At 39.3% G+C, this 63,182-nt stretch overlaps 1 protein-coding gene and 1 non-coding gene across 2 annotated transcripts; one reads left to right on the top strand and one right to left on the bottom strand.

The window, feature by feature from the left end:
* Positions 1 to 6,147: 6,147 nt before the first annotated feature.
* Positions 6,148 to 6,220, bottom strand: TRNAR-ACG (transfer RNA arginine (anticodon ACG)). The gene has a single exon. It is a non-coding gene; the product is annotated as a tRNA-Arg (tRNA).
* A 281-nt stretch (positions 6,221 to 6,501) lies between these two features.
* SACM1L (SAC1 like phosphatidylinositide phosphatase) lies at positions 6,502 to 62,103 on the top strand. The gene is made up of 20 exons (XM_039477239.2): positions 6,502 to 6,647; positions 23,067 to 23,164; positions 25,008 to 25,082; positions 26,643 to 26,770; positions 29,625 to 29,774; positions 33,430 to 33,489; positions 34,333 to 34,366; positions 39,029 to 39,130; positions 41,224 to 41,309; positions 42,104 to 42,190; positions 42,710 to 42,778; positions 47,589 to 47,668; positions 48,418 to 48,516; positions 51,566 to 51,704; positions 53,899 to 53,968; positions 54,086 to 54,158; positions 54,898 to 54,991; positions 55,107 to 55,199; positions 55,974 to 56,031; positions 60,231 to 62,103. Exons 1-20 carry the CDS (start codon positions 6,616 to 6,618, stop codon positions 60,365 to 60,367), a joined length of 1,764 nt encoding a protein of 587 aa, XP_039333173.1. The 5' UTR covers positions 6,502 to 6,615; the 3' UTR covers positions 60,368 to 62,103.
* Positions 62,104 to 63,182: the final 1,079 nt, after the last annotated feature.

The following is a 63,182-nucleotide window of genomic DNA, read 5'->3' as shown; positions in this document are numbered from 1 at the left end:
TCTGACCCTTCCTGCCTCCTTATAAGGATGCTTGTGATTATGCCCATCTAGATAATCCAGAATAATCTCCCATGTTGTGATTCTTAATCACATCTGCAAAGCCCCTTTTACCTTGCAGAATAAGATATTCACAGGTTTTGGTGATGAGGACAGGGACATCTGTGAAGAGGAGTGAAGCAGGAGATAAGGTCTGGAGGCAGGGAACCTAAGGCCAATTCAGGCTGACTTCCTAGAACTAAGTCAAAAGGAAAACTCGATCTTTCCATGCTCAAATAACAAAAGGATCAGAGGCTACTTCTTTTGCAACTCTTCCCACCTTCCTGCCCCTTTTCTGCATGGCAGGTGAAAATTGAAAGTACCTCTGATTGATCCCCTCCCACAACCAATCAGACTGGTCCTGGGCCAAGTCTTCATTTACATAGGGGTATAACTTTGTAACCTCACTTCAGCTCTGATTGCTTGCTTTCTGCAATCAGTCAGATGTTTGCATGGGGTGGTGTAACTTTGTAACTTCAGTTCAGTCTCTAATTGGTCCCTCCCACAACCAATCAGACTGATCTTGGACCCCTACTTCATTAGGTAGGTTGTACACTGAGTAACCAGTGGGAAACCTCTAGAGGATATTTAAACTCCAGAAAATTCTGTAACTGGGCTCTTGAGCTGCTTGGGCTGCTCCCACATTGCGGAGTGTACTTTGGTTTTTCAATCTCTGCTTTTGCTGCCTCATTCTTTCCTTGCTTTTTGTGCGTTTTGTCCATTTGTTCAAGATGCCAAGACCTGGAGACCCTCCACCGCTAACAGGAGGACCATCAGTCAGCTTACTACAGACCCCAACACACTTTTTTTGAGAGGAAATGAAAGAATATTCCTAGGTTATTTGGTGTCTTTTCTTCAAGAATCCCTGAAAGTGGGGTTGGCATTTTTCCTTGGATTGAAAACAGAAATGCTTCCTATGCTAACATGATTGAGACCTTGTACTCCAGGTGTAACAAAAATTCGGTCATACCCTGTGGGTTTTGGTCAGAGAGATCTGGTTAGTTGTTCCCAGGTAGGCAACGGCCCTACATATGTGACACTTTTGGAAGAATCCCTGGCTACGGATACGTCCAGGTGTGTAAGACAGCCTCAGGGACTGCCACATTTGGTTACACACATGTCCCTCAAACTAGTCCTAGCCCTCAAGGACAGGTGGTTCTGGGCCCTGTGTTGCCCATGAGACCTAATCCACAGCAGGCCTGTGTTGGAGTGAAAGTGAGGGGACACGCAATTTGAAAACTCGGTGGGAAGCCAGACTCCATGACAGGCAAAGTGAATCGCCCCCGTCTTTTAGGGAAATACTCGAGGTTTGTTTCATGCCATGAAGATTAAGGACACATATATGGGTGGGTTAAGGAGCAGAAAGTTTAATAGGAATTAAAAAAAGAGAACAGCTCCCCCATGCAGAGGGAGGAAGGCTCCAAATGGATCTCCCCATTCCCAACGGGAGGCAGTCTGGAGTTTGAGGAGGCAGTGTTTGATTTACATAGGGCCCAGAGGATTGGTCTGACCAGGTGTTCCACTTACATAGCCCTTGAAGAAACTGGCTGTCCACCTTGATCTTTTATTATGCAGATGGAGTTTTTCACCTGGCTGGTGCCATGACACCTGCACACCTGGCAACAAACAGAAAGGAGGAGAAATCTTCCCTATCGGATGTACCTGGCTTCCAGGTGCAGCCTCCGGCGTATATGTACGCAAGCTTCTAGCTTGCTTATTTATGCTTGCAGCTTGACTTTTCAGGCTGCATTCTGTTAGAAAAAAATGGTTTGGGGGCTGCTTTTTATTACAAGAAAAGCCCTACCAAGAACTCTACCCTCACCATGTGCCTAAACAATCTCTTCATATTAAAAGGTCTATGAGTGGGAGCTGGCCCTAGAAGTAGGTTGTAGAGATCATTTAGATGTGCCAACAGCTTCATCCGCAGCTCGGACTCCCTCCATGGGAAGGTCTCATCTGCCAACAAGCTTCATCCGCAGCTCGGACTCTCTGCATGGGAAGGCCTCATCTGCCAACAGCTTCATCCGCAGCTCGGACTCCCTCCATGGGAAGGTCTCATCTGCCAACAAGCTTCATCCGCAGCTCGGACTCTCTGCATGGGAAGGCCTCATCTGCCAACAGCTTCATCCGCAGCTCGGACTCCCTCCATGGGAAGGTCTCATCTGCCAACAAGCTTCATCCGCAGCTCGGACTCTCTGCATGGGAAGGCCTCATCTGCCAACAAGCTTCATCTGCAGCTCGGACTCCCTCCATGGGAAGGTCTCATCTGCCAACAAGCTTCATCCGCAGCTCGGACTCCCTCCATGGGAAGGTCTCATCTGCCAACAGCTTCATCTGCAGCTTGGACTCCCTCCATGGGAAGGCCTCTGGTAGATTTTGTAAAAATTTATATTTATGTAACAATTATACTATAGGAAGAACTTGGCTAAAGATATGAATTTATATTACCCATCATTGGCTTGTTCCTTATCCTGAACATTGGTTTCCTTAGAATCTGAGTTTGGCTTGTTTGGCCTTTAAAAACCCCAGAAGAATGCTTGTTTCTGCCAGATTATTTTCTGGTTTTCAGTCTCTTTGAACGTCACAAAGGCCTTGGTTTATGGTTCCCAATTGGTGAAGAAATGTCAAACTTTGCCTCTCTTAGTTCCTTCTACATGACTATAGGTGGTGGCTGCTCAGAAGGAAGCATTTTTTCCCTAAAGCCTACGAGACCGGCCGCAACTTAAAACGTTTTTATTAAAGGAGAGGAAATGACCAAGAGCCCAGAGCTGGTGAGTAAAAGCATCATCAGGACAAGAAATGGGGTCTTGTTGTTCCTGATTAGTACGGGTGAGGGGTAAGTAGTATATGGGACTGCCATCCATGCCCAGACAGGGAATTGTCCTTGAACCCACTGATGTGGTGTCTTCTGGGATAAAGGGAGCCCACGGGGCAGGACAGCCATAGGGTCAAGAGCCCAGACTCAGGTTCTATCTCAGGCTTCATAACTCAATTGCTCAATGACCTTAAGCCAATTTAGTATCCTCATCTGTAAAAATGAGGAGAACAACTGAGTTTACCTCATGGGATTGTTTTAAGGAATGACTGAATTCATCCAATAAGGGAATTAGAGCAGTTCCTGGCATGAAGTAATTGCTCAATAAAGTGTGTCAGGTCTTAAGATTAATTGATCTTTACATCATGGTAAGTGACAACAAAATAAATAACGGATGGATTAAAGTAAATGGTAAAAACAACATAAGCACAAAACATTTAAAAATGTAATAGAAGAAACCAAATATTAGTAAATTTGAATATATAAAAGTGAAAATTACTACAAGGCCAGACTGGAGCGTAGTGACGCGATCTCAGCCAATTTCAGCCTCCAGCTCCCAGGTTCAAGCAATTCTTCTGCCTCAGCCTCTTAAGTAGCTGGGACTACAGGCATTTATCACCAGGCCTGGATAATTTTTGTATTTTTAGTAAAGAGAGGGTTTCACCATGTTGACCAGGCTGGTGTCGAACTCATGACCTCAAGTGATCCGCCTGCCTTGGCCTCCCAAAGTGCTGGTATTATAGGGATGAGCCACCACACTCGGCTGTTAAAAAATACTGTATTGAAAAGGAGCCGGGGCAGTGGCGGACACCTGTAATCCCAGCACTTTGCGAGGCCGAGGTGGGCAGATCACAAGGTCAGGAGATGGAGACCATCCTGCCAGCATGGTGAAACCTTGTCTCTACTAAAAACACAAAAATTAGCTGGGTTTGGTGGTGCACGTCTGTAATCCCAGCTACTCGGGAGGCTGAGGCAGGAGAACTGCTTGAACCCGGGAGGCAGATGTTGCAGTGAGCTAAGACTGCCCCACTGCACTCCAGCCTGGCTACCAAGAGAGATTACGTCTCCAAAAAAAATTGAAAAGGTAAATAAGGCCGGGCATGGTGTCTCACGCCTGTAATCCAAGCACTTTGGAGGCCAAGGGGAGCAGATCACCCGAGGTCGGGAGTTCAAGACCAGCCTGACCAACATGGTGAAACCCCATCTTTATTAAAAAAAAAAAAAAATTTGGCCGAGTGCGGTGGCTCAAGCCTGTAATCCCAGCACTTTGGGAGGCCGAGGCAGGTGGATCACAAGGTCAAGAGATCGAGACCATCCTGGTCAACATGGTGAAACGCCGTCTCTACTAAAAATACAAAACATTAGATGGGCATGGTGGCACGTGCCTGTAATCCCAGCTACCCAGGAGGCTGAGGCAGGAGAATTGCCTGAACCCAGGAGGCGGAGGTTGCGGTGAGCCGAGATCGCGCCATTGCACTGCAGCCTGGGTAACAAGAGTGAAACTCCGTCTCAAAAAAAAAAAAAAATTTTTTTTTTTATTAAAAATGAAAAGTTTAATGATAAGCTGGAAAAAAGACTGCAATGTATTTAATAGTTAATATCCTTAAATATATATTAAATATAATAGTTAATATCCTTTAATATATATTAAAAAATCAAATTTGTAAGAAAAAATTCAATAAATCAAGAGAAAACATGTATTAAGAAGTACATGTAAAAGGAAGTTCCATATTTCAATTATGAAAATTGCAAATAAGTTATGATTAAATTTATAATATACAGTGTTGGTTAGCAAGCACAGAAACAGAGAAACAGATGCTGCTGACGGAAATGTGTTCAGGTTTAATTTTCTGGAGGGCAGTTTGAAAGTAACGAAAGTCTTTAAAATGTCCATAAAATGTACTTTACAGATGGCCACTTTGTCGTTCCACCTCTAGCAATTTGTAAGACATAGAAATAATTCAACACAGGGTCTCATTCTGTTGCTCAGGCTGGAGTGAGTGCAGTGGCATGATCACAGCTCACTGCAGCCTCGACCTCCTGGGCTGAAGTGATCCTCACACCTCAGCCTCCTGAGTAGTGAAGACTATAGGTGCACACCACCACGCCTGGTTAGTTAAAATTTATTTATTTGTTTGTTTGTTTAGTAGAGACGAGGTCTCGCTATGTTGCCCAGGCTGGTCTTGAACTCCTAGGCAGCATCATTTTTTCTAAGTGTTAAACTGGCAACAACCCAAATTCCTAGCATAAGGGTTATGCTTAAAATATCTAGCTGTCTGATGGAATATCTTCAAATAATATTTAATGACCTTAATTAAATCTCAGACAAAAAGGTAAGGGTACAAAATGAGAAACCCATTTTCATACAACCCCAATTTGGAAAAACACATGTGCAGGTATACCCATGTTAAAAAGTATAGAAGAAAAAAAGCTTTAAGGAAAAAAATTAATAGTAACGATATTGGGGTGGGAGTCTCATTATTTTTATTCTCAATAATTTCTGTATTTTAAAACTCTATAATTGTATCAGGAGAAAACGTTATGTTGGGGAAATTAATGGATCGATTGAGTGACTGGGTAATGGACAGCGTACGATGACTCATATAATTCCCGGGTTCGAGTCCCCTTTAGGCCACAGACGTTTTGCGCCTTCTCGGGTGTCCAAGTCGCACATCTGCACAATGAGGGGTAACATACTAGATTACCTGAGGTCTTCTTACTGCAAAAACACCCATGTCTTAGGGTTTCCCAATGGAATTTGGGGGCCGGATTGACTTCGGAGCTGGAGCTCATAAAGGCCAAGGCTGCTGCAGATTCTGACGCTTTGCGGACTCCGTCCCCCCACCCCCACAACTACCGCGCGCAGCGCAGGTTTTCTCCCCTGCTGGTGAGATCCAAAGCCCACGCCATCCTGGTAAACTGGGACAGCGCCGCTTCTCACATATATGGGGGTTTCTACTCCATGGCGGAGAAAGGACAGAACTGCTGCCTTAAATGCGCTTTTGCGTCATCCAGTAGCTAACCTCCGGCCACATTGTTCCCCACTCCAAAACTGCCACTTTCCCAGGTGCGTTTATCTAAATATACCCCATTTATAGACTTCTCAGGTGCGTCATTAAGAACAGGGCGCTCTGCAGTTTGCAAATCACCCCTGACAACTCCAGGTTCCTAACAATTTAAAGGATGATATTATGAGCAAAGTAGCATCCAAATTTGAGACATTTAACTTGCACATTCTAACTATGCACCTTTCCAGTCGTGTAATACACAGGCCCAGTGCGGCAAAATGAGCGTCGCGAGCCAGCCAGGAGTCGAACCTAGAATCTTCTGATCCGTAGTCAGACGCGTTATCCATTGCGCCACTGGCCCTGAGCTAGTTAGGCTCACTCCGTGATGGTTGATCACTGCTGCGCAGTTTGAACATGCTTCCGGGCACCGGCGATCCATCTCACCCCAGCGCCAAGCTCCCGCAGCCCCGCCTTTCCCCCAACCCGCTCCGCCAATCCGCAGCAGGTACGTCACGGCGCTTTTCGTCGCACGTCGACCCGCCTTGGCGGCGGCCTCTTTCGCGTGCTCTAGCTCGCGCACTAGTTTGTCCTCCACCGCCTCCCGTTCAGGCCGGCTCTGCAGGGCGGGGAAAAGGGTGGGACGAGGCTGGTTGCTGCGGCCGCCGTGCCAGGGTGACCGGTAACGCTGCAGCCGAGGTGGCGGCGCGGCGCGGGGCGGGGCGGGCGGAGAGCGAAGGAAGGAGGTGGTTGTACAGGATGGCGGCGGCGGCCTACGAGCAGCTGAAGCTGTGAGTCCCGCGGGCCGGAGTCCTGAGGGGTGGCGGGCGGGGCGGCAGGTGCGGGCTCCGGTCTCGGGGAGGGCTTCTGAGTCCCGGGCGGCAGACAGGGCGTGGGAGCTCCTCGCACTGACCGGCCTTCCTCGTTCGGCGCGGCCTCTCCTAGGCCTCACCCGAGCAGCCATGGGCCGGGAACCGGGGGCTCGCCGGCGTTTCTCCACCGTGCTCGGCTCCAGTGCCCACGGCTGGAGAGAGAAGCTGCAGACCGGCCTCCAACGAGCCGGGGTCGGCGTTGTGATGCGGCCCTTCCGGGCACGCTTGTCCCCCACTTTCTATGGAGAGCTGGCGACTAAATTTATCTGTATGACTTAGCAGAGAAAAAGAGTTTTCTCTTGCTTAACGGACCTACAGCAGCACTTTAGAGTCTACACACAAATCAACAAAATTTTGTTTTGATTACAGCCTATCTGGGCCACCGAAGCCTGCCTGACCAGTCTTCAGGGTGCAGAAAAAATTTACAGTCAGTACTCTTAAGGACCTGAAGAAGTTTACTTTGGTTTAAATTTTATACAGCTCCAGCCTAAAGCAGGTTCTTAAGTCTGTGTCGACAGCCAGAGGCTAATTTCGAGAATTTTGGCACTGCAAATTGACTTTTCGGGTAAATCCAAGTTCTTGAGTCTTTGAGAGAGAGGCCCTGGTTAAGAGTTATAAAATCGGTGTTTTTAAGGGCGTTGGCTTGTCTTGGATTAAAGAACAACACATGTTTATTTCTCTTAGTGTTACCCATTAGCATCTATACTTTTCTTGTCTGAGTAATTTTGTTCTACTCAACTTCGTGCTTTACCCCTAGGCTGTTTGAAAATCTGGTGGCCACAGGCTGGGAATATCTGGTAGGAAAAACAAATGTAATTTTTAAGAAGCTTGTGTATCCCTATATAGGCTAAAATGTCTTGGCACTTAGGCGTAGATAGCGCATTTCCTTTGCAGGGAAATGACATCAAAATGTGGTTTGGGCACTTCTTAGGCTCCTCAAACCTCAAGCTCACTAATGACTTTCTGCAAGGTTCAGCGGAAAGTTAGACGTGCAAAATTCAGAGAGGGGTCATCTATTTCCCGTTGTATGTGTTGTAGGAAAGATGATGATCGCCTTTTCTACAGTACACCCCCTTTGCCATTTCTGTTTAATGTTGTTTGAAAACCCTAGCTGCATATGCGCACTTCCTTCCACATTTTCCTCTCCACCTTTCCGTATTTTCTCCCAATTCCCCTTGGCAAAGTGCTCACCTTGTCCTTGGTGAAAGAGTTGAAGGAAATGTCTTCCACTACGTTTCTGGCCAGGCCATTGTCACATGTGGTCTGCCAGCTAATTAGGTTATTGTCTATCTGATAGGCATTGAAGGGTTTAATGTGATCCTACACCAGGTCTCAAATGTGTTTAAGCAATATGGTGCCTTGGCTTGATGCAGCTTAGCGTTAGGTTACAGGATGCAGTTGAATTTTCCTGTGGCAAAGATTGAATAGGATGGAGAACTTCAGAATTATGATGATTGTTTTTCAGCTACCAGGACACTAAATTTAACCAGTTCAGACCTTAAACAAACCAAAGACCTCTATATACATAAAAAAGAAAGGAAATTTGTCTCAAGTACTAAGAATGATGTTTTTGTATTGATTTTTGTGAGAAGTGGAAGCTCTTAAATTATTTGGGTGATAGAGTCAAACTGGGGTTATGTGAAAGTCATTCACTCATTTGTCAGTCCTTTTTAACCCCTGAAAAAATAAAGTTTTGAGTGTTTCTGTAAATGTGAAGATACAACTGTTTTGCAACTTTATCCAGGGATTTATGACTTAGAATCTCCATTTTTATTCCTTCCTTTTGGCCATTCCTGCTCTGAAGCTACTGTTGAAGGTTTTAAAATGTGGCTCCTGCCCTAAGGAGTACTCTTTTTTTGGATGCATTTGGAAGTGCAATTGGTTTCTGTGTAAGAACTGGTAGGGGATAGTAGCCAGTTTTTAAAATGTGTCTAGAGGTGTGTTTTAAGAAATATCCATGTAAAAGAGATAGTTTGATTATTTTATTACAAAAGTTGAATTTTGTACAAAGTTCAACTTTATTACAAAAGTTCATTATTTTATTAACTATTATTTAAAAGTTGATTATTTTATTACAAAAGTTGAATTTTGAATCCGCTAAAGGATTTACCGGAATGTTAAAGTGCTTGTTTTTTCCTTTTGTTTCATTTGGTTTTTAAAGAGATGAGGTCTCATACTGTTGCCCAGACTGGAGTATAGTGGTTTGATCATAGCTCACTGCAGCCTCGAACTCCTAGTCTCAAGCAAGCCTCCAACCTCAGCCTCCCGAGGAGCTAGGACTACAGATGCACACCACCACACCTATTCTACTTGGGATTTTAAATAATACTCTCTGCATTACGCTACACATTTTTTTTCAGCCCATCTCTGCCCTGTTGAATTTCACCTTTTTAATGCTCTGGTTTTATCCTCTACTCTCTTGCTTACAATTTCCAGTTCCATCTTATCTATAGGATCAAGCTTATATTTCTTATAGCCATCTGTATATTCTAGCCTCTTGATAGTCTGTCACCTAATTTTATTTCCTGTAACTGCCCACAGCCTTTTCCTCACTTCTGCAAAACTTAGGTCATACTCTTCTAGCTTCAAACTTGGGCATTATTTTGATCCTTCTACCCAGAATGCCTTCCTCTCTGCTCTCTTTATATACTGGTCACATCCATGGTAGAGCCAAGAGATCTCAGGTTTTTTTTTAGTCAGAATGGATATGGATTCATATATTAACTTGACTGCTTGTCCTGGGCATAGTACTTAGTCTTTCTGAATTGGTGTTTCAGTCTGTAAAATGGGCATGTTGATACTTAACGATTATTGTAAGGTTTGACAGAGAGTTTTTTATTTTTATTTTTATTTTTATTTTTGTGAGACAGGGTCTCACTTTGTCACCCAGGCTGGAGTGCAGTGGCACTAGGTCAGCTCACTGCAGCCTCAACCTCCCAGGCTCAAGTGATCCTCCCGCCTCAGCCCCCAAAACCTCTGGGACTACAGGTGCGCATCACCATGCCTTGCTGATTTTTTGTGTTTTTTGGTTTCACCATGTTGCCAAAACCTGATCTCCTGGTCTCAAGTGAGCCATCCACCTTGACCTCCCCAAGTGCTGGAATTACAGGCATGAGCCACCATGTTGGGCCCAAAGAAAGTTTAGATGAAGTACTTAGTGTACCTTATAGGTACCTTCTTGGAGAAACCTTTTCTTTCCACGTCTTTTCCTTCACCGAGTTCTGGTAACACAAAGCCAGAAACAAAAAATTATTATAATAGGGTTAGACACCAAATGTTTACATGATTTATACATTCTGTGTCTTAGGATCAGTTTACTGTGCACTTACTTCCTCATGGACAAGAAGACGGAAAGCTGGAATGACCAGTGCATAGCACTGTTTGAACTACCCATTTTATTATCTAGAAATGAAATCATTATGTACACAGTCATGCGATGCTTACCAACAGAGATACATTCTGAGAAATATGTTAGGCAGTTTCTTTGTACAGACATCAAAATATAATTACACAAACCTAGATGGTACAGCCTACTACACACCTAGGCTTTATGGAATAGCCTCTTGTTGCTAAGCTACAAACCTGTACAGCATATTACTATACTGAATACTGTAGGCAACTGCAACACAATGGTAAAGATTTATGTATGTATACGTATATAAATAAGAAAAGGCACAGTAAAAGTACAGTATTATAAGCTTATAGTACCACCGTCATGTATGTAGTCTGTCGTTGACCAAAGCACATGACTGTACTTTGTTTCTCCAACCAGTTTACACCTTAACATTTTCTTCTCTAGTCCTCTGTACCTAGCATAGAGCCTTGTGCAGAACAGCCCCTCAGTGAATCAATTGAGTAAATGCAAGGAACTTTCCAGTATAGACCACTGACTAGCACTTCAAAAAGAACACACTCTAGGATAACTTGGAATGTATCCTTTTGAAGAAACAGCAGCTTAAAAGTCATTTCATGTATGTTATTGTCTTCCTAGTACCTCTGTGAGGTCATAGGTTGATAGGTATTCTCTGTCATTGTTGAAAACAGTCTAATAATTGCCCTTGGCCACAAAGTCAGGTCATACAGCCAAGCCATGGTAGAGGTGGCCTTGGAATACAGCTGGTCCAGAGTCCAGTGATCTTTCCATTCCATTGCATTATCCATATTACCTTTTATCTCTTATCAGATTGCTCTCGCCTTAGTCCTTAGATATGCCAGGTATTGAAATGAGTCACTTACAGTCAAATGTAGTTGACATATCCATGTGAATTTTTAATATGGAAAACAATATTGATTTGCTCAGAATTTAAAATTCATACTTTTTACACTTCCAGGCAGTTCTAAATATCCTGTTACGGCTCCATTTTTCTTTTTAAGTCATTTGTATAGGCATGGATAATGTTAGACAGTGATATTTGAAATTGCAAAATAATTAGAATGGAAATGCATTATTGGAAACATTTAAAGCGATGTTTTCTTCTAAAAGATCAGTTGAAACTAGGTGTAAGGCAGGGAATCCCTTAGATACTGAATCAGGCTGCAGCAGGCTTCTGAAGAATACTGTTTCCTCAGGAAGTTGCCTTTCTTAAGTTTCGTAACTGAGGTCATCAGTCAGGGCAGATATGATCCAACCTTGAGAACAGATGTAACCTAAGATAACTTATAAAACACATGTAATCTGTTCAGTGCAATGAACATTCATATTGTTCACAGGACTCTCTCAGTGGAGGGAAGGGTGTAGGGCAGTTAAGATTATCCTCATGAATCGCCGGGCGCGGTGGCTCAAGCCTGTAATCCCAGCACTTTGGGAGGCCGAGGCGGGTGGATCACAAGGTCAGGAGATCGAGACCATCCTGGTCAACATGGTGAAACCCCGTCTCTACTAAAAATACAAAAAATTAGCTGGGCATGGTGGCGCGTGTCTGTAATCCCAACTACTCAGGAGGCTGAGGCAGGAGAATTGCCTGAACCCAGGAGGCGGAGGTTGTAGTGAGCCGAGATTGTGCCATTGCACTCCAGCCTGGGTAACAAGAGCGAACCTCCGTCTCAAAAAAAAAAAAAAAGATTATCCTCATGAGTTTTGGCACAGACAATGTGGGGTTTGTATCCAAAGCATTAGTTAACTGGGAGTTCAGGCTAGTTCAGGCTTACCTAAGCTTACCTGGCTAGCCGAGTTTAGTGCTAGGCTACATCAAATGACGTGGTATGCCTGTGTTTTTTTTTTTTTTTTTTTTGGTTTTTGTTTGTTTGTTTGTTTGTTTCTCTTTTTTGAGATGGAGTTTCACTCTTGTTGCCCAGACTGGAGTGCAATGGTGCTACCTCAGCTCACTGCAACCTCTGGCTCCCGGGTTCAAGTGATTCTCCTGCCTCAGGCCTCCCCAGTAGCTGGGATTACAGGCACCTGCCACCATACCCGGCTAATTTTTTAAATTTTTAGTAGAGATGGGGTTTCATCAGGTTGGTCTCAAATTCCTGACCTCAGATGATCCACCTGCCTTGGCTTCCCAAAGTGCAGGGATTCCAGGTGTGAGCCACCACCCCCGACCGGTGTGCTTGTTTTAAGCTCAAGTTCCGGGTGCGCGATCCTGGCTCACCACAACCTCTGCCTTTCGGGTTCAAGTGATTTTCTTTTTTCTTTTTTTTTTTTTGAGACGGAGTTTCGCTCTTGTTACCCAGGCTGGAGTGTGCAATGGCGCGATCTCGTCTCACCGCAACCTCGCCTCCTGGGTTCAGGCAATTCTCCTGCCTCAGCCTCCTGAGTAGCTGGGATTACAGGCACGCGCCACCATGCCCAGCTAATTTTTTGTATTTTTAGTAGAGACGGGGTTTCACCATGTTGACCAGGATGGTCTCGATCTCTTGACCTCGTGATCCACCGGCCTCGGCCTCCCGAAGTGCTGGGATTACAGGCTTGAGCCACCGCGCCCGGCCTTCAAGTGATTTTCATGCCTCAGCCTTCTGAGTAGCTGGGACTACAGGCATGTACCACTAGGCTTGGCTAATTATTGTTAGTAGAGACAGGGTTTCACCATGTTGACCAGGCTGGTCTTGAACTCCTGACCTGAAATGATCCACCCGCCTTGGCCTCCCAGAGTGCTGGGATTACAGGCATGAGCCACCACGCCTGGCCAAATTCTTTATGTAACATTTTTGAGGGAATATGTTCTTGCTACAGTTTTATAACATGACAATCACCATGCTCCTATGCAAATAGTGGTTTCATTATTTTTAAAAATTGCTGTAAAATAAAACATAAAAGTTACTCTCTTAACCATTTTTAAGTGTACAAGTCAGGGCAGTAAGGACATTAATGTTGTTGTACAACCACTGTCACCATTCATCACCAAAACTCTTTTCATCCTGTACCCATTAAACAACTCCCCATTTCTGTATCCTCCCAGTCCCTGACAACCACCATTCTACTTGCCATTAATATAAACTTGATTACTCTAGATGCCTCATGAAGTAGAATTATGGAGTATTTGTCCTTCTGTGACTGCTTTATTTCACTTAGCATAATGTCCTTAAGGTTCATCCATTTTGTAGCATGTGTCAGAATTTCCTTTTTAAGGCTGAAAAATATTCCATCATATATATGTACCACATTTTGTTTGCTCATTTGTTGTTGGACACATAGATTGCTTTTACCTTTTTGGCTATTGTGAGTAATGCTAGTGTGAATGTGAGTATACAAACATCTTTCTGAAACCCTACTTTGAATTATTTTGAGTCTATGCCCAGAAGTGGAATTATTGGGTCATATTGGAATTCTATTTTTGATTTTTAGAGGGCCACCATACTGTTTTCCCGTAGTGGCTACACCATTTTAAATTCCCACCCACAAAGCACCAGGATTCCAACTTCTCCACATTCTAGCCAACACTTTTTATTTTCTATCCTGGTTTTTTTTTTCTTCTTTCTTTCTTCTAGATAATAGCCATTTTAATGAATGTGAGGTTAGTAAGTGGTAATATTTTTGAAGTAGGCCAGTTTTACTCATTGATTTGACAGGATTTTAAAAAGGTTAGTTGTTGCCTGAAATAAGACGTGAATGTGACATGGGAGATAAATGTTTCAGACACTGGAAAATCACAATGACAACACTGAAAGAAAATAAAAATATTTGATGTTAATATTATTATTAAATATATTGCTTTTCTTAAAATTTAACAAGGCTAATTTTTTAAAAGCACTCTTAAGAGCTGTTGAATCCCAGGTGACTATAAGAGTAAATGCATTTGTATTAAGCATAATAGCCAGAACTGCCTTGGTTGAATTTAGCTTGTAGTCCCAATTCCACTTCTGGGATACTCAAAGTAATTGAAAGTAAGGTCTCAAAGAGAGATTTGTATACTCATGTTCATAGCAGCATTATTCACAACAATCAAAAAGGAGGAAGCAGCTTAACTGTTGGTTCTGTCTTTTGTTTCGACATTTTTTGTAGAGATGAGATCTGGCTGTGTTGTCCAGGCCAGTGTCAAACTCCTGGCCTCAAACGATCCTCCTGCTTTGTCTTGTCTTGTCTTGTCCTGGTTCCTGGTCACTTTACCCTTTTCCCTTTCCTTTTCTTTTTTTTATGTCAGGGTCTTGCTCTTTTGCCCAGGCTGGAGTGCAGTGGTGCGATCTTGGCTCACAGCAGTCTCTGCCTCCCAGGTTCAGGTGAGCCTCTGTGTTTCAGGTTCAGATGATGCTCTCACCTCAGCCTCTTGAGTAGCTGAAGCCACAGGTGCATGCCACCACACCTGGCTAATTTTTATATTTTTTGTAGAAACAGGGTTTTGCCATGTTGCCCAAGCTGCTCTCAAATTCCTGGGCTCAAGCAGTCCTCCTGCCTCAGCCTCCCGAAGTGCTGGAATTACAGGCATGAGCCGCTGTATCCAGCCACTTTTTTTTTTTTATCATATGGTTGGACAGTAATTCTTAAAAGCAAATTAACCAGCTGAATGAAGGTAGTCAAAATAGAAGCAATTACTATACAAGTATTATGCTATTTTGATATATCTTCCATAGTTTGTGTCTTATTAACAGGAACCAGAACTCTGGGTAGATACTGAATCTTCTTGTCTTGACAGAAACTTGGTAGGATTCTTTTTCAGTTAGAGTTAATGGTGAATTGGAGTCTGATCACCTCACCAGATAGTTTATGTAGGACCAGAACCCTTTTTAGTATACAGTATTACTTTGAACCTTAAAGATCTGTTATCGACAGTATAGTTTGACCAAATAATCTTCTTGAATTGAATCTTGTCTTCTGAAATCTGTTTGATAAAATAAGTAATGCTATAGCTTGTTCGGTGAAGATTTAAACACAAAAATAGCAATAAAACAATACACACCAGCAAAAATTTCACCAGTGAATGTTTACTCATTGTTTTTGACTGCAAGTGCTAGAGAGTTAAAGTTAATTTCACTGGCTTTTGAAATGAAGCCTAGGAAGCATAAAACGTGTAGAATAAAATTTACTACATAAAGCAATTATACTTCAGATCAGTATTAAGACCAATACAAAAGTGGTGGGAAATAAAAGGAGAAGACGATAACAGTAAGGGCGTATAATATATAGGTGCCTGTGAGTTGGGATGACACCTGCTGTTACGATTAACAGAATTGTGAGTCATTACTTAAAATTACCATCCCTAGAGATGTTAATTCCCTGGCAGTCACTGTTCATGTTTTCATTGCTCCAATTCGTAAGCCTAGGGATACCACTTTCAGTGACATTATCAGAATAGGCTGGTGATAGCATCAGCAACTTAGATTCCAGCAGCATCTCTCTGAGAGAGAAGATTAAGCAAAGGCCTCAGAACTTTTGAGCAAGACATCCCTACCTTGATCCGTGATTACTCTTATTTTTATATTTTTTTGTTATAATACTTTTTGATATTTTCTTTTGAGATGGAGTCTTGCTCTGGCATCAGTCTGGAGTGCAGTGATACAGTCTCAGCTTACTTCAGGCTTGGCCTCCCGGGTTCAAGTGATTCCCCTGCCTCAGCCTCCTGAGTAGCTGGGACTGCAGGCACACGGCACCACACCTGGCTAATTTGTGTGTGTGTGTGTGTGTGTGTGTGTGTGTGTGTGTGTGTGTGTGTTTTAGTAGAGATGGCATTTCACCATGTTGGTCAGGATGATCCCAATCTCCTGACCTTGTAATCCACCCGCCTTGGCCTCCCAAAGTGCTGGGATTACTGGCATGAGCCACCACATCCGGCCTATAATACATTTTTTAAACTTTATTTTTATTTCAATCTTATGTATGTGGTTTAAAAGTAAGTAGTATACAAAACTTCTAAAACAGAGGCATCTACTTTTTAAGTGACTTCTGGTATTTTACTCAATATTTATAAAAATGCTTATGTTGCTGTTTCCTCATTTTTACCGGTTTTAGTAATCTGATGACTTCCTATTGCAGAAGATGAGGATTTTGCTTTTGTGCCTCTTCTTTTTTTCTCCATATAGTTATAGTCAGATAGTCAGTGTTCACAATGTTACGATTATGTAGCTGTGGTTCGAGTGAAGCCTCATGGTGTATCCTAATTACATTTCCTTATAAAAATGTTTTGTTTTTCCTAGAATTAAAAATTGCCTTAGTTCTTTTTATTTGCTTGACTTTTTAATATGTACCTGTTGCAAATCAGTCTGCAATTTCTCTGAAAGAGCAACATCATTCCTCTGAAACATGTCATTTTCTTGTCTGAGGCTTACCCTTGGGAGCCCTCTCTCCTGCTTTTAATCTGGGCTGGTTCTTCTTTAGCCCTGTTGTATAACTATTATCTTGGGACCTCTCATCACCATCGTCATGAGAATTCCTTTTACCTCGTATTTTGAATTTCAGATCTAACTTTGTTGGGTTTCCTCTCTTATTTTGGTGGAACACGGCTTTCCTCCCTTCTAAGAAAAAGCGAAATGTAACTTTTGAGAATGTGTATCTGAAAATTTTCATTCTGCCCTCACACTTTTTTGGTAAGTATGACTAGGTATAACATTCTTAATTGGAAATTATTATCCTTCAGAATTTTAAAGATCTTGCTGGTGCTTTGCTCATACAGCGGTTGTTGAATACTTCACTGCTTCTTTTACTTTAATTTTTTCTGGGTGGAGGGAAACTAGAATTGTCTCTTTGTAGGGTTTTGAAATTCTATGTTTAATATGCCCTCGTATATGTGTTTCCATTTAGTGGGTCTTTTTTGGTCTGAGTGGGTTTTTTGTTGTTGTTGTTGGTTTGTTTTTTGTATTCTTTGATAATTTCTTCCTTTTTTAAAAAATATATTCTGGAATTCCTGCTGCATGGATGCTGAACATCCTGGATTGTACCATTTTCTTACTTTTCCCCCCTTTTTTCTCCCATTTTTCCCTCCTCCCCCTCCTCCTTTCTCTCCTTCTTTCCTTTCCTTCCTCTCTTTCCTTCCTATGCCATCCTACTTTGCATTTCTTTTTAGCCTCTTAAGGAGAGTACTTCGATTTTATCTTCCAATCCTTCTGTTAAATTTTCAAAATATTATTTCTATGATCAGTCCAAGAACATGTTAATGCATGCTTTTACCCTCTTCTTGTTTCATGAATGCAATATCTTCTGAGGCTATCAATTATAAATGTGTTTTGGAGTTTTACTATTTTCAGCATACTTTATTTGCCCAAAGTTATTTTTTTCTGCTTGTTTTGGTCTGTCTGCTGTGATAAATCCTTTCTTCAAATATCTGGTGATCCTTGGTTGTCATTTCATTTTTAAGAATGAGGTACTGTGTCAACTGATGGCCCTCACTGTAGAGTGATTGTGTGGAAATTCATTGGGGACCTCTAAATATCAGCAGTTTCTAACATTTTTCTGTTGGGCCAGTTTCTTCCCTCTTTTCTTTTTCTTTTTCTTTTTTTCCTTTCCCCTTTCCTCTCCTTTTTGACAGTTCTGTTGCCCAGTCTGGAATGCAGTAGTGCGATCACGGCTCACTGTAACCTCCACCTCCTGGCCTCAAGCAGTCCTCCTACCTCAGCCTCCTGAGTAACTTGGAGTACAGGCACGTGCTACCACACTGGGCCGATTTTTGCATTTCTTATAGCGATGGAGTCTTGACTTTTTGCCCAGCTGGTCTCGAACTCATTGGCTCAAGTGCTCTGCTGGCCTTGGCCTCCCAAAATGCTGGGATTATAGGTGTGAGCCACGTCACCTGACCTTGGACCAATCAGTTTCTTCAGACACAATCTTAAAAACTCCCCGTGGGAGTTGTGGGCAGGGTCAGGGGGCAGGATGATGTAAGCTTGGCCACCGGCATTGTGGGAGCCTGGCAGAGGAAGCAGGTTGGAGGGGTTTTACCAGTCTGTAAGCAGACCTTCTCTGTCTTCACACTTCACTTGATACTCTCACCTAGTACTCAGCTGTGCCTGGTGTCTGGAATCCATAGACTGTCTTGTCAAACTGTTCTAAACATTAAATCCCTGAGTCAAGGAGGACAGGTGTCTGGAAAGTCTGGATTTGGGTGGTGGTCTGATAGAAACTTTGAACTGCCTTTACACCCCTTTTTAAGTCAGTGTCACTGCCTTACTTGCCCCATCCCACCCCTACAACCCCAGCTTCCCCACATCTCCTCCGACTAGTTCTTACTGCCTTTTCCCTCTAGTTCTTGAAGTGTCTTGGCATTCTGCTACTGGAATCTGCTTATTTTGTTGACTCTCACCTCGTAGACAATTCAATTCTGTGGTATCCGAGTTAATTAGCCTATTTCCAAGCACTTTTTCTTTTCCAAACCTGCATTTAAGTAGCTAGTATCTGTCTACAGCCTGCATCCACCTGGTAATACTCGCCAGATTCTGTCTTCTGAGAGAAGATCAAGGCTTCTGCAGAGGGTTTTCACTGTAGAAATTCATTTCGTTCTACCTCAATTAAAATTTTAATTTGTTGTCTTATTTCAAATGTGTCTATCCAGACTTGGGGGTATTATATATTTCTTTTTAAAATAAGGTTCATTATCTAACTTTGTAATTTTAGGGATTCTGAGCACATAGTAAAGTCATAAGCTTTGACAGTGGTTATTAGGAATGTAACTAGGCCTAGTTCTATAGCTGTATATATATATCTGGTAAATTATTTGAAGTCCTAATCTAAGATGTATGTTTTAATCTCACATCCTTCCAAATCAGTTTTAAATTTAAATGCCAAATTGAGAAAATCTTTTTTTTTTTTTTTAGATGGAGTCTTGCTCTGTCACCTAGGCTGAAGTGTAATGATGTGATTTTGGCTCACTGCAGCTTCCATCAGGTGGATTCAAGCAATTCTGCTGCCTCAGCCTAGCAAGTAGTGGAGATTACAGGCATGCACCACCACGCCTGGCTAATTTTTGTATTTTTAGTAGAGACAGGGTTTCACCATGTCAACCAGGCTGGTCTTGAACTCCTGACCTCAAATGATCTGCCCACCTCCACCTCCCAAAGTGCTGGGGTTACAGGCGTGAGCTACTACTGTGCCCAGCCAAGAAAAACTTGTAATTGCTTCTAATGGAGGTAGTTTTTTCTGTGTGTGCATATGACTTTTGTGCTCTTTTCTTATTAAAAAAAATTTTTTTTACCCTAATACAGTATGTAAGTGCTCTTATAAACACTTGATTTTATAATAAAATACTTTATTCTGACTGAAATGTACCTATTAGGTTATATCCCCAACCTTGTATGTTGAAACAAGTGTGACTTTTCAGTTCATTGATTTTTGTCCAAATAATTTTCATTTTAAAGGTCTTACAGGTAAGGAGTTTAAATGCATTTATGTAAATATAGGTGGTCAGAGTGTAGAAGGGGTATGCTCTCCAGAGCAAGCAATATGCATTTCTCTGTTAGCTGTTTATTTAGATGCAAGCTTTGTGTGTTTGTGCCTAAAAAGTGGAGGAATTTGATTTCTGAGATTGGTGAATAATCATCTTTTTATATGAAAAGTAGCATTAGTTATTGAAGAGATAACACACCCTTTATGTGGAGAAATAAATTATGGCAACTCTTTCCTCCAGAGTGCAGCTTTGTACTTAAAAGATGTAGGCCTGGCCGAGTGCAGTGGCTCATACCTGTGATCCTAGCTCTTTGGGAGGCCGAGGCGGGTGGACAGTGAGGTCAGTAGTTCGAGACCAGCCTTGCCAACGTGATGAAACCCCGTCTCTACTACAGATACAAAAATTGGCTGGGCGTGATGACAGGCTTCTGTAATCCCAGGAGAGGCCGAGGCAAAATCATTTGGACCCAGAAGGCAGAGTTTACAGTGAGCCGAGATGGCACCATTGCACTGTAGCCTGGGCGACCGGATGAGTATTATGAAGAAATGGATGTAATAAAGCTCATGGACTTTTACTCTGTGGTCAAAACTGTGTCACCTTCCTCAGACCTTATCTGAAACCTGTAAGTTTGTCCTAGACGTAAAAATAAAGCAGCCAAATAGGAGCAGTGGTGATGGCTTTGTCAAGAGACTAAGGATGGTGGAAGTGTAAAAAAACAACATTAAAACCCAGTGTTCTGAAACCATTTAGTAAAATTTAAATAATGCCTGTATTTCATGGAGTCCCCTCTTAGTGCTGAGCATATCATGTGTATTCTATCATCCACTCTCACCTATCAGTTCTATCTCTTTTTATTTTGTTTTAATTATTATATTTTTGAGACAGAGTCTCACTCTGTTGCCCAGGCTGGAGTGCATTGGCGCTGTCTCCACTCACTGCAACCTCTGTCTCCTGGGCTTAAGCAATTCTCATGCCTCAGCTTCCTGAGTAGCTGGGACTGCAGGCATGCACCATCATGGCTGGCTAATTTCTGTATTTTGGGGTTTCACCATGTTGGCCGGGCTGGTCTTGAACTCCTGACAGCAAATGATCCACCTGCCTGAGACTCCCAAAGTGCTGGGATTACGGACATGAGCCACCACACCCAGCCTCTATCTCTCTTTAATGGAGAGAAAACTGAGACTGACAGCAAGGAATGAAATCCTTTCCTCAAATGAAATTTTAGATGCCTCAGTGTTTGGGTGTCGAGGTAACAAAACTTTTAAACAGCTCTTTTAAATGGAAAGTCTTTAAGTTTTATTAAACCAGAGTTTTTAAACATTTCTTTGGTTTTTTTTTTTTTCCTTAACCAGGGACTATTTTGAACACAACAACGTATCTGTGCCAGTCTACCAAAGAATGATGTCTTCAAACTCTAGTAATATAGTATGGTGAAAAAAATTAGAACTTTTAAACTTTTACAAAACTGGTTTGAATCCCAATTTCATATGTACTATCAGTGAGTCCCCAAACCTCTAAACTTCTGGCTCAGCTGTCCCTGGAAAGTATTCGTCACCTGCCACATTGCCCTGGTGCTTGTGTAATGCTTAGTAAGTGGTAGCCTTTCAGTACATGTCACTGACTTACACTTGGAATGCGACTTATGCTTCCATAAAACATCTTTTGTAGGTATGGACTGAAATACTGGATTTTTAAAAAATGGTGTAAGACTAGATGACTGGAAGTTCTTTATATTTCTTTTGTTTTAGGACCTTTCACTTTGTTTTATTTTTATAGCTTTATTGAAGTTTAGTTGACATACAGTAAAGTACACACATCTCAAGTGTACAGTTTGATAAATTTTGACATTTACACCCATGAAACCATTTCCAGTATTATAATAGTGAATGTATCCGTCACCCAGAAATGTTTCCTCATGGCTGTAATCCCTCCTTTTTCTCCCTTTCTGCACAAGTTAAACATATATGCCATATGATCCAGCCGTTTCACTTTTAGGGAGTTATCCAAGATACGAGATACATGAACATCTGCCTTAAGACTTTTTGCAAAAGTGTTCCTAAAACCTTTCCTTTGTTCGTAGTAACCCCAAACCAGAAGTTACTCAAATAACCATTAACAAGTGAATGGATGGACAAATGATGATATATCCACACAGTGGAATGCTATTCAGTAATAAAAAGAATGAACTGTTATATTTAGGTTGAATTGAAGATTGCTGTATTTGAAGCAGATTTGCTTTCTTTGTTGTACTGATTTTCTTTCACTTAGCATATCCCCCCAAATGAAGGAAACTAGCCTAATGTTTAGTTAGTTACAGATGAACCGTAAAAGGTTGTAAATTATATTTGGATAATTAAGGATTGATTATTCCTCAGAGAACTTACAGTCAAAAATAGTCAATACAGTTTGTTTTGCTACAGGACATTTTTCTATAATACCAAATAGCTTATACACAATTGGTAAATGGAAAATGATGTCCATTATGGTTGTGTGGGTTTGAATAAGGTTTTTCATAGGCAAGTAGGAGTAGAATTAAAAAGGAAAGGAAAAAACCCTCAGATTGGCTGCTGCACAGATAGAACAGATGGAAATTCTTTTAAATCTTGTTTGTGAACAATAAAGATTAGTTTCTGGAAAAAGAAACTTTTGGACTCAGCTTCCCTTCCCATCCTTGCTCAGCTTCTGAAAGGTCGTATCTTCCCCTGTGCCTACCTTCACAACAGTCTTAATCAGTGGCTTGGAGTTGTATCTACTTCAGTCTTTATCGTTTTAGTGCCTGCAAATTCAAATGCATTTTACTTTGTTGATATTTACTATATCCTGAGTTAGTCCCTGACCATGCTGAGTTGCTTGCCTGAACTATTTATCTCTTGAGAAACCAACTGTTAACTTTTGTTAGACTCTAATAACAAAGTTGCATAAATTTTAAGTAGTCTCTCTCAACCCTATTTCTACTTCATTTATTTTTTTATTTTGCAGAATGAGAAGTTTATTTTCAGGAACATATATGTGGGTTTCTACAAAAAAACCCACCCCACCTGAATGTTAATTTATTTTTTAAAATTTCCTGGAAATATTTTTAAAATCATTTCTTATTATTTTTAGCTGATACCTCTTGCTTACTATGTGTCAGATGTTCAAAGTGCTTACCAAAGATTAGCTCATTTAATTCACACGATGCTGCATGATGAATCTGGTATTATCATTATTTTACAGTTAAGGGAATAAGAGGATCAGAGAGAATGAGTAATTTGCCTAAGGTCACACAGTACTGGTAGTCTGGTTCTTTAGAGTGTTCCTACTGTGCTACGTTGCCTTCTGTACTCTGTTGAATATTATAAACTAGGTTTGATTGTGATATTTGTGTATAAGTTAAATTGATGGTTTCATAGCAAATCAAAACCTTGTCAGCATCAAATGTACAAGTGAAAAGAGTTGCCGTGAACTCATGAGGACAGCAAACTTAACAGCTTCATCTGTTGGGAAGCTAGGAAAATGATGTCAAAGTTATACTCCGTAATTGTTATAATAAGTGGTTTTTTAGAAGTCTTCATTTCATTTGTTTTAGTTATTTATGTTTTACATTTCTTCTTAGGCATATTACGCCTGAAAAATTTTATGTGGAAGCTTGTGATGATGGAGCAGATGATGTTCTTACCATTGACCGTGTATCCACAGAGGTTACCCTTGCAGGTATTTTACAGCCAGATTTAGAAGTTTGGGGAGAAAGATTTAATACATAAATTATAATAATTAAAAAACATAAATCAGAGGTGTGTCAATGTGTGGATCTCTGAGGGCATTCCCATTAAAATTTTAATTCTTGCTACCTTATTTATAGGTTGGTGCAAAAGTAATTGTGGTTTTTGCCATGAAAAGTAATGGCAAGCCGGGCGCGGTGGCTCAAGCCTATAATCCCAGCACTTTGGGAGGCCGAGGCGGGTAGATCACAAGGTCAAGAGATCGAGATCATCCTGGTCAACATGGTGAAACCCCGTCTCTACTAAAAATACAAAAAATTAGCTGGGCATGGTGGCGTGTGCCTGTAATCCCAGCTACTCAGGAGGCTGAGGCAGGAGAATTGCCTGAACCCAGGAGGCGGAGGTTGCGGTGAGCCGAGATTGCGCCATTGCACTCCAGCCTGGGTAACCAGAGCGAAACGCTGTCTCAAAAAAAAAAAAGTAATGGCAAAAACCGCAATTACTTTTGCACCAACTTGTAATTTTTGTGCTTCAATTTTATGCTGTCTCCTTTGTGAAAAGGAGAATTGATCTTGAAAATTTTAGATAGCATTTTACTGTCTGTAAGGATTTAAAAACATAATATTTATTTATTTTTTCCCTTAGCTGAATTTTATCAGGATTGGTTTAGATAATTTAATAAATGAAAAATAAAATATATGTCACTGACTAAAACTTGTAGGTGTTCTTAGCCAAATGATGTTTCTAAGTTTTATCTACCTATCCAGTTATATTTTGTTTTTTGCTTTTCCGGGATGTGGAAAACAAACTTTTTTTCACTTGTGTGGAACAGCCTGACTTCTGAATAGATAAATATGGAATAACTTTGGTGACAAATTAATGTACCATGTGTTATAATATTTGGAATTTCATATTTTGTTTGTTTAAAGATTCTAATTTACCTCCAGAGTTTTATATTTGTTTTCTTCTTAAAGTATAATATTTGAATAACCATAGAGTAGGTATTCAGTAAATAGCCTTTCAGTGGATAAAGTGAAATATGAAAATATGTTCTGTGGGATAATGGGGTGTAATAAAATTATGGCTATAAAATTTCTGTGTTTTGATTACGTGGTAATTCTGGTAGGTTCTATGTATAGTTTGTCTTTGATCAAATGGAAATAGAGCTCTGTTTTAGTATGATAATTTGACGTTTCCTATTTGTCTGTTGCTTGGTGGCTGCTTGTTGCAAGATAGCTGATTGTTTTTAACCAGTGTTAGTACACTTCTCCTAAAGTTTAAATTATACTACTTCTTTATACCATGTTGATATAACCTAATGTCTTTCAAGAGCTTTAACGTGGGTATGTTTTCAGTTGTTCTTGAGCTTTCAGTAACATTTTATTTGTAGGTTGAGATTGCAGACCCATTTGAATAGACTGAAAAGTTAAAGGTCATGAATAGTTTGAATGTAAAGATGATGATGCCAAACAGTCATCAGTAAGACATACAATGAAATACTTCCACACAAAGTCAGTATTGAGACTGACTTGCTGACAGTTTCTTAGCCAATTTCTTTTCATCACTGGGAATGCAGACTATGCCATTTCTAATAGGACGGTTTTTTTCTTCCATTAAAGAACCTAACATATTCTAGGAGTTATCACAGTTTCATTGCTGTTACTCTCCAGTTTACATAACTTACAGCTCTATGAATAGTGCATTTAAGTTGAGGAATGTTGCTTTTCTTAGAACAAACGATGCAAATTGATTTAGTTGAAGTAACTATTGAAATCAGACTAAATTTCTATTTCTGTTGGTAAGCTTTTTCTATGTGATTTTTCTTTCTTTTCAAGTCAAGAAAGATGTTCCTCCTTCAGCTGTCACAAGACCAATATTTGGTATACTGGGCACAATCCATCTGGTGGCAGGTAAGAAAATAAGCTAAGATGGGCAAAGAAGATAATTAAACAAGGTACTTAAATTGACAATATTAGAGTGAGCATATGATGAAGTAATACTTTCTATCATGTTTTAGGCAATAAATCTCTTGGTTAAGTATTTGTCATTAACTTATGAAAGAAATACTCTCCAAATGGTAAAATTTATCAGCATGAGGTTTATTATTTAAAAAAAAGGTTTCGTATTTTGTTTTGTTTCAGTTAGAGATGAAATCCTTAGCTAGATGTTTTTCACAAATTCCAAGAGTATGTAAACACAATTTTTTTTTTTTGAGACGGAGTTTCGCTCTTGTTGCCCAGGCTGGAGTGCAATGGCGCGATCTCGGCTCACCGCAACCTCCGCCTCCTGGGTTCAAGCAATTCTCTTGCCTCAGCCTCCTGACTAGCTGGGATTACAGGCAAGCGCCACCATGCCCAGCTACTTTTTTGTGTTTTTTAGTAGAGACGGGGTTTCACCATGTTGACCAGGATGGTCTCAATCTCTCGACCTCGTGATCCACCTGCCTCGGCCTCCCAAAGTGCTGGGATTACAGGCTTGAGCCACCGCGCCCGGCCTCGTAAACACAATTTTTAATGCATCAATGGACCAGGGTATTCTACACCTTCAGCCCTGTGCTAATAGGACATAGTGCATGTTAGCGGATATTACTTGGTTCTGAGTTGTTAAGAAGGTGCTTTTTGTTTAGATTTAATTTCATTGAGCTTGTTTGAGATTGCTATTGTTTCAGGCACATGCTAGATGCTGAGTTATAAAGGATGAAAGTCCATTTTGCCCCTCAGTTCACAGTCCAATGAGAGAGGCGTGTAAATAGTGAATTACTGCAGTACTGTGTGACAAGTTTTAGGAGAGAGACATGTACATGGGAAAACTTCCAGAGAGGGCACTTGTGGGTAGAGTGTTGAACAGACCTGAAGAATTAATTGAGTAGGAAAGGGTTACTCTGTTTTATATATTTGTGGGGTGAGGAGGTGGCAAGGTCAGGATTGGTGTATTGTGCATAATGTTGTGATAACTCCTTGATTCTTGACCACTCATCCTTGTAATATTGTGGCAGCCAGTTAGATATACTGCCCCAGCACATTTCTCTACCATTTAGAGTTACGTGAAGAACATAGGAGGGATATAGAAGGGACATTGCCCTGTAGTGTCAGATCTCATGACTTGATGCTTTAAACTACCTGCTGGGAAGTGATTAGTAGAGGCCTATATGCCTTGGGGGTATTGAGAGAGAGAGAGAGGTATTTTCTTTCTCTGCTTTCCATTTACTATGACAAATCCTTTGATTATGAAAAGCATTTGCTTTTAGCTTTTTTCCAGAAAAATGTGACCTTTCAGTAAGAATTTTTCTAAATAATATTCTGGTCTTTTTATTCATAAATTATAAGGTTGCTTTAAAAATGGACCTTTTATCTGAGTGGCACAGTATAGTCTTATTCTACTAGTCTTTAAAGTTAAACAATAAGGACTCTAATTTCTACCTTTAGAATTACTGTTTTTATAATTATGTGTGTTTGGCTTGCTTTTTGCAGGTAATTATCTTATAGTCATTACCAAAAAGACAAAAGTAGGTGAATTTTTCAATCATGTAATCTGGAAAGCAACAGATTTTGATGTCCTTTCTTATAAGAAGACAATGTTGCACTTAACTGATATTCAGGTAAGAACTGGAGATTGTTACTAAGTGCAAAGCCCAAAGCAGTAGCATGGGATGGGTAGAGGAGGACGAGGGTGTTGTGGAGTACAGAGAGTGCTATAATTATTTAAACATCCTGTAGAGTTCACTCTATCTACTTTTCTACCCAGGCATAAAAAAATATTTTTTAAATCATTCAGATAGTTTTGTTGCTCTTGTTTTTTGTTTTGTTTTGTTTTTTAAGAGATTGAATTCTTAAATTATGAAATTTCATGTGGAGAGAAAAGGGAAAAGAGAAAATGCACATGTACTCAACACCAGATTTAACTTCATATCCTCTTTATAAAGAAATAAAATATAAATACCTTTGAAGTTCTACTCCTCTTAACTCATTCCCTTCTTTCCCAGAGAGGTTTTCTTTATTTTTACCACATGTGAATGTACGCATGTATGTGTGTTTATGAAACGTGTATATACACTTGCAGGCAATTTTCCTTTTGCACTGCTGCTGTATGCACAGATTGCAGTAACCATGGTTTAGTTAACATCAATCCCCAAACAACATGGCTTAAATTTCAGTTACTACAGTATATTAACTGAAGAATTAACCCACCAAAGATGAAGGTGCAAAGAAACAAAAAGCAACAACTTTGGAAGAGAAATTGAAATTGAACATAAATGGAGCATAGAAGTAGCTGACCATGGGAACGCTGACACTGTCACCATTCAAGGGACTGTAGGTATGCAGCCACAGGTCTCAGTGCAGGCGAACTTATCAACATTAATGATGGAGTGGCTGTGATGAAAAGTATGACAGTATCCCGGAGGAAGTGATGTCTGCAGAAACTTCCCATTAAAGGAAACCTTGGAGATATTTCACAACATTGAAAGTGCAAAGGATACAATGTCAGAAGTTGGTTTAGAATTAGGAAGATATATGGCAATGCACCAGGGATAGAAGAGATATTCTGTATCTTAAGTTATATGACAAGAAGGCAAGCAGCGTTCAAGTTTCTTGATACTTTTTTTTTACAAAAAAAATGAAATATTTTTCATTCTTAGTGTTTCTAATGTTTTAAATTACAGTGTACTAAATATTAGTTTTATAATTTATTCATTTCTTTATACTTATAATTTACTATGTAACTTACAAGTTTAATATCTGTAACTTACAACTATATAAGTTGTATCTGTAACTTACAATAGAGTTTTTAATGTTTTGACAAAAAAGATCATGGAATAATCATAGTTTTTACAATTGACTGTTGATATGTATAAGAACATAATATATTTTCTATTATATATTTACATAAATATATATACTTTGAATTTCTTTTTTATTATATATATATCAAGAAATATATCTCAATATATTTATTCTCTGCCAGCCATATTTTAAAGAAATAAAAATGGCTGTATTCATTTAATAGACCAGTCATATTTATTTAGACAATTTCTTCTTCTTTTTTTTTTTTTTTTTTGAAGCGGAGTTTCGCTCTTGTTACCCAGGCTGGAGTGTGCAATGGCGCGATCTCGGCTCACCGCAACCTCCGCCTCCTGGGTTCAGGCAATTCTCCTGCCTCAACCTCCTGAGTAGCTGGGATTGCAGGCACGTGCCACCATGTCTAGCTAATTTTTTGTATTTTTAGTAGAGACGGGGTTTCACCATGTTGACCAGGATGGTCTCGATCTCTTGACCTCGTGATCCACCCACCTCGGCCTCCCAAAGTGCTGGGATTACAGGCTTGAGCCACCGCGCCCGGCCCTACTAGAGAATTTCTTCTTGATTGTTGTACTTTGTTGTTAAGATGTGTAGCTAATTTTAAAAACATGTCTGAGCACAAGTCAAAAATTTTGTATATGTAGATTTGTAACGTGGATTAACAAGTTAATCATTTGGTAATCATTAAACATTGCTAAATATTAACAATTGTTTTTTAAAACAAGGATAAAGACAAATGTCAATCTTGGTATTCATTGAGAAAGCCAGTTAAAATGATAATCCAAAAATAAAGATAAATATTGCTTTTACTTGACTTTTTAATCTTTGTTTTAAAGAAAAAGAATTCCATTTTACTTCTCATCCATCCCAAACCAGGAAAGTTTCTTGAGAATGAGGATGATGTTAGTATCTTGTTATTTGCCGTCTCTGTTATTGGGCCCCTCTGAAATTTACGTGTTTTATTTGTCAGATGAGGTTAGCAATGCTAACTTTGCAGGGCTGTGGTGAGGATTAGAGAATCTTTGGAAAATATTTGGCACATAGTAGGTCATAACCAAAGGTGATGTTTTGTTAAAACCACTCTTCTGCCCTTGAGAATAAAATTTGTGAAGGGGGCCGGGCGTGGTGGCTCAAGCCTGTAATCCCAGCACTTTGGGAGGCCGAGGCGGGTGGATCACGAGGTCAAGAGATCGAGACCATCCCGGTCAACATAGTGAAACCCCGTCTCTACTAAAAATACAAAAAATTAGCTGGGCATGGTGGCACGTGCCTGTAATCCCAGCTACTCAGGAGGCTGAGGCAGGAGAATTGCCTGAACCCAGGAGGCGGAGGTTGCGGTGAGCCGAGATCGCACCATTGCACTCCAGCCTGGGTAACAAGAGCGAAACTCTGTCTCAAAAAAAAAAAGAAAAAAAAAATTTGTGAAGGGGAGAGGGGATCCTACCTAATCAAGTTACCTAATAGTACCCTACAGTGTTTATTGAGTATCTATCTTCTGTGTACCAGGAACTGTCCTATGTCCCAGGGAAATGGTGAACATCCCTCTTGCTGGCCCAGTTCTTATGCCAGTAGTCTTTAACGAGGCTGGGCTTAAAGGTTATTTTTATTCAGATTCCTTTTCAGTTATGAGCTACACTGATTTTTCTTTGTTTACAGTTACAAGATAATAAAACCTTCCTAGCAATGCTAAACCATGTCTTGAATGTGGATGGATTTTACTTTTCAACGACATATGATTTGACCCATACTTTGCAGCGGCTGTCCAACACTAGTCCAGAATTCCAAGAAATGAGTCTCTTGGAAAGGGTAAGCTTAATCTTCAATTGTTTTTATTTTTAGGATTGTAAAAGGGACATGTCTCTATTTCATGCATAAAAATTCATATTGATTTTTCTCAATCCTGGCTCTATTAGAATCATGTATGAGGCTTTGAAACCATACCCTGTTTTAAATATACATCACAATCCCGGCATGAGAGTCCTGGAATCTGTAGATGTATACAGCCAGAATTGAGACCCACTGCTTTAGATATTCAGAAGTCTTTGTGTAAACATATTCGTATGTTATTACAGGAAAATCTTTCGGAATTTGTGTTTCTACATAAATATTACCAGGCTACCAAGTGCTAACTCTCAAATGTCAAGTCTTCAAACTAGCATTGCATTAATTTGTAATTTTTTAAGTCTAAGTGTTCTATAGTGTGGCAGTTACATTAGCAGTATAATTAGGCTTATAAAATTTGTGTTCTAACACTTGATATTTCTTCTGTAGTGATGATTATTTATAATTTTTAAAACTAAAATGTAACAAGTCACTAAGAACATGGAAAATGTCTCTTCAATATTTTTTTATTTTGCTTTTTTTTTCTTTGAGACAGAGTCTCGCTCTGTCACCCAGGCTGGAGTGCAGTGGCATGATCTCCGCTGACTACAACCTCTGCCTCCTGGGTTCAAGCAATTCTCATGTCTCAGCCTCATAAGTAGCTGCAATTACAGGCATGTGCTAACATGCCTGGCTAATTTATAATATTTTTAGTGGAGATGTGGTTTTTCCATGTTGCCCAGGCTGGTCTTGAACTTTTGGCCTCAAGTGATCTGCCCACCTCATCCTCCCCAAGTGCTGGAATTATAGGCATGAGCCACTGTGCCTGCCCAGTCTGCTTTTTTTTTTTTTTTTAATATATAATGAATATATCTTTAAAATTAGGTTGCAGATAGTCTCAACTTAAAGTTTCTTTTGTTGTGGGCCCTGGATAATTGCTGCCTTAATTTTTTTTGGCATACCTTAGATGTTTAATGAGAAGACAGAATTTAAAAGGTCGCTGCTTGTTACCTGTTAGATTGGACAATATGAAGTTGCTGGTAACTGACCATTTGTGACCAATAATAATGGATAATTTCAAGTAGTTCAACCTAAATTAGTAATTTAGTTAACTGGTTTTTTTTGGGGGGAGGGTAAGAATTTACACTCTAGCTAAATTGCATGTAGACTTAGATGGAAGTTTAGGTGCAAGCTAAGCAATCAAGAAACTTGGCTTTTAACTACAAAGAGACTGTTGCTTTTAAAAGCAGTTTTTACATTCTCCATTTGTTTATGAAACATCTCTACAGTGTCAGCCCTGTACCAGGTATTATATTAGTCTCTGGGGACCCAGAATGAGGCTGTGGACCCTGTCTTGTGGGAGCCTACAGTCTGCTAGGGAAGCAGTAGTCAGAGAATGGTTGCTATAATTGAGATGATGTACCAAAGTGAGGTGGGATCCTGAAGGAATGAGGGTCTTTGCCTAGGGGTGCCGGGGACAACTTTATAAGGAAAAGTATCTACAAAGAACAGTAACTTTACACAGGAAGGTTTTGAGCTGAGACTTGAAGATTTGTTGGTCAGGTACAGTGGGCCAGGGAGGGTGCCAGGCAGAGGTGGTGGCAGAGGCTAAGCTGACGAAAAAGCCATCTGTTGGGATGAGATGGGAATTTTTTGTCAGCCAATCAGAAAGTCAGTTAGCCAGGTGTGGTGGCTCATACCTGTAATCTCAACACTTCGCATGGCTGAGGCAGAAGGATTGCTTGAGTCCAAGAGTTTGAGACCAGCCTGGGCAACATAGGGAGACCACATCTTTACAAAAAATTAAAAATCAGATGTGGTGGCATGCACCTGTAATCCCAGCTACTTGGGAGGCTGAGGTGGGAGGATCACTTGAGATAGAGGCTGCAGTGAGCTGTGATCACGCCTCTGCACTCCAGCCTGGGCAACAGCAAGACTCTGCCTAAAAAAAAAAAAAAAAGTTAAGCTAGGGAATCATAAAAGTGATAAATGGAACATGTATACCTAAGCATTTTAACTTAAAACATAAAATTTTACGTTGGTCAGTGTTTTTATATACAGCCATAGGATTTTCTTTGTTTTTGGTTCCTTGATTCTGAATTGTCTTCCTTGTGTAAATTACATCCGTAAGGCTTTCCTTTTTGGGCCACTTTAAAGATTTTGACACTTACGGAAAAATCTGTATGCAGAATCCTGTAGATGCTTATATTTTTTTAGTTGCCACTCCCACTCCGAATTCAACAGCAGTTTTTTTTAGCAACTTGCCACTTAACAAGTCAGATTCCAAATTATTTAACTTTATAGAAACAGCAGTCTGTTTTTAGTCTTATTTCATTGGTTTATAAAATATTTAGTTAAACTATATAATGATGGATAATAAGAATGGCACAAACCACTTGGAAACACACACTTGAATCTCAGGAAGTGAGATTCAGCTGGTTGTGGCCAAGTGCAAAAGCTATTCCCTGTGACTTTTACAGTTGGGGGTGTGGGGTGGTTCAATTGGTATACTTCATAAATAGAATTGATGATCTACTGAGTAGAGTCAATTATTTTGTTTTTTCTTTTCTGAGACAGTCTTGCTCTGTCACCCAGTCTGGAGTGCAGTGGCGCGATCTGGGCTCACTGCAACCTCTGCCTCCCAGGTTTAAGCAATTCCCCTGCCTCAGCATCCCGAGTAGCTGAGACTACAGGTGCGCACTACCATGCCTTGCTAATTTTTTTGTGTTTTAGTAGAGACGGGGTTTCACCATGTTGGCCAGGATGTTCTCCATCTCCTGACCTCGTGACCTGCCTGCCTCAGTCTCCCAAAGTGCTAGGATTACAGGCGTGAGCCACTGCGCCTGGCTTCAAGTGATTCTTGTGCCTTAGCCTCTCCAAGTAACTGGGATAACAGACACGTGCCACCATGCCCAACTAATTTTTGTACTTTTAGTAGAGACTGAGTCTTGCATGTTGGCCTTGCTGGTCTCTGACTTCTAAGTCTCAATGTGATCCGCCTGCCTTGGCCTTTCAAAGTGCTAGGATTACAGGTGTGAGCCACCACCCCTGGCCCTAAGTAGAGTTGATCAAATATAGATTGTTGAGGGAGCTTCTGTATGTATATATAAAAGTCAGAGTGGCCAGAGATGAGATCAGAGTGTTAATTAGGGGTTTCCAGATTAGGCCATACAGAGATTTGGTTCTTTAGATGACAGTCATTGAAGAATTTTGAGCAGATAGGAGACAGGACATGTTAGAGAACCACTGGCAGTGTTGCAGACAAACGGGTAGAGAGGGCTAACACCTAAACTGGAGGCAAGGGAGGTTGTTTTAGTAGTTAGGCTAGAGTCAAATGTTGGTCAAGGATGGTAGGAATAGAAATGTAAAAAAGATGGATTTTGAGGGAGGGCTAGTACTTGACAATGAATTAAGTGTAGGGGAAAGAAATACCCTAAGACTTCTCCCAGATTTCTGTGTGGCCTGAGGCAATGAGACAGGAATGCCCACAGGAGGTACAGATTTGAGGGGGAGATGTATTTTGTTTGAGACCTGTTAAACCTGCTAGCCATCAGATGGAGACATTTATTGGTACAGTTTTCTTTCTGTAGAAAACAAGCTTGGTAGGAGGTATTTTAGTAAATTTTAAAACTTCTCTCAGGCAGATCAGCGGTTTGTATGGAATGGTCATCTTCTAAGAGAACTTTCTGCACAGCCAGAGGTAATGTACACTAAATAAAATCTGCTTAATTTTTACAGTCCAAGGTTTAATTCAATGTATGTTATAAAATGACTTCCTAATCACCAAGGATTTTGAGAAACAATTCTAATTTAACTCTATTTATAACTTATAAACTTTGATCAGATCTCCCCTGTCACATCATTCTAGGTTGAAGCCTAATTATTTTACTCTGATCTTCTGTAGAAGCCTTAAGTAAAAACATAGCTTTATCTAACTAAGAGAGGTACAGTGGGTCTTGGTACATGAATAATGGAGAAATGAGGGGCCAGGGTCAAGTTCCCTGGCCAAGGGGAAAACTCTGTTGTTGTCTTCCTTTGGGGATGAGACTCCTTCAGCTACCCAGGAGACACATGCACAGGCATCACTTTCTTCTGTCCTTTGTCTGCACATAAGTGGTATAAACAGGGAGACCCAGCTAGGAAAACATGATATATTATTGAATCTAGGTAAATAGATGTGTCTAATTGCCTTATTTCTTGTCATTTGCTATGCTTTTTTTGGAAAAGTAGTTTGAGCTGCAAACAATTAGCATGGGATATCTTTTCCCTGGAGGAGTGAAGTTGTTGTAGGCAAAGACTGAAAAGGAGGTAAACATTCTGTAACTTCATGTAGCTTTATTAGTGTTCCAAAATCTTTGAATTTTCAAGCTCAAATGATTGTAATGCATACTTAATGTTACATTAGAGAATTTTTTACAAAATTGTGTTACCCATATGTTTACTACTTTATGTTTGTATATTACTTCCCTTTGTGTAAATATTTTTATATAATGCCTGTTTATTTTTAAAGTATATTTATTCTAAATATATATCTTCATTTCAGGTTCATCGGTTTGCCCTTCCAGTGTTACATGGCTGTATCCTTACATGATATTATTCTTTAGTTTCTAGATCCCTTTATTTAAATTTTATTATAAGGCACATTTAGAGATAGTCTCAAATATTCCATAAGTAGAGTATTTCAGAATTAATAGAAATTGCTGTTGTTAAGAAAATTAAACTCATTGCCATTTTGGTTTTTTAAGAATGAACCTTTCAGACTATGTGATTCTCTCTCTGTTCAAGGTTTCTGGAGCTATTTGTTTAAAGAGAAGAAATAAGTATACTGTATTTTGCCTTTATTTGATGTTATCTTGTCTCAGTAAATTACACATAAGTAGTTTGGACCTGGCTGTTGAAAACTTTCCTTAGTGTATAATTTAAAAATTTAGACTTAGGCCAGGCACGGTGGCTCGTACCTGTAGTCCCAGTTACTCAGGAGGCTGAGGTGGGAGGATAACTTGAGCCCAGGTGTTTGAGGCTGCAGTGAGCTATGATGGCACCACTACACTCCAGCCTAGGCAACAGGGTCAAAAAAAGTGAGACTCAGACACTGGTGTGGGTAAGAACTTAGAGAGGAGAATTACCATTAAAAGTTTTATTTGTCATTTGAAGTAGTGACAGATAGATGAGAAAGGTGGGAGTACAAAGAATAATGCCTAGGGATGAAATCAGAGTACAGATACAAAATGAGTATTGATTATCTAATGGTAGGTTCATTTTAAAAACAAATCTGTATCATAGACATCATCATAAAAGTAAGGCAGCCAAGTGAGCTGGCTTTTAAAGGATAAGCACAATATATGCTGATGAGTGCCTAACTAGTTATGTGCCACATACTGACATTTTAGTACGTGACAGACCACATGTATAATGGTGGTCCTATAAGATTATAATACCATATTTGTACTGTACCTTTTCTATGTTTAGGTATATTGAGATACACAGATACCATTGTATTACAATTGCCTACAATATTTAGTATAGTAACATGCTCTACAGGTTTGTAGCTAAGGAGCAATGGGCTATACCATGTAGCCTAGGTTTGTAGTAGGCTATGCCATCTAGGTTTGTGTAAGTACACTATCATGTATAAGATTGCATTACCATCCGTTTCTCAGAATGTACTCCTGTTAAGTGATGCGTGACTAATCAGGATTCTGGCCTGAAGAACATGGTGATGACATCTTTCTGTCAAGCACACCTAAGAAGCTTATCAATAGAAGTCTGTTGTTTATTTGTTCATTTTGTTAATATGATTTCACTAAATTATTATGCTTGTTATACTTAAAACCCAAAAAGTAATGGAGGAAACGCATTCCACAGTTGTGGGGGAATGAAAATTAGAAAATTTCAGGATAAAAGCTTACTTGTTTTTGCTTCCCCACCCTTCACTCTGAGCTTTCCAAGTTCTCCTGAGGCTAAAATAAGAATAAATGTGTTTATTCTTATTTAGTGCCTTAAGGGATTTGGGCCAACTGCGGTGTTTTTTGTTTGTTTTTCAAAATGAGACTGTGAATGGACAAATAATATTGGGATTATAGAACCTTTTTTTTCTAGGCAATTTTAGAAACCGCTTACTCATTTACCTTTAAATTGAAAGCTTTAAATGAACTTTTCTTTCATGTAGTTTGTTGACCAGAAGTAGTCATATGTTTCACACACATACAGAGACATTAATAAGTCAAATGACCCCGAGACAGGAACATGACTGGAATAGAGAGTGGACAGGGAGAGGCGGGAGCTGTGTTCAGAGAAGTAGCTCAGCCCAGATGACTCAGGGCCTTATAAGCCATGGGAAGGACTGTGACTTTTACTTTAAATGTGGTAGGGCCAGGCTTCGTGGCTCATCCCTGTAATCTCCCTGCCTTGGAAGGCTGAGGCAGGAAGATCATTTGAGGCCAGGAGTTTAGGACCAACCTGGAGAATGTAGTAAGACCCTATCTATACAAAAATTTTTTAAAAATTAAAACCTAGGCATGGTGGCATGTGCCTATAGTCCCACCTACTCAGGAGGCTCACTTGACCCCATTTTGAAGCTGCAGTGAGCTCTGATCACACCACTGTACTCTGGCCTGGGTGACAGAGCAAGACCTCGACTCAAAAGATTTTTGAAGAAGGGGAAAATTGGTGAAGGTGCATGCTAGAGTGATGTCCAAGAATGTGTGAGGGGGGTGGGGATTAGTGCACAGGTAGACGGCCTGGTGTGGACTGCTCACCTGCCACTGTAGAAGAGAAGCAAATAGATGGTTGTGGATGCTGGTGGGTGTGTAAATGTGATGGGAGCCTGTGGGGGCTTTTATTTTACAGTGACATAGAAAGTGACATAATGGGCTGTGCGTGTGATGAGGGAGGAATGTTGCAGGTTGAGGGAAGTATGTGAAATGGGCATCCTGGAGAGAAGGCATGGATGGCCCTGGGAGTAACTCATTGATGAAAGACTAGAAGTAAATACACTCCCATTTTAAAAGTTATGCTGATGGGATTCAGTTTTTATTTTACTCTTTTTCCTTCCATGCTTTTTGGATTCTCTAAAGTATGTATATATGCACACTTTCTTGCAGTCAGAGGGACAGGATTCATAAAGCAGTCAGTCATTTTCTCTGCTAGATTTGGGCTCTAGAATAGGCTCATCTGTCCCATTCATCTTTGTGCCTGGCTCAAGATAGATGCTTTGGGTGAGTAAGGGAGTAAATAGTTACTCCTGGGTGAGAACACAATTGGATAGAATAGGGAAGGAGCAGATAAATAGATTCAGGGTTTTGGTACTGTTTTGAAGTTGGATGGTAGGTTTACTAATATTTATTGTATTATGTTGTTATGCTTTATAATGGATGCACATTAAGAAAAAGTGTTGCATATGGAAAATATCACAACCAAACCCAAACAAATGTGGGAGGAGAAAAAGTAAGGCTGTTGAGACAATAAAATGTGTCTTTCTGTCATTTCTCCTACTCCCTCAACCAATGTGGCAGACATTAAAAAGCAGACAGTAAATGAGCTGGGCATGATGGCATGTGCCTTGTAGTCCCAGCTGCCTGGGAGGCCAAGGCGGTAGGATGGCTTGGGCCCAGGAGTTTGAGGCTGCAGTGAGCCATGGTGGTGCCACTGCACTCCAGCCTGAGTAACACAGCAAGAGCCTCTCTCTCAAAATAAATAAATATTTTTTTTTAAAAAAGCAGACAATAACCAAGTTTTGGTAAAGGTGAGAAGCCAGAGTAACTCTTGAAACAATGTGGAATTTCCTAATAAGACCAGATGAGGAATATACTCTGTAACCTAGCAGTACTGCTCCTTAAAGGCCCTTCTGCTTATTCTGTACAAAGATGTTTGTTGCAACACTGTTTATAATAGTAAAACTGGAATGGACATTAGAATGGATAAGTAACTGTAATCATATAGTGGAATATTATACAGCCACAGCAGCAGCAAATGAACCTCATGAATATAATGATGAGAAAATAAAACTGAAAGAATACATACAGTTTAATTGCTGTTACATAAAAAAAAAGGTTCAAAGCTTTTCTGACTAAGTTGTTTAGTGGCAAAACTAGAAAGACAAGGGAATGATGAGCTGAGTGGATAGTAGTTACTTCTCAGGGGAGTGAGGGAGCCACATGGAGAGGTGCTTCAAACATGCTGGTGGGTTCAAAGGGGTATGTATCTGTAATTTTTAAAATTATGATCAAATTTATTTAATATGCAGTTTTCCTTTTTAATCATTTTTAGATGTGCAGTTCAATGAGGGATGTGAATTTCTTTCACAGTGTAGTATAACCAGCATCATGTTTCCATCACTCCAGTAAGAAATTCTTGCCCATTTAGTTACCAACTCCGCATACTAAATGGGTATTTAACTGCTGTAAATAGTTGCATACATTATACTTTACTTTTGTATTTCACAGTGAAAACATTTAAGAGGTATGTCAACTCCAAAGGCTTTTGCAGCCCTTTACTCTGGGAATGAAGTGGAGGGATCAGCCTTTAGAATTTCTAGATGTGTGACTGTCTCTATTACTGAATGGTGTAGGAAGTGTCATATAGCATATACTATTACCAGTAGTAAGGGAAATAACTTTATATTAAGAAAACCTTTTGGGGAGATACAGTCTTTTATATTGAGGTTCACCTTTTCTATTTCAAGGAAAAGATAGAGTGAAAATTTCCATTTCTAGATAACCTTTGTTTAATTCACTTTGATCTGTGAATCTTCATATGCTTACCAGCTATTATGGCTAATTTGTAATTATGTTTTGTGTATTTTGGGTTTTTTTTTTTTTTCCTTAACTGCAGTAGCCTAACCTCCCCCACTTTTTTTGTTTCTTATTTGAAAGTTAATCTATTCTAAATTTATGTTCTCCATTCAAAGTAAGTTTTTCAATGATGTGGTTAATACTTAATTCTTTGCTTTTAGAAAGTGATTGAGGATATCAGGAAAAGAGAAGCATATTATTTAAATAGAAACACCATAGTGAACTTCTTAAACATACTACTTATATGTTATAGGGTTATTAACTTGACAGAACTTCACAATTGAAGATTATAGTACTAAGCACTCGTGAATATTCATGAAGATTTGTATACTCTGTCATTTTTTTCTCTTAAAGACCATTCTTACTAGGGTAGATAGATTCAGACTGAATCTAGAAACAATGCATATGATTTCTATTACATGTTATATTTTTCTTAATGTGATTAAGTTATTGCCATGCATTCATGTTCTATTAATGGAAAATACTTTGATTGGATTCTCATCTCAAGGAGGAGCTGTTTCAGAGCTGGCGTACGCTATTATGTAAGAGGTGAGATTAATTTTATCAGCATGGATCATATCTGTAACTAATATTTTGTCTTATGGTGACGTAAATGTAACCTTTTGTGTTTTATTTATCTTCATTATCATTTGATAGCCTTGCTAAGTATTTATCTCCTGCTTCATTATAATAATTAGGTAGGTCTTCTGTGCTTTACTCCGGCTACTGTAATTATATTGCAAATGTTAATGTGATACTTGAAGGCTGCTGCTTACTGCTTGAAGAGGAACTGATCATGTTGTTTGCTGGATGTCTGAAAGTATAGCTGAACTCAGTGTAGTTTTCAGTAACCTAAATTTAAAGTATTTTCTTGTATTGGTTTTAGGTTTTCTGCTTGCATGAAGCTAGTCATTTGGCTTTATGCCTTCAACTTTGTAAACATTTACATTTTGACCTTTTATTTTCTAGGCTTTGTACTAGCAACCTGCTTATTTTGCTTACTAAACTTTAAAAATATATTAAAGCTATATTAAATGTATAAAAATGTGTTAAAGCTGACTGTCACTATGAAAAGGAGTTTCTCCAACCTTTCTATTTTTTTAACCAGAATATATCAGCTTATTTTATTTAATATAATATTTAATATATTAGCCATTAAATAAATTGTAGTATGGGGCCAGAAAGTTGTAGAGATTATTTGGTTAATCTCTCTCCTAGTAGAGGAAGAATAACATTGAGTGGGTGAACTGGCCAGTATCACAAACCAAAATTAAAGTTAGCAACTACCTTATAACTAGGTTTTCTTGGATGGAAACATAGTTTTTGATTAAGTTTTTTGAACAAGTAATGCATTTACATATTTCAAATATCAGAAAGTATTTTTTTTAATTAAATAAAAAATATTTCTCATTTCTGACCTCATCTGCTCGGTTCTTACCCCTTACCAGCTAATTAGATGTTAGTTTCTTGTTTCTCTTTCTGGATAATTTTTATGCTAATACAGGTATGTGTCCTTCTCCTCCTCCTTTTTTAGACAGTGATTATATTCTGTGAACATTTTTCTGCACCTTGGTTCCCTTTTTTTCTTAATATATTTTGCAAATCTTTTCATAAAGATCTTTCTTTTATACACACAAACACATACTGTCTCACCCTGACTCTCTCACTTTTAAAAATAATTGGATATTGTTACTTAGCGGGAATTACAAAAGGAAGCAAGCGTAACCTTGTGCTTCTGAAAAGGAGTATTAAGGAGTCATGTCATTGCTGATTTGGCTCAATAATTTTGGCCCCTTCTGGTGATATGTTAACAAAAACATTGATACTTTACATATTCTTCTGCATGTTATATGTGAGAAACATGTGAGAAAGGATGTTAGGAAATATTTGGGACAGTTAAAAATCCATTGATTTCTTCCTGATTATTTGATAATTTGGGTCAGGGACTAGCTTGAAAGTTGCCTTTGCTTAGCAAGTTTTTCTTAGTAAAAATAGATTACATAAATAAATTTTTTAAGGAATGCTTCAGATATTTGAAAGAACTAAACAGTATCAAGAATCCAAACACTGCTTTTCAAACTAGGTTTTGTAAGCATATTCATGGAGTTAAAGAGGATCACATAGTTTTGTGTTTTTATTTAGATAATTAAAATCAGTTTAAGCATCTGCTGGAGTCCATTTGCATTATTATAACAAAATACTGTTAATAAAATGGCTTATATTTATATTGAGTGTTGTGTTGTTACTAAGTATGATTACCTTTCAAACTAGTACTTTTCAAATTAGGATCTAAAACATTTACTCAGGGGTCCTTGAGAAGTTTTTTTTTCTTTAAAAGATGTCTCAAGTTTGAGAAACTATTTTAGAGGAATTTTGTATGTAGTAACAATCAGTGTATTTAAGAGCAACCAACTTCATCTGTTTATTAATAGGCTTTTAATACTCCTCTTTAAGCTTGTTTAAAGTGAGTGAGCTTCTGTTTTCTGATCATGTATAATGAATTTGTTGGAATTATATTTTCATAATGACTTTTCACTAATTTGAACTGACTTAATTCTCTCCAAGTTAACCAGAATTAGTGGGTTTCTGATTTGTTTCTTACATAATAAATATAATTAATTCTTGAATTTTTTTCAATTTAGGAATTGATTCTGAAGGCCATGCAGCTAACTTTGTGGAAACAGAACAAATTGTGCACTACAATGGGAGCAAAGCTTCATTTGTACAGGCAAGTTGTTATGTCCGTTAAGCAGTCAGCGAGTTGGCATTTTCTGCTTGGATTGTAATTTTCTGTCATGTTGAAATTTCCCTGTTTTCCCTTCCCCTCTGTTCTTATGTAATATTTTTATCTACGGTGTAGAAAAAGTTCACCCCAAAAAAGGAACCATTAATCTGGCACTAACCTGCTGCCATTTCCTACCCTTATATTAAATCCTTAGAGGAGAGGGTAGGGTAGGAGTTGCAAAGAGAGTTATGGAAATGGAGCCATCCGTCTGTTGAACGCTTTGCACGCATTCAAGGTAGTGGTGATAGGACAAGCTGATGGTTTATGATTGACTTTACCTGCCACTGTGAGATGTCTCTTCTGTTGCCTTTGGAGTTGTGGACCGCTTACTGCTCCAGAGTGTTAGTGGCCAGATATATTCATATGTTCATAAAAATATGCATTTGAAAATGAATAAAGTAATTTTCTAATTTTTCATAATGCCAAATTAACAGAGGTAATCTGGTAAGTTTTACTTATAGATAAATTTAGAATTTCAAGGAAATAAAGAATTTATTTATATAAAACCGTGTATATAAAGCTAGGAGAAAAAGCTCTAAGTGTTTTCTCATAAAGTAAGAACTTTAGGAGCAGATGCACGTGGACTTTTTTTTTTTAACGTGGACTTTTAAAATAGTTGGTAGGTTGTATTACTTTTTTTCCTTAAATAGTCATTAATATGTATACCCCGATAGTAAGTAAGGTGATAAAAACAAGTATGTTTGTGTTTCTTTTCACATTTCTGTCTTTTCTTTTAGACTCGAGGATCAATACCTGTTTTCTGGGCCCAAAGACCAAACCTCAAGTACAAACCACGGCCACAGATCAGCAAAGTAGCAAATCATGTGTGTATCTTGCATGCCTTTTTTGTTGGTTAAAAATAGACGCTTAATAGCATTATAATTTGCATGTAAAGAATGTGTTTATTCCACGTAAGTCAGCCTTCAACATCTTTGAGGCCCTTCTTTTTTATTCTGGCACGTAGTAAACCCCTAAACCAAGAGGTGTGTAGGTGGCATGTTAGAAATACAGAAAAACAAATTATGATTGAATGGCATGGCAAGTAAAGATTTGAGAGATCTCAATAAGATTTGTAACTTTATGCTTTTTAGAGTACTTAATATATTCCACTGAGATTGTTTTCAGAATTAAAGTGGTAGTGTTGCCGCTCAGAGTGAAATAGCTTATGATTACTAGTTGGTGTTTAGAATATCTAGAAGACATAGTCCACATCCTGACATCATTTTTTTGAATATAGAAATAAAACATTTAAGGAGGTCCTTTTAAAATATTATAAATATTTAAATTATGTTTATAAATAACATAATGTACTCCAGTAAAATATGTAACTTTTTTCCTTCTAGATGGATGGTTTCCAAAGGCATTTTGATTCCCAAGTAATTATTTATGGAAAACAAGTCATAATCAATCTGGTATGTTTATTATGTTTCTTAGGGGAGAAAAACAAAAAAAACTTAACTTTTTCTTAACAGAAAATGTACTATTTTAACTATTTTTAAGTGTGCAGTTCAGTGGCATTAAGTAGTTCATAATGTGAAGCCATCATCACTGTTCGTTTCTACAGCTTTTCATCGTACCAGGAAAATTCTACCCAGTTAACTTCCTATTACCTCTCTCCCCACAGCCCCTGGTAATTCTGTTTTACTTCTGTCTCTCTGAATTTGTCTATTCTAAGTACCCCATGTAAGTGGAATAATACATTATTTGTCTTTTTTAAATGTTTTTAAGGTTCATCCATCTTGTAGCATGTATAGAATTTCATTCTTTTTTTTTTTTTTGAGATGGAGTTTCGCTCGTTACCCAGGCTGGAGTGCAATGGTGCGATCTCGGCTCACGGCAATCTTCACCTCCTGGGTTCAGTCAGTTCTCCTGCCTCAGCCTCCTAAGTAGCTGGGATTACAGGCATGCGCCACCATGCCCAGCTAATTTTTTGTTATTTTTAGTAGAGACGGGATTTCACCCGATGTTGACCAGGTTGGTCTCGATCTCTTGACCTTGTGATCCACCGGCCTCGGCCTCCCAAAGTGCTGGGATTACAGCCTTGAGCCACTGCGCCTGGCCTCATAGTATTCTCTTAAATCCTTTCTATTTCTCAGAAATTTGTAGTAATATCCACACTGTCATTTCTGATTTTAGTAATTTGAGTCTTTTGTTTTGGTCATTCTAGCTAAAAGTTTGTTAATTTTGTTGATCTTTTCAAAGTCCAGCTTTTAGTTTTATAGACTTTGTTTTTACATTTTTTCTATTTTATTTATCTCTACTCTAATTTTTCTTATTTCCTCTGGTAGCTTTGGGTTTAGTTTGCTCTTCTTTTTCTTGTTCCTTAAAGTATAAAATTAGATTATTGCTTTGAGGTTTTCTTTTTTAATGTATGTATTTACAGCGACAGCTTTTCCTCAGCACTGCTTTTGCTTTATTTTCATATGTTTGGTATATTGTGTTACTGTTTTCATTTGTCTCAGGTATTTTCTGATTTCTCTTTTTGGGATTTCTTCTTCAAACCAGTGGTTTAGTATGTTTTTTTCCCACATATTTGTGAAATTTCTAGTTTTCCTTCTATTCTTGATTTTTAGCTTCCTTCTGTTGTGATCAGAATATATATACTTAATGTGATTTGAGTTTTTAAAAATGTGTTAAAACTTCTTTTGTGGCCGGGCGCAGTGGCTCACGCCTGTAATCCCAGCACTTTGGGAGGCCGAGGTGGGCGGATCTTGAGGTCAAGAGATCGAGACCATCCTGGCCAACATGGTGAAACCCCATCTCTACTAAAAATACAAAAAAATTAGCTGGGCATGGTGATGGGTGCCTGTAGTCCCAGCTACTGGGGAGGCTGAGGCAGGAGAATTGCTTGAACCCAGGAAGTGGAGGTTGCAGCGAGCTGAGGTCGTGCCACTGCACTCCAGTCTGGTGCCTGGTGATGGAGTGAGACTCTGTCTCAAAAAAAAAAAAAAAAAAAACAAACTTCTTTTTTGGCCTGGAATATAGTTTGTCTTAGAAAATATTTCATGTGTACTTGTTAAAAAAATGTATATTCTGCTGTTGTTGGGTAGAGTAATGTGGATATGTGTGTTAGGTCTGATTGTCTTATGTTGGTGTTTAAATTCTCTATCTTCTTATTTGTCTCTGTCTGATTTTTCTGTCTATTATTGAAAGTGGGCTATTGAAGTTTTCTACTATTACATAATTTTCTCTTTCTCCCTTCAGTTCTGTCAATGTGCTTCATTATATTTTCAGGTTGTCATGGTTTGTTGCATATATGTTTATAATTGTATCTTCTTGGAATATTGACCATTTTATCAATAAATAATGCTCTTTGTCTCTTGTAACATTGTTTCACTTAGAGTGTATTTTGTCTGATGCTAATATAGTTATTCCAGCTCTTTTTTGATTACTATGTGCACAAAATATCTTTTTTCATCCTTTTTCTTTCAAGCTATATTTCTTTGTTATTGACATTACAAATTGCATCTTTGCATATTGTTTCCAGTAACATCAATATATAATTATTTTTATGCAATTGGCTTTTATGTATGTATGTATGTATGTATTTTTTAGAGAAAAGGTCTTGCTCTGTTGCCCAGCCTTGCATGCAGTGGCACAATCACAGCTCAGTGTAATCTTGAACTCTTGGGCTAAAGGAATCCTCCTCCCACCTCAGCTTCCGAGCAGCTAGGACTACAGGCACATGCCATCATGCTCTGCTAATTTTTTTGTGTTTTTTATAGAGATGGGGTCTCACTCACTATGTTGCCCAGGCTGGTCTTGAAATCCCGGCCTCAAGCCATCCTCTAGCCTCAGCCTACCGAAGTGCTCAGATTACAGATGTGAGCCACCATTCCTGACCACATTTGACTTAAACCTGTAGAAATAAAAAGTGGAGTTACAGATTAAGATTTCAATAATACTGGCTTTTATATTTGCCCTTGTCTTTACCTTTATTGGATTTTTTTTTTTTTTTTTTTGAGACAGAGTCTCATTCTGTCACCCAGGCTGGAGTACAGTTACGTGATCTGGGCTCACTGTGACTTTTGCCTCCTGAGCTCAAGTGATTCTCCTGCTTCAGCCTCATGAGTAGCTGGGATTACAGGTGTGTGCCACCACACCCAGCTAATTTTTGTATTTTTAGTAGAGACAGGGTTTTGCCATGTTGACTAGGCTGGTCTCAAACTCCTGATCTCAGGTAACCCACCTGCCTCGGCCTCTGAAAGTTCTGGGATTACAAGTGTAAGCCACCATGCCCGGCCTATTGGAAATTTGTTTATCCCTGTATGGCTTCAAATTACTGTGTAGCATCCTTTCATTTCAACCCGAAGGACCTCCCTTTAGCATTTCTTACAGTTCAGGTTTAATGATAATGAACTACCTCTGGTTTTGTTTCTCTAGGAATGTCTTAATGTTTCCTTCATTTTTAAAGGACGTTTTGCCAGCTATATAATTGTTGGCTGACAGTTTTTCTTCTTCCAGCATTTAAAATATATGATCCCACTGTCTTCCAGCCTCCAAGATTTCTGATAAGAAACTGGTGGATAATCCCATTGAGAATCTCTTGTGTGTGATGAGTCTCCTCTCTCTTGCTGCTTTTCAAGATTCTGTTTTTGTCTTTCAACTATGTGATGATTATAATTTTTTGGTGTAGGTCTCCCTAGAGTTCAGAGCACTTCTTGGATTTGCAGATTGATACGTTTTGGCTATTTTTTGTTTTCTTCAGATAATCTCTCTGCTTCTTTATTCCTCGAATTCCCATAGTGTAAAATGTTTTATTTCAGTTTTTGTACTCTTTAGCTCCAGAATTATTTTTTGGCTTCTTATAATAATTTGTTTTCATTGATATCCTCATTTTGTTTATGTATTGTTTTTCTGATTTATTTCTTTGTCAGCATTTCTGCTTAGCTCTTTGAGTGTATTTAAGATGGTTGCTTTAAAGTCTTTGTCAATAAGTCTAATGTCTTGGCTTCCACAGGAATAATTTCTTATGTTCCATTGAATGAGCCATGTTTTTCTGTTTCTTTGTGTACCTGTGTTTTTTTTTTAATTGTATGTTTGTTTATTACAATATCATAACTCTGAACGTCAGAGTCTCCTTTTCACCTAGGGTTTGGTGGGTTTTTAAATTTTGTTTGATTGTTTTTTTTTTTTTTTTTGAGACGGAGTTTTCACTCCTGTTACCCAGGCTGGAGTGCAATGGCGCGATCTCGGCTCAGCGCTACCTCCGCCTCCTGGGTTCAGGCAATTCTCCTGCCTGGGATTACAGGCACGTGCCACCATGCCCAGCTAATTTTTTGTATTTTTTAGCAGAGACGGGGTTTCACCATGTTGACCAGGATGGTCTCGATCTCTCGACCTCGTGATCCACCCGCCTCGGCCTCCCAAAGTGCTGGGATTACAGGCTTGAGCCACCGCGCCCGGCCAAATTTTGTTTGATTGTTAAAGACTATACTAATCCATTTATTTTGAGACTTTTTCCCAATTCAAAAACAATTTTGGCAAAAGCTCTGTGCTGGGGCAGTCCTTTACGAATTAGCCAGGCTGTGAGTCTAGGGATCAGTCTGAGGTAAAGGTTTAAAGTCTTCTCAGGACTCTTCTGAGCCTGCATCTTACCTGGTTATATGGGTGGCTTTCAAAAGTCCTTCATATACATGGCTGTTTTTGAAGGTCCTAATTTCCCAAAGAATATCACGATCTTCTTCTCCAGTCTTTAGGTGATCTGTTGTATGTCTCCATCCATAATTTTTTGCCCCAGGCATCTATTGGTTTATGATCCTCTTGCAGCTTTTACAAGCAGTGGTCACATTTTTACTGCCTGTGTTCAGAGTTATATGGGACAGACACAAGTGAGTTCATCCTTTAACAGATGTATACAATTATTTGCAGATAAGGTCTGGTCTGTCTCTTCTAGTTTGATGAGGGGAATTGAGAACCATGTTATTCCTATGTAAAACAGGTTGTCACCACCCTGTGGAGGGGCTGGGTCAAGGACAAGGTAAATGCCACAAAACTTTCCCACCATTTGAAAGTGACTTTTTCTTTATTGGGTGTTTGAGTGGGTTACAAAACCTTTGATGGTTTTTCAGAGCTGCCAAAGTTGGCTCAGCTAGCTTCTGGGTGTTTTTTGATGTTTATGTGGGAGAATGAGAGCATAGAGTTTCCTAGTTTGCCTTTTTCTGATGTCCTTCTGTCCTTTGAAATAAACTGAAAACTATGGTGTTTGAAATTTTTTTACAGATTAATCAGAAGGGCTCAGAGAAGCCACTTGGACAGACATTTGCAACAATGGTGTCTTCTTTGGGAAGTGGAATGATGAGGTACCTCACTAGAAATCTGTTGCAGATCTTTTCAGATCAGATGTTTACTTAAATATGTGTGTGATTACATAGAGCTCACTAGACATATATATTTCAGCTTGCACTTTTTTCAGTAGTTGAGCAAAGCAAGATATTTCGTTGGCTTGAAATTTCTCTAGCATAATGTACATTGTAGAATAACTTCTTTTCAGTCAAATTTTAGTTTAAGTTTAGTGTCTGATTAAAATTTCCTCATTGAGGCTTTGCGCCCCAGAGTTTCCATAGATAGTGCTTTGCCAATGGAAGTGTCTTGAGGAATGTGGACTAGGCCTCTTTGCACTGCATACCTGATTGCTGTACTTGAGCTTACTTCACTAGCATTTGTTGTGCTTCTCCTCTGCTCCTTGCTGAGGGCCCCAGAAGAACATGTGAGGTAGATATATGCATGTATTTTCATGTATACATATATATATATCCATACATATCATATATATTTTTTTCCTCTGATAGGTAGAGCATAAGAAGGGGTGTGTGTGTGTGTGTGCGCGTGTGTGTGTGTGTTTGCGCGCGCACCTGTGTGCAGGTGCACACGTGCATGTACATGTGTGTAGTATATGTACAGTGATAAACCCAGAGTGAAGGAAGCTCCAGTGTTCCCAAGAGATATATATGCACTGATATAAAGGGGAAAATCAGCTTACGAAGGTATTATTAATAGAAGGAAAATGAGTGATCTCTGGTCAATTTCTGAATATCTTTTCTTTTGGTAGATACATTGCCTTTGACTTCCATAAGGAATGTAAAAATATGAGATGGGATCGACTCAGTATTTTATTGGATGAGGTAGCAGAAATGCAAGATGAATTAAGGTAAGCTATGTTATTTCCCTATGGAGGTAGAGAGAAGAGGTATATGTATCAGTCATATATATTATGTGTAGTCTAGCAGACTTAAAAATATAGTTCACTGGATTGTCAGTACTTGTCTGTACTATTTTATTATTTTTAATTTCTTTACTGGCAAGATGAGACTTAGTGACTTTAAAATACTCTTAAATTCTTAAAAATGACCTAAGGCCAGGTATTTTCATATTTTTATAAAATATCTACCACACATTTATAATTTTTTATATAATCGAACTTGGTTTACTACGTTTTATATTGTTTCCGCTAGACATTCTGTCACAAGTACTTTGTTGCTAACCTGAGCAGTGGTTGTAATGATGATGTTTAATGGCTTTTCTGTATTCTGTTTTGTCATAACATAGTTCTAAGGAAGTGCTTTTCTTCACACCGAGCATCTGGATTATTTCATTTCCTCTTTCTATCATGAAAGATTGTGGTGCCACAAATCACTATGTATGTTTTACATCTGTTAAATTGATTTCTTTAAAAAAATTTTTCAGAGTAGTATTAATGTATGAAAAGGTCTGAATGTCTTTGCAGTACTGTATTATTTATCATATTGGTTGAGGTTTACTGTACTCGATGCATGTCAGTCTTGACCAATTTTAAAGCCAGAAGGAACCTGTAAAACATACTATCATTTTCTTCTTCCTGTGTGTGATAGTTCTAAACCCGGCAACCCAAATGCACTTTTAAATTTTAGTTACACAATAATACAGTAAAACCTCTTTGATAGACATTTGCTCAATTTTCAAAAATATATTTTTATATACACCAGGTAATCAACTACAGTTATTTAAATCTGCTTTTTTTGCTGTGAGGTTTTGTCATGAAAACCGAGGGAAAATTGACCTACTGTTGTTGGGCAATTAGAGAAAGCATTGGCTGGGCCTGGCATGTTGTTGGAGGAGGTAGTTCCTTGGGTTCGCCCATTAACTGCGGCCCTGCAAGAGTGTAAGAAAGAAGGAGGGTTGACTCCAGAGTGTGTTCGTTGCCGTTCACTGCAATCCACAGGGAGAGCAGAGCTTTCACTGGTGACTTTCAGATAGTCTCTCAAGATTTTTCTCTAGGGATTTTTGGGATAGTGGAAAGAATCTGGGCTTTGGGGGTCCAATACACCTTGGTTTGAATATAAGTTTTTCTCTTAGTAGTCATATGACCCAGGGCCACTTAGTTATCTTCAGACTTTGGTTTCTTCATTTGCAAAGTGGAATTGATAACTTACTGTATAGTTTAAGCGGTAATATTTATAACATATCTAGGATTTTATAAATACTAATGGGGTACCAACACACATATGCACCCTTGCATGCACATATATGTACACCAACAGACATCACCATTCTGCATGATCCATATGTAGATTTTTCATCCTAACACATTCTTCCAGGCTCTTACTCCTAAGGTCATGATTGGTATTTAGCCCTTGATGAATCTGTTGCATTTTCTTCCTTCTTTTGGATTTTGGAGAATAATTTCAATAGTTAATATATCTAGTATTCATTGTATGCTGTGTTCCATACACTGTGCTAAGTACTTTATGTGCATTATGTGTTACCTCATTCAAACCTTAGAGAAGCCTAATGGTGGTGCTGCTGTTGCCTCCATTTAGTGGCTGAAAAACTTACTATTTAAAGTTCTACAGTTAGTAAGTTGCCTGTGATGCTAAGGCTAGCAAACAAGATTGTTTGCTTCCTGAGTCCATATTCTTAATCACCATGCTATGTTAGATTTTTGAGTTCATAGAATTATCAAGAAGCTTGTTAAAGAAAACATGGGAACTGGTAACTGTGGTTGGTTGCAGTACAGACAGCTGGGGGTTTAAGCAGAGAAAGGGAAACTGATTTTTCAAATAATACACAATTGTCTTTTATAAATTTGTATGATTTGCATGGATTACCCATTTAATAATTTTCTTTTTCTTCTGGGCCAGGGGCAGTGACTCATGCCTTTAATCTCAGCACTTTGGGAGGCCGAGGCAGACGGATCACCTGAGGTCAGGAGTTCAAGACCAGCCTGGCCAACATGGTGAAACCCCATCTGTACTAAAAATACAAAAATTAGCCAGGCATTGTGGCATGTGCCTGTAATCTCAGCTACTGAGGAAACTGAGGCAGGAATCACTTGGGAGGCAGAGGTTGCAGTGAGCTGAGATTGCACCGCTGTACTCCAACCTGGGCAACAGAGGAAGAGTCTATCTCAAAAAAAAAAAAAAAAAATTTTTTTTTAAGTATTTAAATTTTTTTTTTTTAAAGATACAGAATATTGTTCTGTCACCCAGGCTGGAGTGCAGTGGTGTGATCATAGTACACTGCAGCCTTTAACCCTTCAGCTCAAGTGATCCTCCCACTTTAGCCTTCTGACTATAGGTATGCATCACCATGTCTGGCCAAGTTTTTGTTCTTTTGGAGGCAGGGACTTGTTATGTTGCCCAGGCTGATCAAACTCCTGAGCCCAAATAATCCTTCCACCTCAGCTTCCCAAGTAGCTGGGATTACAGGCATGAGCCACCACGCCCAGCTAAAAGTATTTTTAATGCAAAATATTCAGTCCTTGCCTAGGAGATTCTGATTCAGTTGATCTCAAGATCAGGAATTTTTGTTTCACAAGCAGCTCAGAGGATTCTGAAAATAGTATAGGAATCATAATACCCTGATATGTAGGGATACAGTTGCAATAATTATGTTAGAGGAAACCATTATCTGGCTTTGGGAAAAGTGATTGATTTGTACAGCAACCTTTTTAATACTCCTAACTCTACTTTTTCACATCTTTGGGATGAGATGATCTCTCATCTTCAGCCGTTTTTTGGATTTGGGGGGGCGCTATCTTGTCTCAGCTATCTAGACTTCTTTTTGATCTGGGATAATCACATGCCTGACTACACATTCCTATTTGACCTTTTAATTTACAGTTTTTAATAATGTCACTGAAATGAGGCATGTTATAAAATTATGTCCTTAGTAGATGTGACCTACTTTGGTATGAGAGTGTTTATACAAATATGTTTTAGTTATTTTCTAGTGGACTCTGCTGGCCAGGTGGTGACAAACCAGGAAGGCGTGTTCCGAAGCAATTGCATGGATTGTCTAGATAGAACCAATGTGGTCCAGAGTTTGTTAGCTCGTCGTTCACTTCAGGCCCAACTTCAGGTGGGAATGTTTTTTTTTTTTTTTTAATAAATTGAAAAGCAATACAGCAAAAAATTAAACATCTTCTTTAAAAACCAGTAACAAAAAATATTTACGTTGCCCCCACCCTAACCCAGCTGTTTTTATTTTTGTGTCTTGCCCATGGATGTCATATTTTCTATAACTATGGTCAGTCTGTGTATGCGGTTTTCACTTTTGTCATTTTCCCTTAGCATTTATGTAATCACAGTTTCTGATGGTTATATTGTTGTGCTGTAATTTACTAAGCCATTCAGATTGCTACATTTTTGGTTTATAAATAACACTAGTAGAGAATTCATCTACATATGTTATTATTAATTTGAATTATTTCCTTCATGTTAATTCCTAGAAGTGGAATTACTGAGTTAAAGAGAATAAATATGTTATTTTCCAAGAGGGTCATACCAATTTACACTGACACCAGCAATGAATAAGTAAATCCATTTTATTGTACTCTTTTCAGCATTAGATCTTCTAATTTTAATTTTTTTTTTTTCTTGAGATGGGGTCTGGTTCTGTCGCTCAAGCTGGAGTACAGTGGTGTGATCTCAGGTTGGCAACCTCCGCCTCCTGGGCTCAAGCCATCCTGCCAGCTCAGCCTCCTGTGAAGCTGGGGCTACAGGCATGTGCCACACACGGCTAATTTTTATATTTTTTTGTAGAAACAGGATTTCACCATGTTGCCTAGGTTGGTCTCAAAACCCTGGGCTCCAGCAGTCTGCCTCCCTCAGCTCCCAAAGTGCTGGGATTACAAGATTGAGCCACCGTGTCCAGCCTTTTTTTCCCGTTTCATTAGTACAAAAGTAGCATCTCAAGATTGTTCTCGTTTATCTATCTCTTATTGCTAGCAAATGATATTAACTCCAAAGTGAAAAGTTTCCGACACAGCTTTGCTTTATCACTTATGCTGATGAGAAAAATAGCTTTTTTCTTCTGTGTATATTTGGAATGAAAAAACATACAGAGCCTCAGTTTCTAAATCACATTGGCCTTTGTTGTGAGGGGCAGACAAATGCATACATACCATGTGATTTCCTATTCAGGTGATTAGTAAGTATTCAGCTTTATTTCTGACAATTTCATGATACCAAGAAAGAAATTTTGGAGGTAAAATACCCTCTTCAGAATGAATTGTTCTTGAATCTTAAAGTCGCACTTGCCAAAGGAGTGCTGTCCCTGTTTGAGTAGTCTCTGGTTTGTAATTGTGCTATGTCCTTGTCTGTTAGAAGGTCTTCTGAATGTATTTTTTTTAGTAGAAACAATAGTAGGAATGGTTTGATTCAATGGCTGATTAACCAAAAGTTACTTGACTAGGTTCCACAATCCATATTTTACAATTTTACATGCTATATATAGTATTGTGAAACCTAACCAACCTTCAGAGAGTCCCTGGGCAGCAGCCTCTCCAGCAACTTTGCCTACTAGTATAGGAGCTTTCTACCTGTGCCTCTCCAAGCCTGCTAGTGAAGGCAGAGTCCTTACCTAGCTAACAGTCACCAAGGTGACTCCTGTGCTGTCTGAGGGTGGGAATGAGTCCTTCTGAGGTGGAGATGAGGTGTCTTCTGAGGTGAGCAATGAAGATGGTGATTCTGAGAGGCGATGGTCTGAGACAAGGCAGGGACTCTCCATCTGTGGTTGGTGGTCTCCAAAGGGGAGTCCATAGAGGAGATTCAGGGGGCCCAGCAACCCCATAATATTCTATATGAAGGTCTGTGTGTGTGCACTTCTGTGGAGGTGGATTAGGTGGCATTCATCAGATTCTCAAAAGGTTCCTGGGACAGAGGGTAAGGGTGGGGTGACTCGGCGGGGAAGAAGTTGGAGGATGATGCATATGAGGGGGGCTCAAGGGGTGTTGGCAGTGGAAGGCTGGGGGTGAGAGGGAGGGAGGAATGGCTGGAATCCTGCAGCAGCTTTCACTCTCCCTCCTGACCCTCTCTCTTAGTATAGTCCTGCTTCTGTCCCTTAGGAGTACAGGGGCTGCAAGGCAAAGGCGCCCTCAGGAGGGGCTTTGCAGTCTGCCCTGGGCAGGAGAGGGCTGCAGTGAACTGGGGCTTCCTGTGCCTGCATCTAGTAATCAGGAACCATGAGCTACAATTTGGGGAATGCTTTTTCTTCCTAAATCGTGTCTGCTAAAATCTCTTACACATAAGTCTGGGTGCGGTTTTCATTCCAGAGACTAGGAGTTTTGCATGTGGGACAAAAACTTGAAGAACAAGATGAATTTGAGAAGATTTACAAAAATGGTAGGTAATTTAATGTAGACAAAGTTGCTCAAATTTTGTAGTAAATTAATATTCTCGATTTAGAACTTTGGTTGTCATCTTAATCATTACCAGCTGTTTTTACCTTTTTTTCTACAGCCTGGGCTGACAATGCAAATGCCTGTGCCAAGCAATATGCGGGAACTGGTGCCTTGAAGACTGACTTTACCAGGTAAGCCATGCTTTTAAAATAGCATTCCACATCAGTAGTTCATAGTCCTGGTGCTTTTAAAAATCACCTGGGCAACTTTCAGACAATAGCAGTAATAGCAGCAAAACTCCAGCTTCTGGGCCTCACTTGAGACCTGTGGAATCAGGATTGCTGGGAGATGAGGCTCAGGTGCTGGTGTGTGCTTAGCCTCCCTAGGAGGTTCTGACGCATGGGTAGGGTTGAGAGCCACCGCTCCACAATGTGTACCTGAAATACCAGTCTCATTCAGCAGGTCTGCAGCAGGGCCTGAGATGTGTACGTCTAAAAAGCACCCAGGTGCTGCTGGTGCTGCTTTCAAAGACCACATTGAGTAATGAGGAATTTTAGAACATTTTGAATGTATTATGCATGCAGTGGCTGTTTTTCTGCTATATGGGTTCCCTGGGAGCAGAATACAATTTCTAGTCTTTGGTTTGCTGTGTCCTGCCACTTAACCTGGGCTGTGTATTTCTCTTCATGTTTCTTGTCTTGGCAACTGGAATTAGTGTGTTTCTTTGTGCCTCCTTTGACAATATTTTAGAAAGAAAATAGATATTTCTTGGACCTACAAGTGATTTCTTTTGTGAAGTGTCTGTATTTTCAGGGATAGTTTTTAAAATCTGTTACTCACTTATTTCTGTACCTTACGCTCATTGGCCATAAAACCATGTGACAATTCAGGGTACAAACCTGTAACTTAAAACTTAACCTCTTTAACCAGAACTGGGAAGAGAACTCATTTGGGACTTATAATGGATGGCTGGAACTCAATGATACGATATTATAAGAACAACTTCTCTGATGGATTTAGACAAGTAAGTTTGTATTTGATGTTTTTCTGGCATTAGGTGGTTATATCTTTGCATTATTCATCAGTAATGTCATCACACTGAGTTTGGAGAGTTACTAATTTCTTTCTTTCTTTTCTAGGATTCCATAGACTTATTTCTTGGAAACTATTCAGTGGATGAATTAGAATCTCATAGTCCTTTAAGTGTTCCAAGGGATTGGAAATTCCTGGCTGTAAGAAACCATTTTGTATTTTTCAAGTTGTTAAAAGCATTGTGTCTGAAGGTATAGATGGTTTCAGTCTCCTTAATTTAAAAATGTTATATGTTGTTTTGTTTCTCATTGCATGAAATATAAATACTTAAGTTTCCCCAAAGAAGAGGTCAGGCTGAGGAGTACAGTAACTCTGGAGCATTTGTCGTATTTTCCTCAGACTGTCTCACACATCCTTTTCATGTGAAGTCACATATAAGCAAAGGGAATGTGGAAGATTTCTCATTTCTCATTTCAGAAAACTTCAGTTATCTTACCTTGAGGGAGTTGCCAGAGACAAACTTGTTCCTTGGAAGGCAAAGTTTATTTTTGATGCTTCTCTCCTTTTTGACTCCTCTGTTCATCAGACTCTTCAAGAGCCTCTCTGGATTTTCTTTCCAGTGGGCCAAGTGCCCTTGAATGGAAGGGAGGCCTAGTGTTCTGGGTTCTCATCTGGGCCTCCTCCTTCCATTTAACACTCTTTGGCTTGGAACAAAAGCGTACTTCTTCCAATCTTTTAAAATAGCATTCCACATCAGTAGTTCACAGTCCTGGTGCTTTTAAAACTCTTTCCTCATCTAAAGATTAGGGCAGTTGTGATTGAACCCATACATAGTGTTTTGTTGAAAAAGGTAACTGTGTATATTAGCTGACAGATGAGTTTTATTCCTTTCCCAAGCAGTGCATGCACAACTGATTTTGCAGCCACTGGATTAGCAGTCTTAAATAATGATCTCTTTCTATTGTCTTTTCCAGTTGCCTATTATCATGGTTGTTGCCTTTTCAATGTGCATTATCTGTTTGCTTATGGCTGGTAAGTCTGCCCTTATTTCACATTCTTCCATTTATTTCTTAGAATGTTTACCTTTCTTTTACAACATCTTAAGTTTTTGAGTTAACTAACACTTGATGTTTTCCTATTAAATTTAATGAATAAAGTGGAGTAGATGAAATTAGTCCTTAGATGTGACAGGAAGAAAAATAACATACCTCGTAGTTTGATGATTGTTGTTTTTTTTAACCTCAGATTTTAAAAACATGATTTTCTTATTACTATAAACCAAAAAGTGTCTTGAGATGGGTCTCGGTCAGTTCAGAGGCTTATTCTGCCAAGGTTGAGGACCTGCCTAGGAGAAAGAGACACAAGCTATAGGAGGATTCGTATCCTGTGCGGTTTCCAAAGACGGTTTTGAGGACTTCAGTGTTAAACAGGGAAAGAATGTACAGGAGGGAAGAGAGGAACGGAAACAAAAGCGGAGGGTAGGTGGTGAGATAAGGGGTCACATTCTTGTGAGGCTTTGATTAGCGCTCACTGAATCCCCGTTACATGTGAAAGGAGAAGGTAGAGGAACAGTCAGTTACACAATCATCTCCTGCTCAGTAAATCTGCAGTTTACATAAGACAAAGTAAATGTAGAGCGTAGAGGAAGAAGTCAAACCTGCATTTGTTTGGGGGTGGGCAGAGGGATGATTTTCTAGTCTTGTCTTTGTCCCATACCTATGAAAATCAACTTAATTTACATTGTCAGGGTGAGGGAGACTCCACAGGACTGTCTTTTAGGGTGAAGATTTTGGGGCCCACAAGGAGTTTGCTTGTGACAGTTTGTGAGGGTGGCCATCTGGGAGCCAGTGTCTTTGCAGCTGTCTACTCAGGAACAAAAGGAGAGTAGGAGCGTAGTTTTGTGATACTCAGTTTCCAAGTTTAACTTTTCCTTTGGTGTAGTAAATTTGGAGTCCTGAGATTGTATTTGCCTTTCACATTTTATAGAAAACCCAGGCAAGAAAGGAGAAAATATTATGTATCATCATACCTTTCAGAGAGAAGCTAACCATTCTTAACAGTTTGATGTTTTAATTTTATAAGTGTGATTTTTTTTTTCAAAGGTGAGATATGTATTTTCATTGTCTGCTTTTTTTTACTGAGCGGTATGCTTTCCCATATTCTTAATTGTTAATGGCTGTAAAGTAGTCCATGTATGGATGTATAGTTTATTTAACCAACTCAGAAAAATATTAATGGATTAAGATTTTACTTACTAAATTTTAATAGATGGAGCGTAAAATTGCCTGAGAACCTGAGTTGACAAGGTCTTTACTGGTTTTCTTTTTCTCTTACTATTTTGCTATCTTACTGAGTAAATACTTAAGATTATAGTGAGAAGAGTGCATTCTTTATTCTCCTTTGAGTAATGTCCTGTACTTTGGAGGTTTGAGTCTGGGACCTGGTGTATTGTACATTGGAGGTACAATCCTAGGCACTCTGAAAAAAGAGGCACCTTCCAATTTTCATCCTCTATTAATTCATTGAGCCAACTATCTGCCTGTCTGAATTGTCCACCATCCTAGGGCACCGTTCATATGCTTCTCTCTTACTGAATGTCCCTCGCCTCTCCCACACAGAAGTCTTCACCTTCTATCTGGATTTCCACAGCACTCCTAGACCTCTCTCCCAGCACTTTCCTCTTTTAACCTCATTAATACATAGGGAGTTACTCTTCAGAGGTGGTATACCTCTTTAGTGTACCTGACATACCCAGTGTGTATCTTTTTGGATGGTAATGATTTGCATACTTGTTTGTCTTTTTCACTGGATCAGCAACTTTTCGAGGGCAGAGAATGTCTTTATTCATTGTTTTATCTCCTTTGTTCAGGATATAGTAAGCCCTCAGTGAATGTTTGCTGAATTAAGGACTCTATACCACCACCACCAATTCTGTGACCTTTGTGATAGGGAGGCTCAGTTACCTGTTCAGCTCTGTGTTCCCCTCAGTGCTCAGCCCTGTAGACAGTCGTGAGATAGTTTTGACTAAATGCTGGAATGTTGAGTAGGGGGAAAGAGCCATTCTATTATTATTCTAATTAGCAAAATTTTTCTGTAAAGAGCCAGGTAGTAAATATTTTTGTCTTTATGGATGGTGTATGGTTTCTGCTGCACATTCTTTTTTTGTGTGTTTATAACCATTTAAAAATGCAAAAACTATCTTAACTTACAATGTAAAAACAGGTTGAGGCAGCACAGGCATTGCCTGGGACATGACTGCACATTTTGGGACAGGAAGGAAGAGGCAGCATGTGCCGGTTCCTCAGTGGCCAGCCCTGCTTCATTTCCTCTCTAGATCCTCTGGCTTTTTTCCTGAAATCACTGCCCAGCGGATGCCATTTCTGGGGATCCACTCTACTGTTAAATGCGTTCATTTTATTTTATTGTTTTGACTATACCCACGTTTACCTAAAGAACTTCTGGAGAGGCAGGAAAGTTAAGACCAAGAGCTCTGCTTGAATAAAACGGATTATTCTTTTAGAGAGTACCCAGCAGAGTGGCTAACAAGGAACTGCCTTTCTTGTTTTGTCCAAGAAGAATTTTAAAACTCAGAGACATGAAAATTGGCACTTAAGCAAATTCGAGTGTATTTTTGAGTAAAAAGAGATTGGATGCTATAGATGGTAATATCTCATGTCAGTTAATTGTAATAAAATAATGAGCTTTGTGATGTTTGGGTATGGTAATATCTGATTTCTAGCTCCTGCTGTGGTGTTTATAGAGAATAGAAAACAAATGTAGCATCATCTCTGACGGCTTGTTAGGAAGGAGTCTGGGTGCTGGTTTCTTCCCTGGTGTGCTCTGTTACTGGCTGTTATCCCCTGTATGTGTTTCTCCGCCTGCAGATGAGGCCAGGACTGTTGCAGAGAGAGGAGCTATTCTTTAGGTTCAGCTATTCAAGGAGTTAAACAAAGTAGATCTTTGCCCACTGGCCTGCTGCTAACCTTTATGAACTTCAGACTTTGAAAACTGCACATGCAGAGTTGGGCTAAATATGTCATTACAATATGATACTGGCTGGGTGCTATGGTGTGTGCCTATAGTCCCAGCTACTCAGGAGGCTGAAGCGGGAGAATCACTTGAGCCCAGGAGTTCTGGACCGTAGTGTGCCATGCTGATCGATGTCTGCACTAAGTTCAGCATCAATATGGTTACCTCTTTGAGCAAGAGATCACCAGGTTGCCTAAGGATGGTGAACCAGTACAGGTTGGAAACAGCAGGACAGAACTTTCATGCTGATCAGTAGTGGAATCATGCCTGTGAATAGCCACTGCACTTTAAGCTGAGCAACATAGCAAGACCTTGTCTCTAAAGAAAATGTTACTGACTTTTGTTTTATATATGTGTATATATGCAAAAAAAATACCCTACAAAATATACATAACTTCACAAAAGTTACATATAACTTATGCTTTGTATTTATAACTGATGAAGACTCTGTTTTTCTGTGTGCAGGTATTTTGATAATAGCTTGTATCTGTTATAGAACTATGAATTGAACAACTAATAGTTTTTTATATTATTAAAATATACTAAAAGTGATCATTATTATTTGTATAATATAATAAGAAATCGTGTAGTCCAGTGGTTCTCAAAGTGTCCCTTCTTGATCAGTAGCATCAGCATCACCTGGGAACTAGGAACTTGCTAGAATGCAGATTCTTGGGGCCCAATAGTTGATGCTTTATCAAGTCCTGCAGAAGATTCTGGTGCTAGCCAGAGTTTGAGAACCACTGGTTTAAACCTTAATTAAGCCGGGTGCAGTGGCTCACACCTGTAATCCCAGCCCTTTGGGAGGCCGAGGCGGGCGGATCACGAGGTCAAGGGATCGAGACCATCCTGGCCAACATAGTGAAACCCTGTCTCTACTAAAATACAAAAATTAGCTGGGTGTGGTGGCACGTGCCTGTAATCCCAGCTACTCAGGAGGCTGAGGCAGGAGAATTGCTTGAAGCCGGGTGGCAGTGGCAGAGGTTGCAGTGAGCTGAGATCGCGCCACTGCACTCCAGCCTGGCAAAAGAGCAAGACCCTCTCCAAAAAAAAGAACAAAAAACCTTAATTAAGAGGTTCTTATATTTTTCCTGTAAATGTGCTGGTAAACTGTAATGTTGTCAAAGTATGCTAAACAGCTGAAAACTGGGTCCGATGTCAACAAACAACTTATTTAGCTCTTTGTTTCTTAATATCAACAGGTGACACTTGGACAGAAACACTGGCCTATGTGCTCTTCTGGGGAGTTGCAAGCATTGGAACATTTTTTATCATTCTTTACAATGGCAAAGATTTTGTTGATGCTCCCAGACTGGTCCAGAAAGAAAAGATAGACTGAATTTGTGTTTGTGGAAAGCGGCTTGGCTTGGAAGATTCCATTGTGCAGAACTGGAGTCTTTACTGACCCGCTTTCCACATCAGCCCAAGGTCTTTTTATCGCCTTTATCCAAAAGCACGTCTTGTGCTCTGTGCAGGATGATGACAGAATTGATCGATGTTACTGCCTTGATGGTCTCTTTACTCCTGGAACAGTTATTAATTTGAAGCTATTCTGTAATTAATACAATAACCTGAATTCAGCTTGCAGAATGGAAGCTGAATCTGTTCATTGGATTCTATTGATTATCAATTTAATCAGCTGTTACAGAATGAGTAATATATTTTAAAAACCTAGCCTCTTTCATTATTTAAAACAGTAAAATTATTTTTGTAGCTCAGTTTCATTATTGTCATTGTAGAAGCAGTCACTGTTAGCAGGCATACTTTTCCACAAATCTTTGGACTTTTCTTAAAAGTTCAATAATAAGCTAACTGTGTTTATAAAATGTAAGTCTCTTACAGACATCAAGTAGTTTGATGAGACAGTCTGTGACTTCATCATAGGAAAGAGGAGAATGAGGTCTGGGGTTCTTTATAGTTTCTGGTGGGCCGCCTCATGGTGTGAATCAGCTTGAACTGCCAGTGCACCAGCAGTTTAAGTGTGATGAGAGAATTCAGATGTACTTTATCTTTTTTAAAAAGTGTAAATAAAATCAAAGAATGTAAAGTCTATCTCTTATGCTAGAGGTCCAAAGCTGCCTCTGTTTTAAAGATTGTCCTAGTGTGGAAGATGCCCATGACTGGTCAGCTACTTCTTCTATACATTTGGGTTTCTTTGAGGGTCACTCATTGAGACATGCAGGCCTCTGAGAGGGTGGTGTTCTAGATTTCATATTGCACTTGGGGGGCAACAGCTGCTTTTCCATGCATGGTACTCTTGATGCTTTCACTCTGTCAAGGATTTTGTTGGCCATCAATAAATGTGTCTAAAACTTAGTGCTTCCAGGTAGTTACAGTTCTCCAAATCAAGGACCAACTTAAACTTTAATTTATGTGCAAAAACAAACCTGAAAAATATGCTTCAGAAACTGTGCATAGGTCTAATTTTAAGTCAGGTTGTATATTCAAATTGTAATTATGAGATTTAAATATTAGAACAGTATGTAAGGTAGTGTAATTCCCACTATTTTAAAACAATTCAATTAAACACTGCTATAATATTTCAGTGTTGTGCTTGAAAATATGTACAGTTTTTCAATATTAATACCTTATGTTGTCCTTAAATATTTCTAAAAGCGCCTTTATTTCAGCATTACCTTTTTTTCCAACATTATCTTTTATAAAACATTAATACAAGTTGTTACTTTTAGAAACTCTGAAGGAAATAATAGCTGGAAAACCCTCTGTAGCTTAAAATCAGTCATTAAAACTTACAATAGGGTAAGTAAATATAGCCACCTGTTAATATGTAAATAAGCATAATTTGTTCCAAAGATGGAATATTGAAACTTAGTTCATGTCTGCTGTAATATATTATTTAAATGCTACTGGGCATTTCACTTAAAGAACTTATTGTCAGCAATGACAACAAAGACCAAATCCAAACTGCTAATGTGGCTGCTTTGTAGGGAATGGAATAATATAAGTGTGTTAGATCTTAAGGTATCAGTATTTCAGAATCCTGCAATGATTTCATTTCTAAATTCATGTACTGTATGTCCATAAGTGAAAATAAAATGTCATATTCTTTTTTAACTACTGTTGGTATCATTCATGTACATTAAAAGGTGATGCTTTTCTTTTTGATCTTAGAATATTAGAAATTATGCAAAGTGATATGGTTTGGCTCTGTGTCCCCACCCAAATCTCATCTCAAATTAGAATCCCTACATGTTGAGGGAGGTACCTGGTCGGAAGTGATTAGATCATGGGGAGGGGGTTCCCGCATGTGGTTCTTGTGAGTTCTCACAAGATCTGATGTTTTAAAAGTGTTTGTCATTTACCCCCTCGCTCAGTCTCTCTGTTGCCACCATGTAAGATGTGCTTTGCTTCCCCTTCACCTTCTGCCATGATTATACATGTGGTGAAGCCTCTCCAGCAGTGCGGAACTGAGTCAAACCTCTTTCCTTTATATGTTACCCAGACTCAGGTAGTTCTTCATAGCAGTGTGAAAACTAATACACAAAGCAATGCATGATCATCATAGAAAAATTAGAGTAAGCAAGAAAATGAGTAGCTTCTGCAAGTTTGCTTTCCAGTTATGATCACTTAAGACATTTTGTGTCTCCTTATCATTATTTTTTTTAGTTATAGGGAAACCCAGGGAAATAGTAATGTGTAATGTCCATAAAAATGTGTCCCCCACCTTCAAATTGTAATTTGTCTTTCAAAATGGTATGAATCCCAGCTGATAAGTGGGAAAATATTGCTTACTAGAAAATGACACCTTTACAGGAAGGTGTCAGTGAGTGTGAGGGAAATAGTGACATAAACACATTGGTACCTGGTGATGGCAGCAGCGGGCTCTCTGGAGTGGCTGCTGGCATTGTGCTGACCACAGTGGGGAGGTGTGAGTGGTGGCGGCAGAAGCGGCTGCGGGAGCAGCAGTGGCAGTGGTGAGACCCATGTTCCCCACGTTCCCTGTGCCCCGTGTTCCTGAGGCAGTGGTGACTGTGCTGCCCCCACCTACATGTGGCTGGGTGGGGCCTGCCTCCAGGTCCAGAGCCTCCACTGCTCTGGACCCTGGTCCCTGTCACCACCCCTGTCACCTGCTGCTGTGGGAGGGTGTGGGGAGGAGATGGACAGTCCCTGGAGCCCGCTGCAGGGATGCCCCC

Source organism: Saimiri boliviensis, chromosome 8, assembly GCF_048565385.1.
Source record: "Saimiri boliviensis isolate mSaiBol1 chromosome 8, mSaiBol1.pri, whole genome shotgun sequence".
Classification (NCBI taxonomy): domain Eukaryota; kingdom Metazoa; phylum Chordata; class Mammalia; order Primates; family Cebidae; genus Saimiri; species Saimiri boliviensis.
Note: the sequence above shows the minus strand (reverse complement) of the source record. Positions and strands in the feature narration are given on the sequence as shown.

Coding starts and splice junctions, on each gene's coding strand:
- SACM1L (XM_039477239.2), top strand. CDS start 6,616: ATGGCGGCGGCGGCCTACGAGCAGCTGAAGCT. Junction 54,159..54,897: donor TTGAAGACTGACTTTACCAG/GTAAGCCATGCT, acceptor CTCTTTAACCAG/AACTGGGAAGAGAACTCATT. Junction 55,200..55,973: donor GGGATTGGAAATTCCTGGCT/GTAAGAAACCAT, acceptor TGTCTTTTCCAG/TTGCCTATTATCATGGTTGT.